Source organism: Phocoena phocoena, chromosome 8, assembly GCF_963924675.1.
Source record: "Phocoena phocoena chromosome 8, mPhoPho1.1, whole genome shotgun sequence".
Lineage (NCBI taxonomy): Eukaryota > Metazoa > Chordata > Mammalia > Artiodactyla > Phocoenidae > Phocoena > Phocoena phocoena.
In genome coordinates this window covers 110066530-110134411 of record NC_089226.1, presented here as the reverse complement: position 1 = coordinate 110134411, position 67882 = coordinate 110066530, and the positions used below count along the sequence as shown (strand labels likewise).

The 67882-nt window shown below is 53.7% G+C and overlaps 5 protein-coding genes across 8 annotated transcripts; 3 read left to right on the top strand and 2 right to left on the bottom strand.

Moving 5' to 3' along the window:
• The first annotated feature begins 22698 nt into the window (after positions 1-22698).
• Positions 22699-25407, top strand: CIMAP1A (ciliary microtubule associated protein 1A). Of its 2 annotated transcripts, XM_065882806.1 has the most exons (6): positions 22699-22807; positions 22978-23178; positions 23659-23760; positions 23904-24025; positions 24855-24995; positions 25318-25407. In XM_065882806.1, exons 1-6 carry the CDS (start codon positions 22699-22701, stop codon positions 25405-25407), a joined length of 765 nt encoding a protein of 254 aa, XP_065738878.1. The 2 variants fall into 2 exon arrangements, with proteins under 2 accessions (XP_065738878.1, XP_065738879.1); XM_065882807.1 differs by lacking the exon at positions 24855-24995.
• A 3690-nt stretch (positions 25408-29097) lies between these two features.
• On the bottom strand, positions 29098-31014 carry BET1L (Bet1 golgi vesicular membrane trafficking protein like). The gene is made up of 4 exons (XM_065882949.1): positions 30996-31014; positions 29690-29781; positions 29392-29448; positions 29098-29265 (listed from the first exon to the last, which is right to left on the bottom strand). Exons 1-4 carry the CDS (start codon positions 31012-31014, stop codon positions 29098-29100), a joined length of 336 nt encoding a protein of 111 aa, XP_065739021.1.
• Positions 31015-32760: 1746 nt separating this feature from the next.
• On the top strand, positions 32761-38188 carry RIC8A (RIC8 guanine nucleotide exchange factor A). 3 transcript variants are annotated; one of them, XM_065882157.1, is made up of 10 exons: positions 32761-32935; positions 33228-33275; positions 33362-33952; positions 34443-34534; positions 34995-35145; positions 36003-36098; positions 36184-36328; positions 36404-36548; positions 36968-37087; positions 37488-38188. In XM_065882157.1, exons 1-10 carry the CDS (start codon positions 32852-32854, stop codon positions 37606-37608), a joined length of 1593 nt encoding a protein of 530 aa, XP_065738229.1. In that variant the 5' UTR covers positions 32761-32851; the 3' UTR covers positions 37609-38188. The 3 variants fall into 3 exon arrangements, with proteins under 3 accessions (XP_065738229.1, XP_065738228.1, XP_065738227.1); XM_065882156.1 differs by having other exon boundaries at positions 32852-32934; positions 33215-33275; positions 37488-37608; XM_065882155.1 differs by having other exon boundaries at positions 32852-32935; positions 36166-36328; positions 37488-37608.
• Positions 38189-39216: 1028 nt separating this feature from the next.
• SIRT3 (sirtuin 3) lies at positions 39217-55614 on the bottom strand. Its single transcript, XM_065881518.1, has 7 exons — positions 55484-55614; positions 50718-50903; positions 50402-50634; positions 48582-48682; positions 42678-42839; positions 41294-41503; positions 39217-39722 (listed from the first exon to the last, which is right to left on the bottom strand). Exons 1-7 carry the CDS (start codon positions 55564-55566, stop codon positions 39693-39695), a joined length of 1005 nt encoding a protein of 334 aa, XP_065737590.1. The 5' UTR covers positions 55567-55614; the 3' UTR covers positions 39217-39692.
• A 718-nt stretch (positions 55615-56332) lies between these two features.
• PSMD13 (proteasome 26S subunit, non-ATPase 13) lies at positions 56333-66858 on the top strand. The gene is made up of 13 exons (XM_065881752.1): positions 56333-56513; positions 58177-58255; positions 60127-60161; positions 60245-60300; positions 60532-60575; positions 60761-60847; positions 61806-61977; positions 62956-63035; positions 63116-63241; positions 64782-64844; positions 65421-65501; positions 65686-65802; positions 66366-66858. Exons 1-13 carry the CDS (start codon positions 56419-56421, stop codon positions 66459-66461), a joined length of 1131 nt encoding a protein of 376 aa, XP_065737824.1. The 5' UTR covers positions 56333-56418; the 3' UTR covers positions 66462-66858.
• Positions 66859-67882: the final 1024 nt, after the last annotated feature.

Here is a 67882-nt window from a genome sequence, read left to right as displayed (position 1 = left end):
CCTGAGGAGAGGCACGAGATAGAAGATTTTCGGCATAACACGACTGCATTCATGTTACACGTGCCTGAAGTCCAATCACACGAGATGCTTTTGTCCTGTATGTACATCGGCACCTTCAGTCTGAACTGCAGATCTTGGGCTTCACCAGCTCCACTGAGAGCATTAGCTTCACCTGCTGTGGACCGTCTCCTATAGGATTTCCAGAACCACAAAGCATCGAAGCTTCACAGACCCCAGAGTCTGTGCGCTACCGTCCAGGTGACCCTCACAGCAGGGCCGCGCAGCTGCCCATCAGAACCCATTTCCCTTTTTCCTGTTCACAGTTACCCTGCACCCCCCAGCCTTCCCACCCCTTCCACCTGGGGCATAGTGTCTCGTGTTACAAAGGGAAACTGGTGGAGGTGTTGAGGGCCTTGGCCAGGCTGCATCCTAGGATGGAGGGCATGACGCCCACCTGGTCACCACACCCTGATGCTTGGAGACCTCACCTGGAAGCAGGGAGGAGAAGCAAGGGGGACAGAGCCTGGGACCTGACACCCACCTGCCCTGGACTCTCATAAGAAGGGGACAGAGACATCTTGAGCTCCAGCCCAGTTTTGGGAGACACTTTGTTCCAGCAACAAACTTTGCCTTAAAAGCCAAGGTGCTTTACAAAGCCCTCCCCAGCTGTCACAGAAAGTCAGCCTTCATCTCATCACACTTTTCTCAAACCCCAGCTCACGCTGAGACCACCTCTCAGGTGATGGTCCTTCAGAGAAGCCCCTTTAAAAGATCCCTGGAGGGCTTCCCTGGTGGCGCAGTGGTTGAGGGTCCGCCTGCCGATGTGGCGGACACAGGTTCATGCCCCGGTCCGGGAAGATCCCACATGCCGCGGAGCGGCTGGGCCCTTGGGCCATGGCCGCTGAGCCTGCGCATCCGGAGCCTGTGCTCCACAGCGGGAGAGGCCACAGCGGTGAGAGGCCCGCGTGCTGCAAAACAAAACAAAACAAAACAAAACAAAACAAAAACAAAAACAAAAGATCCCTGGAGTTCAGCTCTCCCAGCCCTGGCTTCAGTTTAAGGGAGAAGTTTCCTTGACAAACCTTCTCAGTTTCCTTGACAACCAAGCTTCACAATCTCCCAAACTCTTCTCCTTCAAACATTCCTATTCTAGGCTGGATGAGCCTAAAGAGACAGTGCTGTCATCACGTGCCAGAAACTGATTCCAAGCCCGTAGCTACTGGTTACAGGATGCTATTGATGATGAAATCCCAGGAGAGCCAGCTTTGCAATATGACCATTTCTGGACTCGGCACTGGGTCCCTTTCCACGGACAGAGTGGACTGGCTGTTTCCACGTGCCCCGTGGTAGAAGAGCTCACCTAATGCAGCCAGGACTTCATCCTTTCCAGGTGATTCCAGGGTCCTCACTCTGCCCAGACCCCACCCACATGGCTGCTGTCTGTGCCAGTCTATACGGGACCTTGGTAATCTCCTAAAATGAGGTTTATTTTATACACAGGCAATGGGTTGAATGCTGGCCCCAAAAGATGTGCTCCCCCAGAACACGTGAACAGGACCATATCTGGGAAAAGGGTCTTTCTATATGTAGTTAAGGATCTCGAGGTGAGGTCATCTTGGGTTAGGATGGCCCTCAATCCAATTGAGAGAGTCCTTATGAGAGACAAAAGAGAAACACAGACACAGAGGAGAAGCCACGTGAAGACAGAGGCAGAAACGGGAGGGATGCAGCCACAAGCCTGGGAATGCCTGGAGACCCCAGAAGCTGGAAAAGGCAGGAAGAACCCTATCCTGGAGCCTTTGGAGGGACTTCAGCCCTGCAACACCTTGATCTCAGAGGCCTGGTCTCCAGGACTGGGGGAGGATGAATTCCTGTTGTGGTCATTTTTTGCAGAAGCCACAGAACGGTCACACAGACCCTACTCTGTAGGATCCTAGAAGTGCAGGTCTCATTAAAGGCCCACAGAGGCTGGGTTACAGAACCCTTAGAGTCAGCATTGAGCCCCAGAAATTCTAAAGCAGTGGCTGGACACCAGAATGTTGAGGGATCGGTCGGAAGCCAATCCCTAAGGGTGCCAGCTGCACACGGCCTCCCCAGGTTTTTACACCTGTACCTGTTGGGGATAAGTATTTCCATCCTGATTCAGGAATTCTGATGTCACCCTTCACATTGCTAATTAAGAACCCACTAGTTGGGGCTTCCCTGGTGGCGCAGTGGTTGAGAGTCCGCCTGCCGATGCAGAGGACACAGGTTCGTGCCCCGGTCCAGGAGGATCCCACATGCCGCGGAGCGGCTGGGCCTGTGAGCCATGGCCGATGAGCCTGCGCTCCGGAGCCTGTGCTCCGCAACGGGAGAGGCCACAATAGTGAGAGGCCCACGTACCGCAAAAAAAAGAAAAAAAAAAACCCCACTAGTTACACAGATGAAAACTCTATCAGGACACTTACTCCAGTGGTAAACAATTCTGAAGTTGGTCAGAGGTGGGGAATCGTCTCCCATGCAGCCAGCAGCACCCCCGCAAGGAATGTCCTCATCGCAAAGCTGGGGAACCCTGCCGAGGAGTCTCTGAGTAAACGTGAGCTGAGCCCCAGGCCAGCTGCTGATGAACTGTTCCCACCCTTCCCAGGTAAAACACCTGAATGTGTGCAAGGACTTGAAAGCCTAGAGGAAAGGGCTTGGAGCCACCCCAGCCACGGCACGCAGGCCGAGTTTGTGCCTGCAGGTCAGCCAGGATGGTCCTGGCCCCGGGCGCTCTTCTGGAAGCTTTCCATTTCCCTGTCTGAGATACCCCTCCTGTCCAGGCCCCCACTGCTTTTTTCCTTCCTCACCTCTGCCCGAGGAGAAATTCCAGCGGCAGGTATGGGTGACACATCCTCTTCTTTAGCAGGTGGCAGCCCGGCAACTCCTGCAGAAAGTCCAGCAGAGCCCCACTCACACCGAGCCACCCACAGAGCCGTGGGCCCTACTCCCTCCCACCAGCCCAGCCCCGAGACTGCTGATAGGGCAGAGAATATGGCATCAGGCACAGCTGCAGGGGCTCTTGCTGCCTACAGGGGTGTTTATATAGACGTCAACCCAGGCACACCTGGGGAGCGCTGGCCGCCGAGTCAGGCTGCCCAGGTCAGCCAATCCTTGCCCCTCAGGGGCTCATAGCTGCAGAAAATGGGCCTTGCTGCACCGGCCAGGTCCCAGGAACAGGTGTAGGGCTCCTGAGAGTCAGGATAGACAAGGGGTTGCAGCCCTGGCTTGTTTTCTAATCATTCTAACTGGCCCATGAGTGGGAGACAACTTCAAGACCCTCTCCTAATGAAAGGAACCAAGGAGTCAGGGAGAGGAGGGGTGGTGGGTGGAGACAGAGGCCTGGTGCCCCAGCTGCAGTGGAAGCCTCTGGAAGACCAGGCGGAAGGAGGCCACACAGAGTGAAGCCCAGGGTCACAGACATGTCCCGGAGCTGCTGTTTGTTAGTTCAGGTCCTGCTCTGAGGTGCTCTGTGTCAGCTCTGAGCAACAGGTGAGCTGGGGGTGCTCTGCAATGAGGGCTACGTGCACGGTTCCTGTGTGTCCAGCCTTGCTGGGTGCCTGCCCAGGTGAGCTCCATACCTGGGGAGGGGCCTGACCACAAGAGCCCCGTGGGCTGCTGGGTACCTGCACAGGTGAGCTCCATATCCTGGGAGGGGCCTGACCACGAGAGCCCCATGGGCTGCTGGGTGCCGGCCCAGGTGAGCTCCGTACCCTGGGAGGGGCCTGGCCACGAGAGCCCCGTGTGCTGGAGTGGTGGGGGGGGAGGCGTGTGTATGAGCGTCCTCTCTCTGCAGCCGGCACAGTGTTGCTTAGCAACTTCCCTGTGGGCGGTGCTGGGATGAGATGAGAACCGGGAGATGCCACAGGCCCCCTGACCCCCGTACATCCAGAGTGATGAGGTGAGTAGGCGGGCGCTGGCCACTGGGCTGCGTGAGGGTGGCCCCATGGGTACCTCTTGCATCGTCCACCTGACACCACGGAAGGCCTCCCCAGGACAGAGCAGACAGCCTGCCTGGGGCAGGTGGGAGCTCCTGGTGACCCTGCAGGGGACATGAGAGGGACGGACCAGGCAGGAGGAGGTGGGAGCCCAGGCAGAGCCATGGGGCTCGGGGCCGAGGGGGCCTTTCTGGGTCTGAGCTGGGAGTGGACGTGCAGGTGGTGCGTATGATCCAGGAAAGCTGCCCTGGTGACGTGAGGCTGATCCTGCTTCAGTGACAAGCTTCCGGGTGATCCCAGGACGGGATAGTGAGACGGATCGTGTTAGAAGAAGGTAAGTGAGTCCCCCCAGGAGGAGGCTCTGCGAGCTGGCCCGGGGAGGGGGTGAAGGGAACAGGCGTGGAAGCTGCGGGGAGTGGGCAGTCCCCCTGGGTGGGCGGCGGGTGCAGACCCCACTCCGTTGTCCCACAGCTGTGCTTCTGGCTGGATTACTTGGCTTCTCGGAGCCTCAGCTTCCCAGTGGGGTGATGGTAGTGTGGACTGACTAGTAATTTGCTCAGAACAGGGTAGCAAGGGGTCTAGTGGGAATTCCACAGAACACCGTCACTATGGGAATCGCAGGCCCTTTTGCCCGCAGGTCTGTCTTCAGGATCGGGAGAGCAAAGCCGAGCAGACTTGCAGCAGAGCCTGGGGACGGGCTCCGTTTGGTGGGTCCCCCTGTTTTCTGAGTCTTGGAAGGAGCAGCTCCAGTGGGCAGTGGCGGCTTCATCCCACACCTGGGAGCATCCAGACCTCAAGGCCCAGCAGCCCCCGAGCCCTGTGTCTGGGTCCCCGGGAGGCAGGCGGGACAGGCCGGCATCCTCCTCGGCCCCCTTCCTGCTCAGAACATTCGGGTCCAGGCCGTCATTAGGGAGAAGCAGGGATGGGGGTGTCCCATGTGGGAACAGGACATGGAGCGGCTTGTGCACGTGGACGTCCACACCGGGAATGTGGGTCGGAGGGACGCAGGCACCGGGAGAGGCAGGCGGTGGGCCTGAGGAAGCAGGGCGGGGCCAGGGGTCCTGGGAGGGGGTGCGAGCTTCGCCTGTGCCGGGCCTCACACTCCACGAGGCTTCCCTCCCCTGTTCACTGGGCAGGAGGGGCTGAGCAGCGTTGGTGGAGGGACCCCTCGCATCCTCAGGCCCTGGCAGCATCAGCCCTCTGGGTTCTGAGTCGGGGAGCCTGAGGGGCACAGGCCCAGCTGTGCCCGCAGGGAGGCCTGGAGGGGTCGGGCGGGAAGCACGGGTGTGGTCTCGCCTGTGCGGAAGCTCCCGAGCCAGTGTCCAGTGGGAGCCCTCACCTCGCACGTGGGTTTCAAGTCCACGGCTCAGATCACCTTCTGGCTGCTTGGTTTGTTTTCTGGACACAAAGTCCTAATATCTCCTATGTCCCCTGCCCGTGAAAAGGCACGTCTCACCTGGCACCAGGTGCTGCCTCTGGTGCCCCCTGACTGGACGCCCAGCAGCCAGTGTCACCGCGTCACGACTGTCAGGAGTGTCAGGCGTGGGGGGACAAGAGCACACGGTCCAGGCCCACGAGGGGCCGTGCCATCCACGGAGCCGGTGCTGTGGCTGTAGGTGTTCCCTCCCCACCCCGCGGGCAGAGACCACCGTCCCCTTACAGACTGTTACCAAGTGAAGTCACGTGGACCCTGCTCGGGCCCCAGCCTGCGAGGCGCTCTGCCCCAGCGGGGAAGGTTTCCTTTTCCCACGTGGGTTCCAGTAGGCAAATAACAGAACCAAAGCCGAGACCAACACAGCACGGGCTCTACTCAGTGGCCAAAGAACGGAGAAGCGGGAACTGAGTTCACAGATCACCTTCTCGCCCTCCTGAAGAGAGTGGTTTGATTTTAAAGAGTAAAGGCAAAGGGAGGAGGAGGGAGGCTAGTGGTGGGATGAAGAGGCCTTCCGGGGAAGGGGCGGGGCTTCTTCCAAGGGGCTGGGGTACCACCTCCTTTTACCCGTTTCTGGTCCTTCATGTCCAGCCATGGCCGCCGGTGGGTGTGTCACTTAATATGATGATGTAGTAAATTCAACATGTGATGAGACTCGGGGTCGGTTGGAGGTCACACTCGTTGCCATCCTGGTCCCAGCTGGTTCCATCTGTTTGTTTGTTTGCAGCGTCCTTTCTTACCTCTGGACCCCTTCACTTAAATACTTAGGGGAACTCCTGCTGAAGGTGGGGGTGCAGGACAGCCCTGTGAAAGGTGGGTGCACGGGGCTTGAGCAGAGCCTGGAGCAGCTCTGACAACAACAGGAGGCTGAGACGGGCGGGCAGTCTGACGCCCGCACTGGGGCCTGTGGTCGGCATGCGGAGGGGGTCAGCCGGGGGCACGTGTCAGGGAAGGTTCTCGGTGTTTACACAGAAGACGTGAACTTGGGCCCAGATGCACAGCTGCCTGCAGACGCTGCTACAGAAACCCTTGATTCTTTCCTGAGAAAACTGGTGGGCGGTCATTCAGGCAACAGGGCAAACAGCTTGCTCTGGAGGCTCTTGTGGGGAAGTGGGGACTTAGCAACAAGGGCTCAGCCTGCATAACCCCAGAAGCCCTCCCAGGACAGCCCCAGGACCGCTTCTGGAATGGCAAGCAGAAGTGGGTCTTCCACCTACTAGACGTGGAGGAGAGGGCTGGGGTCTGCAGGGCCGCCCTCACCTTCAGGTATTGGCTGGGAGGCTCACAGGACCCAGCACATGCTTGTGACTTGTGTCCTCACAGCTGAGATGGGTCACAGCACGCAGTAGGGATGCCCGGGAGGGAGGGGCCCTGCTCCAGTCACCTCATGACCCTTCATGCCCCCTCCTTCCCTCGAGGGTCTCTAGGGTGTCTCTTCCCCCAGCGACGAATGGCAGAACCATGACAGTTACCAGCCCCGTCCCCCCAGGGAAGCTCATTAGAGACTTGGCACCTGGCTGGGGACTGGTCACGTGGTGTTGTCTGCCCTCACCCTCCAAAATGCCAGAGCCCAGAAGGGCAGCCGGGGTTCAGCATGAACCACATGGTTTGTGCAATCAGCACAGGCGCAGGGAGCTGCCCCTAACGGGAGGCGGGAGGGTTTAGATCAGGCCAGGGAGCTGCTCACCAGCTGCATTAGCTTCCCGGGGCAGCTGTGACAAACGACCACAAACGGAGGCTCAGAGCAACAGAAACCTGTCCTCTCTCAGTCCCGGAGACCAGACGTCTGAGGTCAAGGTGTCCCAGGCCCGCGCTCCCTCCGGAGGCTCCAGGAGAGGGTCCTTCCCGCCTCTTCCAGCTTCTGGGGGCTCCAGGCGTCCCTGGGCTTGTGGCCTCATCCCTCCCGTCTCTGCCTCCGTCTTCACATGGTGTCTCCTGTGTGTCTGTGTCTCTCTGCTTGTCTCTTAGAAGGACACTGTCACTGATTTAGGGCCACCCTGATCCAGGATGACCTCATCTTCAGATCCGTAACTAATTATACCTGCAAAGACCCTACTTCCAAATAAGGTTCCATTCTCAGATTCTGGGGGACATGACGTGGACATAACTTCTGGGGGCCCCCCATTCAACCCACTATAGCACCCAGTTCCCAGATGCCAGCCGACCTTCCTCAGGACAGCATCCGGCTGGTGATGTTCTGTGTTTCCTCACGGAGTTGTCTCTTGTTTCTTGTGGTAACAGTGAGGTTGGGTGGGGGGTGCTTCTGGCTGACCTCCCGGTCATCCAGGGACCACGCTGACGTGTCCTTCCCAGGAGGGTGCGAGCACGGCCAGGGCTCCCTGGGAATACTCCACACAGACCGCTCGGTGGTCAGACACCTGCATGGGCTGGACCGGTCCCCAGCACCTTCTACCACATCCACAGCCTGGTGGACTCTGTGCGGGCCTATGACCAGAAGGTGTGGGCCGGCAGGATCGGTGGGAGCCCTCCTGCCTGCCACGTGGCCTCCAGCCCACCACAGGCCCTCCAGTCCTGCCATGGACATCCCCATCGCATTAACCCCCAAGAGACCTTCTGGGAGGGGTGAGAACTTGGCCATGAAGAAGACAGGGCAGGCCCTAACTGCAGCAGATGGAGGCAAGTACTGGGGGTGCTTGGCTATTTGTCCCCCAAAGACCCAGGATGTGGGCTCTGACTTGATGGGTCCACCTCCACCTGGGCTCACCTGGGGGGTCGCTGCAGGATGAGCGTGTCCTTGGGTGATTTTCCAACTCTCCCCACATCAGCCTCACTCCCTGGGCCCCCCTGGTCCCATTAATAGTCTTTAAATAGTGTCTCTCACCCATCAGGCCTGTGTGGGAGATTTTAATATTGTGTGGGAGTCCAGCGACCAGCGCCCATGTGTCCTGTGTGTCTTGGGAGGGGAGGGAGCCTCGCTCTCACATTCCTGCTCCAGTGCACCTGGGTTCGGGGGCAGCAGACCCAGGCTTTGTTCTGGCAGAAGCTCCCTTTCTGTGAACAGGTCTTCCCCCACTCCCTTTATCCTCACTGGAGGCTCAGGAGGCTACAGCATCAGGGCACCTCCAGCACCAGGACCCCACCCTAGGGAATCTCTCAAGAGCAGGGACCAGGCCTGCAGGTGGAGGGGAGGAGGGAGCCGGCCGCTTCAGGATCCCCGGGGCTAGGAAGCCTCCTACGCAGGAGGGCCTTGGACTCAGCTTAACTACCACCCAGTGTCTCCTACCCCTCCCCTGGTAGGGGGGCCCTTCAGATTCCAGGGCCCCAAGATCCTCCCCACCGACTTCTGACCCCAACTGCAAAGTCGGGGACCCAGAGACCCCCTCCCTAGCTTCTTTTTTCTTGGAGGCTCCCAGAATTCCCTGAAGCTGTTATACTCAGGGTTTATTATGGTGAAGGATGCAAGTTGAAATCAGCGAGGACAGGGGGATGAGCAGGGTCCAGCCTCCTCGGCTGTGACAGCCCAGGGAAGCCCACCTGAGTCCTGAAGTGCAGGGTTTATTGGGGTCTGTCACGTCAATGTGGGGACCGCCATGTGCCTGACCTTGGCCTCCAGCCCCCGGGGGGGAATCGGGAAGCCCCACCGTGTATCACGCCGTCAGCACAGACCAGCCTGGAGCGAGGCCCACAGAGCACGGACACTCCCGTCAGACTCAAGGTGACCTCTGGAGCCAGGAGCAGAGGCCCGGCCTCTCTGTGGGCAGGTGAACCCACACCGCATGGGCCCTGGTGCAGTGCCCGTTCCGCGTGGTCAGCTGGGTGCACGCGGGTCAGCCAGTGTCTGCGTGTCTCAGCCTGTAACCACAGACCACACTGTCCTGCTCTGCTCACAAGAGCGAGGCCAATGGAGGGACAACAGGGGTGGGAACAATGCCAGGTCATGGTCAGGCTGGGTGAGAAAGGGTCCAAGGAGCGAGAACCCGGCTGCCCTTTCCTGGTGAGCCGAGAGCTGACGTCCACCCTGTGGGCAGCCCCTCTCCCCACGTCCCGAGGTAAGGCTGCCTTTCCTGCACCCTGGGGCAGTGTCATGCCTGTGTATAGAGCAGGACGCACAGCAGTGCACGCAGCAGGCCTGATGCCTGCCCTTGCCATGTACTTGGGGGCTTGGTGACGGTGGAACACCCTGACAGGACATGGGCCGGCCCCGGGGAGGATGGAGGGGTGAAGCATTTGGGAGCCTCTGGAGGGGATCCTCACCTGTCTGCACAGGTGGACTGAGGACACAGACCAAGGGTGGGCAGGCGGGGAGCCCAGGAAGGGTCCTGGGTCATCCCTGAGGCTGGAGGAGGGGTGTGGAGCCGGGGGTGACGGCGGGGGCCCAAGGGGCTGATCGCCGGACAGTGTGGAGAGGGACCATCCGAGGCAGCGGGGAAGGTGAAGACTGTGCCGGATGGAAGGACAGAGAGACCAGCAGGCGGCGCTGTAGGGCGGGATCAGGGCTGCTCCCTGCAGGGCGGCGCCTAGCCCCGCGCCGCTGGAAGCCACCTGGTGTCCAGGCCAGACCCCCGCCAGGAAGAGAAAGGAAACCCTGTCTACACTGCTGAAAACACCAGTGCGGGACGTTTGCCCTCCTCTTCACCTGGCAGGGAAACAGGCAAATTGAAGTGGAGGTGGGCAATGTGGGTGCTTGGAGCCTGGAGAGGAGGGTTCCTGAGGGGGTGAGGCCACAGGGTGCAGGAGAGGGACAGGGGGTGGGCAGGGGGACGGGCAGTGAGTGTCCGGCACTGGAGCACGTGCATCCTCGCTTGGGCCGGCCCCCCTCCCCCAAAGGCTGGGTCTATTAACACAGCGACCCTGGAAGGGGGTTTTCTGTGTGGCTGGTTCACTGAAGCTGGGTGTTTGTGGGCACATGGGACAGTCTGAAGCCCCTGTGAAGACATTGTTCTCTCCGGGGAAATGAGGTGGACACTCAGTCCCCGGTCTGTGGATGGTCTAGTCCTCTGGGTGTCTTGTCTTTTCTTGGGGGTCACTGGAGCTTTATCCTCACTCCACGGGGTACAGGAGGAGAGGGATGCATACACCCCGGGCTCACTGTGCCTGGGCTCCTGGGGAGGACCTCTCTGGCCCACATGTTGACAGGCCTCAGTCACCCCTGCTCGACACCCCCCCTCCAGAGACTCGGTAAGAGGACCTGCCCTGTGAAACAGGGCGCCTGGGTCGGGGGGCTTGTGGGTCCCTTCTCAGATGGCCACACTCAGGTCTCGGGGTGGGGTGGGATGGCCTGTGGCCACTCGCCGAGGTCACCACGCCACTGCGGCTCCTTTCTGCGGCCTGAGGTGCCCCGTGGATGGCTGGGTGAGGGGGGAAGGTCGCCATGACAGGGGTGTATGGATCAGGAGTCCTGGGCCCTGGGTCCCTCCCCGAGGAGGAGTGGGGGTCATGCCCAGAGAGGGGGGGCGGCCAGTGATGGTCCTGGGTGTCAGCAAGCACAGCGCCACACCCCGCAGGCCGGGTGTGGGATTCCTGCGGCCCCCGCACAAAACACCAGACAGGGGGTGGGGTTGGGACAGGGGACACTTCCTCTCAGGCCTGGAGCCTGAGGTCAAGGTGCTGGGGGCCCACTCCTCCACGGGTTCTGGGGTCAGTCAGTCCCAGGCCACTCCCAGCCCCGTCTCCATCTCTGCCGTCACATCGCCTTCTCCTCTGTGTGTCTGGGTCCAAATTCCCCCCATGAGGACCCCCCGCACACAGGTCAACCTGGGCAGCTCTGTGGTGGCCCATCTGCACACAAAGTCCCAATCTGAGGTCCCAGGGAGTCCATCTTCCCGGGGGAAGATGTGAGCGGCAGGGGGGCCTCCAAGGCCGGAATCCAGGAGCCTCACGGAGGAAGAGGTGTCCTGACTCAGGGAGGACAGACGGACAGGCAGAGGCGGGAGGGAGGCCAAGTGGGCGGTCACCCCTGTCCTCTGGGGGATGAGGAGTCTCTAGAGGGCCAGGCTGGAGCTGGCGTGCAGGACGCAGAGGTCAGAGGCAGGCGGCCTGGTCTGGGATGTGTGGGGTCACATAGGGCAACCATAACCCAGTCCCAGCCTTAATGCTAACCCTTCAAACCACCAACACCAAGCCAAATCTAATCAAGTCACACAAATACATCATAAAAAGAAAAGTACAGCAGTATACCTCATAAATATGAACGCAAGAATCCTCCACAAAATTAGAGCAACACGAAACCAACAGAACATTAAATGGATGATGCCATAAGCAAGTATCTCTACACCAGAAATGTCAGGGTGTTCAACATATTAAAACTAAGCAATGGGGCTTCCCTGGTGGCGCAGTGGTTGGGAGTCCACCTGCCGATGCAGGGGACATGGGTTCGTGCCCCGGTCCGGGAGGATCCCACATGCCACAGAGCGGCTGGGCCCGTGAGCCATGGCCGCTGAGCCTGCGCGTCCGGAGCCTGTGCTCCGCAACGGGAGAGGCCACAACAGTGAGAGGCCTGCATACCGCAAACAAAAAAAAAACCTAAGCAATGTATTGAACAACTATAAAGATGTGAAGTAAAAACACATGATCGTATCAATTACTGCAGAAAAAGCTATAATCAAAATCCAGTGCTATTTCATGATACAAACACTCAAGAAAGTAGGAATAAAAGGAATTTTGTTCAATATGAAAAAGAGTAGCATACAAAGCCACAGCAAACACCATGCTCAATGTTAAAAACTGAAAGATTTACTCCTGAAATCAGGAACACCACCAGGAAGCTGGCCACCACCGCTGATAATAGTGTACTGGAAGTTCTACCCAGAGTTTTGAGGGAAGAAACAAAAGGCATCCATATGTGAATGGAAAAATTAAAACTGTGTCTATTCACAGAGCATAGGTCACATCATCTTATATATAAAACTACCTATAATCAGCAAAGAAATTATTTGCGCTAATCAACTAATTAAGCAAAGTTACAGAACAAAATATCAATTCATGAAAATCTGTCTTACATGTATACGCTAGCAAAAAATAATCTGAAAAAGAATTTATGAAAACAATTCCATTTTTAATGTCAACATCAATATTTAGGAGTATATTTAATCAAGGTACAAGACTTGTTTTATGTATGTAAATTTGTACGTTTGAAATTACTGGAAAGTAAATTACTTTTCAAAATATCATGTATGTCAATAGCACGCCAGAAAAGCAAAGAATACATCAAGCTTCCATATAGAAGCCAAGCTTTACCCAGATCCAGTTCACCCAAAGTCCGCGTGTCATTTAAAGGCACTGGGGGAAGGTTATATTAGGAGCCACTGTCCTCCGTGTTGTGGACGACCTGGATAGGTAGAAACCGTGGGATTTTGGAATTCCAATTTTCCACTTCATTCCACAAAAAAACTATTAGAACTAATAAATGAATTCAGTAAAGTTGCAAAATCAATACACAGAAATCAGTTGCATTTCTAAACACTAATAATGAACCATCAGAAAGAGAAAGAAGGCAACCCTATTTACAACTGCATCAAAAAGAACAAAATACCTGGGAATAAAGTTAACCAAGGATGTGAAAGACCTGCACACTGAAAAGTTTAAGACATTGATGGAGAAATTGAAAAACACACCAATAAATGGAAAGACATCCTGCTCTCAGGGAACGGAACAATTAATATTGTTAAAATACCCATTCTACCCAAAGCAATGGACACAGTGAATGCAATCCCTCCCAAAATTCCATGGTATTTTCCCCAAAAATAGAGCAAATCCTCCTAATATCTGTGTGGAACCACAAAGGACCCCAAATAGCCAAAGCAACCCTGAGAAAAGAGAACAGGCTGGAGGCATCTCCCTCCCTGACTTCACACTACATCACGAAGCTACAGTCACCAAAACAGCGCGGAACTGGCTCAAAACAGGCGCAGGGACCAGAGGAACAGGACGGAGAGCCCAGAAATAAACCCACAGGTATGTGGTCAGTTAACTCACAAGAAAGGAGCCAAGAACAGACGCCAGGGAAAGGACAGTCCCCTCAATAAACGGTGCTGGGAAAACCGGACGCCACACGCCAAAGAACAACTCTGCGCTCTGTCTACACCACACACACAAACTGGCCAAAACCCACAATTTTCCACATCAGCTCCTCCCCTCCTGGGTCCTCTGCAGATGGAGCCCCTCCGCGGTCAGCCACGCACAGGAACCTTCTCCCCACCTTCCCTCACCTCTTCTCCTGCTGCACTGCTTCCTGGCAGGTCCTGAGGAGACCCGGCTCCTGTCAGTGTCGATGCGACCCCGCACTATCCCAGAGCTGAAGCCCTGGACAGCCCTGATGAGACCCAGATCCCATCAGCCGTGTACAAACTCAACTCTGAGTGTGGAACACGGGTCAGCAACGAGGGCTACACGCCCCCCACGAGCCATCAGGGAAGTGCAGACCACGCACGCTCACAGTTCAGCGAGACCCCACTCCCAGTGGGCAGATGGGCTACACACACTAGCCTTTGGAAATTCAAACTGAAATGCAGTCAAATATCCTGCCGTTGAAAGGGTGGAGTTACAATTTACAGCCACTGTTCTCCAGATCCCAAGGAGTACTGAGACCATGCAGGGTTGCAATGAAATGCTATTTTCTTTTATTCATGGGAGCATAGCTGAGGATTTCCCAGTTTTGCAAAATATACCTTAGGGGACTACAAGACAGAACAGAGCTCTGATCACCCATACTTAATTATTCACTGTCAGTTTGTGAAATATCAAGCAAACAGCAAACCAATGCAGAACAGTCTCTCACGGTCGCAGTCCCCTAGGCCCAGAAAAGGAGATTCCCAATCAACGGCCCATAGGTCAGAGACGAAACCAAAGGACCCAGCTTGAATCCAAAGGGAAGAAACCCAACCAATGCCCTATCAGAGATGGGGCCAAATGACCAAGCCTTAGTCCCAACCAATGCTCTGCAGTAAGCCAAGCCAAAGCAATAGGGAAGAATACCCTGGTGTCATCACATGTGAGCTCCATTACCAGAGATGTCTCAACCACCCAATGCAAGTACTGATACACACATACATACAAACAACAAATACAATCACACAGACAAGAGATCAGATGAGGCGTAGTCCAAAAATTCCATTCCCACTCCCAGATGGAGGCCTCCAGACAGATTGGCCCAGCTCCTAAAAGACAAACGGGCCCAGAATGGTTCACAACAAGCCCAGGGTGGCTCACTGCTCGCAATGGAATGAACCCAGATGGAACGGGTAGAATTCCCAGGCTGTGCAGGGTGGAGTGAATCAGCCCCACATGACACGGAGTGCGGACTGGAGAGCTCAGGACATTCCTCATCTCCAGACAGCCTTGGGCTGGGATGGTCAGTGTCTGTCAGGGAGAGTCCCTTCGAGTTCCCTGGAGCAAAATGAGCTCTGGCAGCTGCTGGGGACTCAGGGAAGGGGATGCCCCGGCTGGGGTCCACCCACCATGGATACAGACTCCTGGCTGGCTCGACAGAATTGTTGTCAAACCCAAGTTCATGAGCCCAACACACAGTGAGGACAAACAAACTGAAACGTCAGAGTTCGGAGCAGAGAAAGGTTAATTGCGAAAGCCAAGCAAGAGAACAGGTGGCTCGTGCTCAAAACACTGGAACTCCCTGATGGTTTGGGGGGAAGAGTTTTTAAAGGCAAAATTTGGGGTGAGGGCTGCAGTGTGTGATTTTCTTCTGATTGGCTGGTGGTGAGGTAACAGGGTGGTGCTCCAGGATTCTTGTGCTCAGCCAGAATTTACCATCCTCCGCTGGTTGGAGGCCTTAGTTCCTGCAGAAGAACTCAGAGACATATTGTTATGTACATCTCTCGAGGAGGAACCAGGACCCTGCCTTATGCTGCTCTATTATTAGCTGACTGCTCCTCCTTTATTTCTGTATTCCCTCCCCTCCCTAATTAGTAACTGTTTGAATCTGTCCTTTGGAACTCTGGGAATGTCCAGGAGGCTGAAGCCTTTTTCCTACAAACAAGAAACAGGGGACACGGAAAGGCTTTTGTAGCCAGGAGGGCCCTCCTGCTTGGTGGATACAGTTATTGATAAAGATATATGTAATTTGAATACAATGATGATGATGTAAAAAAAAGACTTTTTTTTTAGCTTTATTACGAACAAAAACGTTAGCTCTAAACCATATAAGGTCTAGACCATTTTCCGATATGATAGTTACCCAGGGGAGGAGTCCTGCTGAGAAAATTTGACTACCGAATGAACTCTCAGTGTTTCTATAAGAAAAGCAGCCGTGTTCAGTCCTGCCTCATTAACAAGGTGAATCAGACAGTCTGACATACTGACTTGTCTGATATCTTCAGTATTTAATAACCTTAGTATTTCTGTCCCAGAACGGAATGTCACATATTTTCATGAGGGCACCTAAGGTCATAGAGCACAAATAAATGTTCAAGAACTAGAAGAACAGAGCCTTTGCAGGTTGCGGTGATGAGTTCCATAATTTAACAAATGTGATCTTGGTATTTGCACGTCTCTGAAAATTAGAACCAAACACGTTATGAATTGATAGAACCTGGTGGGTTTGTTTTTTTTTTAAGAACATTTTGACTGTAATTTTCCATCAGAACAAGATCCATGACTAGAACGTTAATGAAGGCAGAATCTATTTGTCCCTCCCCGTTAGCCAAATGCAACCTGAAGACAGAAGGCTGGGAGCCTCCTGGGGCTCAGGGTGAGATAAAGCCGAGGGGAGCGTGGTCTGAGGACCACGGCGAAGCCTGCAGCACTAGTGCTAGGGGGTGGCTTCTGTTGTGCTGTGTTCTGCTTCCAGATGGGTGACGTTACAGCAGGAGTAGATGCTGGTGATGTTACCGAGTCCAAGCTCGTTCTGCTCGCCGCACAAGCCAGTAAATCGGAGACGAGGCAAGGAGGCAAGGAGCGCGACATCATTTGGAAAGCCGGCAGACGGAGAAGATGGCGGACTCGGTGCCCCCGACCATCTTATGAAGGATCTGGGTGCCGCTTTCTTTTATAGGATCAGAGAGGGAGAGGCGGTGAGGAAGTTAAGTCAAAAGGACTATCAGTCTTGCGAAACGGGTGAGGGGATGTGTTACTTTCTTCTTTCTTGCGGCCATTCACAGGTAGGCAGGGTCAGATTGTCTCCCTGCGAGCTGAACAGAGGCACTTTAACATTCAGGCAGAGGGTTCCCTGGGGCAGGCCATTATGTATGATTATAGTAACAAAAGCAACGAAAAGCAAAAGTTAACGTCAAAGAAACAGATCCAACATGGAGTCAGAATTGGCTCTTCCCTGTTACACTGAGAATGATGCAGTAGAGATAAAAACATGACACTGCAGAAAGAGATGACAAAGCCTTCATGTGGGGAGAAGTAATAGAGGAGGGTTGCCATTGGTATGCGTGAAGACAGGTCCTCTCTTGCAACAGGAAGAAACACAAACCTGGAAACGAAGGCAGGTTGATAGATTTGGTGATAAGACTATGTGTAGTTTTTTTCTGACCTATTCAGTTTCTGAGGCCCAGAGGGTAAGACAGGAGGGGCAGTGTGACAATAGCCATCTCAAAGTATGGGAGGACACCCATCCTGGGAATCTAGAAGTCGTGGGCAGCACTAAGGCCCCACCCAAGGCGAGGTCTTGACAGGAGGTCAGCACACCCTGCTGAGTGGGCGAGTGGAGAGGAAGAGGTGGAGTTATCCAGTGGGGGGGGGGGGGGGGGGAGGGGGGGACAGGAAGGGGGTTGGACCGTGAGCGAGGGAATGTTCTTAACCTTGGTGCGGTAGACCCAGGCCAGGTGGACTGGATGTGTGTAGGCCTGTGATGGCTGGCCAGAGCGGTTCCTGAGTAACTGCTACGCACCAGAGGCAGCGAGCTGAGGGAAAGGACGTGGCCAGAGGCAGGGGCACCTGAAAAAGAAATTGAGCAGGGAGTGCAGTTATTGGTATTGCAAAGACCAGGGGATAACCTTGACAGTGACTGACTGAAGCAGGTGGAGGGCAACACCACAGGAGGGGAGGAGGCCAGGTGAACGAAGGTCAAGGTGTGGGATGGGCTAGGTATGCGCATAGCAAAGTCACCAAGAACGGTACCTGGAGGAGTGAGCAGAGCAAGACAGAACTGAGAGGCTCAAATCCTCAGCAACCGCGACAGATTGTTGGGGATTCCGTAACTGACGGCGCCTGTGAAGGGCTGCGGGAGCAACGTTCAATAGCATGTGATTCCGGGGGCCTGGCGTTTGGGGAAAAAGAAAAACCGCAATCCAAACGTAGTAAAGGGGGGCACCCAGCCCACCTCCAGTCGGGGCAGCTGTTTTGTTGCGGGAGGGGGCGGCAGATCACTCTCAGAGACTGAGACCGTCTTTGCCAGTAGTTTATTCAACACAGGTTCACGGCGGGAGTTACAATAACTGCTCAAGCCAGTAGCATACAGGATAATGTCTCTTTACAATAAGCCGATAAAGAAATAACATAATCCAAACAAGCGACAGGTAAATTACACTGTTGTCCCACACAACAGTGACGGGAAGGTGACAGGAATAAAGTCCACATCTAGTCGAGGTGTACCTCTTCTGTGAGATTCTAGAGAGAGTCGGCTTAACCAGCCAGGAGCCGGCATCCAGTGCCCTGTTGCTAGGGAGTGACCCTGACACAGCTCACTTCATTCTTAAATCAAAACAACTTTTCTTCCCAAAAAAACTGATTTTGGTCTTGGTCATAAAACTACTGGTGGATTAAAACAACTTCACTCAAGTCATAAAAAAGTGCATTTGAAATCATATCAAACCAACACACAGCACTCCGGAGACTGGGAGAAAAGTGCAGAGGAAGGGGAATAAATGCTGGGCGGACGGTCTCCACTGGGGCCGGAGGGATTCAGAAGGGCAGATATCCAGGCCCTGCCCCCGGAACCCTGCTTCCATGGGTCTGGACTATGTCACAGCCCAGGGACAGCGCCTTTAAACATCTCTCCAGGTGGCCCAGCAAGCAGCCAGAGGACCACTAAGTTAAAGAAGATGATGTGGGTCCATCAAAGCATAATCAGAGCAAGGCCTGTCCCACTGACCAGAACCCCCTGGGCCTTTGGGGACGGGGAGGGGCTCAAATTTGCCGAAAGCAGTCTCACTCATGAAGCCACATTATTTTGTTACAGATGACCTCATTACACGTTATTTCTCCTATATTCTTGGAATTGTGAGCAGAAGTAGGTTATATCACCCATGGATTTCATTTCATGTTAGCAAAGGGGACTACAGACTATTTGTTATAAACAGACACTCAAGTGGATGAGAAGCTCTGAGTGCTCAGAGGATACAGGTCAAGGGTCTGTGGTCTGTGACACACTCAGGGACAGCTAGGGGCAAGTGAGGGGCAGGGTGACAAGCAGAGGCAGGGTAACCAATCTGGACAAGGTTGGTCTGGAGGTGTCAGTACTGAATGAGGAGCCCGCGGGGGCCAGGTAGGGCCTGAAACCCTGGATCCTCACAGGGACCCTGTGGAGAGTGGGCCTGTCCTGCAGGATGCCATTGGCCACCAGGTGGCAGCATGGGACAGGAGAAGAGGGCCCACGGCATAAGGGCCAGACTGCAGCACTGCTCTAGGGGCCGTCTAGTTATGGGCCCAGGTGTTGCAGCCCCCTTTCTCCATCATAGCACTGGACTGTCTCCCCCAGATCCTAGACTTCCCCAGGCCGGATGACCACAGAAGGAAGCTGAGTCAGACTGCAGCCCCTCCTCACTTCCGGCAAGTGACTGTAATCCCACCAGGTCCCAGAGATGGCCCAGCTCCTCACCCCTCAGTCACTCTCAGGCCCACCCTCCATCCCCTGGAGGCTGCTGCCCACTTCGGGCCTCCCGTGGCCCTGGGCCCATCTCCTACCGCCCAGATCTGCAGACCCCAGGAAGTCCCCCACCCCTGCCCCAGTGGAGACCTCCAGGCTGTCTCAGGGATCAGAGCCCAGCGCTGGCCCACAAAGCATGCTGAGTGGAGGGGGGATTCCTACCCCAAAAGAAAGGCCTGGGCCTAGCCCAAGAGCCTGCCACTCTCAGCCACAAGCCAAGCGAGGCTAGAGGCTCTCAGCATCCCCAGCCACACCACCCTTCCTTGCTGACCAGGCTCCCGTCGCCCCCTTACCTCTGTCCACTCACCCCAAACGTTTGCCAAGCACCCCTCACACAGCACCCCAGGCCCCTTGCTGCTCGGCAACCACTGCTGGGCAGGGGGAGAGGACACACCCTCGGCTGCCCCACCACTGCTCGCACTGGCTGGGTCTGATGGGCAGGTCGGACCCGCCCCCAGGACAGGTGCCTGTGAGGCGTAAAGCAGGCCCAGGCAGTCCTGAGGAGCCTGCACGTCCGCCACGAAGGGGGGTGGCGCCCTCCTGCTAGTGGCGCTCTCCTTGCTCGGCACCCGTGCTGAGTCTGTGCGCTGACAGGTGCTTCCAGCACATTCGGGGGGCTGGTGTCGGGGAAAATGGGCGGGAACGTGGGAAGCTAGAAATCCAGGCACTGGGCCCCGCAGTGATTGGTGCCCACCTTCCCAGGCACCCCAACCCACCTCCATCACAGAACACAGATGTGGACAATGACCCTGTTGCCCTTGGCGACCCCAGTCCCCAGGCAACCCTACCCCAACCCCAGCCCAGCTCAACCTCTCTCCCAGCCCCTATGTCACCACCAAGCCCAATGTCACCAACCCAGCCCAGCCCAGGCTGACCCTGACCCTGATCCAAGCTCCAGGTCAGCCAACCTCACACGGAGGGGAAATTCCCACTGAGTCAGAGGCTTGGCTTTCCTTCCTCAGTGACGCTAGGGAACCCAGAGCGGAAAGAGGCCGCTGAGGTTAGGGTGACGGGAGGGGTCTGCGGGCAGGTGGAGCTGAGGGATGTTTTGGAGGAAGATCTGGGGCAGGTGAGGGGGACATTGATGGGGAAGGTCTGGAGACCGCTGAGGTTAGAGGTGGGAGGTCTGGGTGTGGAGCTGGAAGGAGTGCTGACCTGGCCTCATCTCATCCCAACACAGGACTGGCCACGGGGAAGGACAACAACGAGTTTTTCATCGACTTCCTGCAAACGCTGCTGGTGGGATCTGCAGAGGAGCTCTGTGAGGGGCCCCTGGGCAAGTACGACGTCAGTACAGATGCCAAGGCAGCGGTAACCAAGCTCAAGTCCTGCACACATGGCCTGCAGCCCATGCACAAGGCGGAGCTGGTCAAGCTGCTGGTACCGTGGCCAGGGAGGCACCCCACGCCCTAAAGGCCTGCAGCCCTAGCAGGACCCACAGTCCTACTCCTCAGGCCCTCCACCAAATGCCATAGCACCTCGTCACCCACCCAGTGCAGCAACCCCGTACCCCAGCACCCCACAGACACCCTGACCTGCCTCAGCCAGCAGGGGTGGACATCCCAGACCTCATTGCCTGCAGAGCAGCCCTCAGCCTCCCCTACATGCACATACATGCATACGCACACGCTCACACCTGACACACACACAAATGCAAACACACATGTGCACACCCCGCTTCCCCAGCTGCTGGAAGGGGGCCTGCTGCCATGTCCAGAGCCCACCATCCCCCCAGAGGCTGGCCCGGGCCTGTTTGCCTGATGGAGCCGTGGCTCTCTAGTTACTCATCACCGGGCACGGGAACCCCAGGCCTCTTGGCCCACACGTGTCTGCCTTCCGGGTGCAAGTGCTGGGCAGTCAGGACGATGCCTAGTGGACCCCAGATGTGGCTCCAAGCAGCCGTAGGGCCAGCCGCACAGGCAACCATGACGACGACACCCCTTCCACTTCCCCGTGCATCAATTTATCCTCAAGCCATCCAATCGACAAAGCCTCCTGCAGCTCAGCCTCCGGCTCCTGTCTCTCCCCACCCTCAGGCACACAACTACAGGCTCACACATAGGATCATGTGAGCGGAGCACACACGTATAAGTAACCCCACACAGAGGGCAGACCCACCAACAGAAATCCAGGCAGACGCCCTTGTAGGCAGGTAGGCAAAGCAAGACAGACAGATAGGCGAGACATGTAGATGCAGGGAGGCATCAGGACACAAGAAGGCCTGCGGAGGCAGAGGTTGGGGGCAGGGGCTCAGAGCGGGGAAGGGCAAAGAGCCCCAGAGAGAGGAAGTGGCCAGGGCTGGGGGAAGAGGCTGGGTGCTGGCGCTCTGCATCTGAAGGTTATCATTTTGAGACAATAAATGTGCACAATATACACATGACACGGGTCCAGGGGATTGAGAAGTCACCCAAGGAAAGAGACGGAGCCCCAGCCGGAGCCCCAAGAAGGACATGCTAACGAGGACACTCAGGGTCCGACGGGCGGGCACAGCCAGCATGATGCAGGAGGGAGAGCAGGGTCAGGGAAAGGGCCCTCGGCAGAGCAGCAGCTTCCGATGCCAACTCCTGCCCCCACCCCAAACCAGGGCAGCCCTACTGCACCCTGGATCCCAGCATCCCCAACAGCCAGAGCCTTCTTGTGCCTCAGTTTCCCCAGCTCAGTCCTTCCCCGGGGGCAGGACTGAGGAGGTTCAGCTCTGCCCCTGAGGACCTTACTCCTCGGCCACTCGGACTCTGGATCCCATGGCCTCACTGTCCTAGTCCAGGACCTAGTTGTCCCCTTCCTGCCCTCTGCGCCTCTGGCCTGCACCCTGCAACAGGGAGCAAAGACCCGGTCCCGAGCCAGGCATGGGCGGGGGGGCGGGTTCCACGGGCTGAGGTCATTGTCTCCATCACACGGACAGTGATCTAGAACCCACCACCCCACAGAGCCACATTCTAGAGCTCAGGGGCCGGGCCCCTTCCCCAATTCTCGAAGCCCCCAGGGGGAGAGGAGAGAGAGGGAGAGGCCTTCCTCGCCATGCTCCTTTTCTGGGACTCCCTGGCACCGAGGCCGGTGCGACGGGACTGCCTCTGAGAAGGCTCGGTCCATAGGTTGCTCTGAGCATTGCTCCTGGACTAAGGAGGTGAGGGCCCCTCCAGAGCAGACCCCTGCTCAGCCCACGGCACAGTCTCATCCCAGAAGTTCCCCACGTTTGCCCACTGCTCCTTGCCCAGTCACGTCCAGGGTCCTCTGAGCGGGAAGCACCTGCGCAGACCCCCTCAGAGCCACTGTGGGGTGGCCCGTGAGCGCTGAAAGAGACATGGGCTTATCCACGAGGCTCCGAGGCTCCTCCCCTTGCGGGGGGACGGGTTGGTGCGGCAGAATCTCCCACTGCTCTGAAGTCTGGGCCTCAACTCGAGACCCCACTGAGGAGGCTGTGGCCTGCAGTTCTGCCCCTCAGTGGGGGCAGAGGCAGTGATGGGGGTGGAGTGCCCAGGCCTCCTAGCACCTTGTCACCCTTCCATCCGTGGACAGAGCCAGGCATGGCGGAGGAGGTATGGGTGGGCACCTGGAGGCCCCATCGCCCCCGGGGACCCATCATGGCCCTCTACAGCAGCCCCGGACCCAAGTACCTGATTCCACCCACCACAGGTAAGCGCTTGGGAGCCTGGGAGGGGGCAGGAGCCAGGTCTGCGGGGAGCCCAGGGATGGCCAGGGCTCATCCCTGACTCCCAGCCCATCAACCCCTCTGGGGTCAATGTGGGGTCTGGGGGAGAAGGGCAGGGTCTGGCTCCAAGCTGCTCAGAGCCCCTGCCCCACAGGCTTTGTGAAGCACACGCCCGACAAGCGGCGTGCACCGGCCTACAGCTTCCACGGGGCCCCCACGCTCCTGGCAGAGAACTGCTCCCCGGGGCCCCGCTACAGCGTGAACCCCAAGATACTGAGGACTGGCAAGGACATCGGCCCCGCCTACTCCATCCTGGGGCGCTACTGCACTAAGACCACGCTGACCCCCGGCCCTGGTGACGGACTCTGGCCCAGCCCCAGCCCCGCTCCGCCCAACCCTGCTGGTGGCCACTGCAGGCCTGGCAGGGCCAGGGTGTGAGGGGTACAGCCATCCTCACCCTCCTGACCCACCTTTCTCCTCATGAAAGGATATCATCAGGCCTGGAGGTGGAGCTGTGACCCCACTGCAGCCTCTGAGACCCTAGTGCCCTACTCTGACCTGGGCCTTCCTTGGCCAAAGTCACCGCACCAGGCCCAAGTCAGACTCGCCCTCCTTCTCAAAGCAGCCCCTGCCTCCCCCCAGCCCCTGCAGCCAGCATTTCCATCGTGGACACCCATGCACAATCCCGGTCGCCACTCACTGGGGCCCAGAGGCCCCAGGCCTGCGACGTCGCAGGTCTTCCTAGAACCGCCCGAGCAGGCCCGGGCACCTGTTTGCATCTGCTGGATGGTCCTCCCCGTCCCAGCACCCACACCATTCCTCCCCCCACCCGCAGGCCACTACTTTCCAGAGAAATCTACCAAGCATGTGTTCGACTCGGCGCCCAGCCACTCCATTTCTGCCCGAACCAAGACCTTCCGAGTGGACAGCACCCCAGGTCCGCCACAGCCCCGATGGCCCGTGGCTGACCGGGTCGAGGATCCCGGGCAGGGCGGGTGAGGGGGGCTGGCCTGATGGGGGTGGAGGCTCTGGGCACAGGATTCCGTCCAGCCTGAGACTCGGCACTTGCACCCCCGACAGGCCCCGCTGCCTACATGCTGCCCGTGGTGATGGGGCCCCACACTGTCGGCAAGGCCTCCCAGCCCGCCTTCTCCATCAAGGGCCGCAGCAAGCTGGGCAGCTTCAGCGACGACCTGTACAAGGCAAGGGTCACCCGGCTCGGGCAGAGCACTGCTTACCCCCTAGAGAGACGGCCCATCGGGCCCCTTCCCCCAGAACCTAGGACCCACCAGCCTGACCCCCATCCTCCCGAAGCCTCTCAGCTCCTTCATCCTCTTGGAGCCTGCCACACGTCTGTCCCCACCCCCACTGGTTTACATCCCAGAGGTGAGGAGGGGCAGACAGTGGAGGAGGAGGAAGAGGCCGAGGCTCAGCATGGAGACCGATGGTGCTGAGAAGAGACGAACACCTCAACACCCAGTGTGTGGGTGCTGCCTGAGTGGGGTGCTGCCTGAGGGGCGAGGAGCAGTGTGAGGCACGGTGGCATGCAGGAAGCAGCTGACAAGAGGAGAAAAAAAAGCTGGGACATATTTGGGGGAGGAGGGTTCTGGCTGCAGAAACAGCCAGTGCAAAGGCCCTGAGGTGCCTGTGTACCCGGGAGCTTGGGGAGCCTGGGGAGACTGGCAAGGTGGCCTCACAGCACCGCTGACCTCACCAGCCCAAGGCCCTTGAGTCCGCAACTAGGAAGAGTCCTCTCTCACACACACTCATGGAAGGGACAAGTCTGGGGCTGGCACAGACTGGGGTGTCATTGCCACGGCAAGGCTGAAGGGAAGGTGACATCCCACACAGAGAAGGGCCCCGCAGCACTGGGGTACTGTCACATGGTGTGGCCATCGTTTGGAGACAGAAGAGTCCCCTGACACACACAGTGACTTGGGGCCTGAAACCCAGTGTCTGATGCCAGCCCCTGCCCTCTGGGGTCGCACGCCCTGGCAGGCCGAGCCTGTGTGAGCCTCTTTCACCTCCCAGACCCCAGGTCCCGCAGCCTACCGCCAGACCGATGTCCAGGTGACCAAGTTCAAGGCTCCACAGTACACCATGGCTGCCCGAGTGGAGCCCCCGGGGGACAAGACCCTCAAGCCAGGACCAGGAGCCCACAGCCCTGAGAAGGTCTGGCAAGAGCACGGCCCGGAGGGGTGGGGTGGGGACGGGCCTGTAAGCCTGCAAGGGTCACGGGGGCCAGGCACCATCAGAACACTGTGCGTTCCAGCACCAGCCTTCCCCAGTCAGCAGGCTCTGTGTCCCCAGTGTCCCCAAACACTGGTGACGGTGAGCGCTGCCGAGTGTCACCACACACCAGGCTCTGAGAGGGGCTTCCTGCTGGTCACCTTGGCCGGGGGGTTAGCGGGTACAGCAGCCCCGGCCCCAGTGAGGGCAGAGCCTGCGGGGCGGGGGCGGGGGTGCCGGCCCCTCACAGCCTCTCCTCTCCCAGGTGACAGTGACCAAGCCCTGCGCCCCGATCGTCACCTTTGGCATCAAGCATTCTGACTACATGACACCCCTGGTCGTGGACGTGGAATAGCCCTGGCCCCACCCCACCCGTCACGCTAAGCCTCTGCACATCATGTCCCCCCAACAACAGACTCCCTGAGCTGAGGGCTTTGGGCGGCTCCTCTACCAGCTGGGCTGCAGCCGGCCTGGCCCTGCAGGGCAGAGCACGCTTGCTCGGACAGTTGTGACCAGCTCTTTTTTCTATGCTTTCCCATTTGCTAAATGTGTTTCCTGCTGTGCCCAGATACACAATAAATCACGGATTCCGTTAGCGATGGTTTGCCTTGAGGGAGGATTAACGTTTTCCAGAAAGGGGCCCCCACAGGCGATCATGCCAGCCCATGTCAGGTCCCACCCTAGCTTCCAGGGCCTGGGCTCTGAGCAGAGAGGAGGGCTCAGGAGCATCAGACGCTGCTATGCCTGCCCTTCTGATTCTGCCTTGAGCGCTGCCCTCCGCGCCTTGCTGTATCCTCCAAAGACGGTCACACCTGCATTCGTCCCTTCCCATGTGGTCCTCTCCCTGTGTGACTGCCTCTCCCCTGCTGAGATGGCGTCTGTGTCCCTCCCCTGGAATCTAGAGCCTGTGACCGTCCTGAATAAAGTGATGCTATGTGACTTCTGAAGCCAGGCCATGCAACATACAAAGAAAACAGCTTCTGCCTGGCCGTCCCTCTTCTCTTTGCTCACCGTCACACCAGCCACCATGTTGTAAGGAAGCTCAACACATGGCAACACAGTGAACCCAGCTGGGCCCCCAGCTCACACCAGCAATGACCTATGGACGTGTGTGAGCCTTCAGCAAGTAGCAGTGCCAGTCTCTTGTCTCCAAACGGAGACCTTAACATCGCAGAGACAACTGTCTCCACTCTGTCTCAAACTCCAGCAGTAACCGTGAGACATAAACTATTACTGCAACTTTAAGTGACTACATTTGAAGGTGATCTGTTAAACATCAAAGATAATACGGGAAGCATAAGATCTTTGCAGGGAAGGGGGTGTCTGAGCTGTGATGAAGAGGGGCATTTCCAGAGGATGCCCTGGAGTCCAAGGCCAGCCTTGAGGAATGAAGTCTAACCTTCACCCTAGCCCTGGGCAGGCAGCCCTGTCACCCCCGTGGGACCGCGGGCTGCAGCTGCACTAGGCATAGCACAGCTGCTGACCCTCCCTCAGCTGTGACAGCGTCAGGCTACTTGTCCGAAACACCTCACCTGCATCCCTTTAACCCTGAAGAGGTAATGCTATCATCTTCCCCACCTGAGTCACGGAAACTCGCGCAAAGGAAGGTCCAGCGGCAGGAAGCGGTGAGCTCACGTCCGCCCGCCTGAGGGGATGAGTGAGGAGGGGAGAAGGGACCCAGAGAAGGAAAGCAGCAGAGTCCAGACCATTGGTGCCTACGGCCAGTTTACGGAGCAGAGTCAGTGCCAGACAAAGCTATCTGAAGCCCCCAAGGAAATGAAAACACCAAAGGCTATGGGTTTACTTCATCACGAAGCTCTTTATTCCAAATTTTTATTGCTAAATGTGTTGTCCATGAATTATGGGATAGAACCTGGCAGTTCATCCTCACCTGGCACAGAGGGAGGCTCCAAGTCCTTCTGTTTTATGGTCTCCGGGATCAACCTCGGCAAACCCCACTTACCCACAGGATTAGGTGCTCAGTGTACAGGGCTGAGCAGGGAAGGCCCCACAGGAAACCCTGCCGACACAGCGGCAGCAGGGGTGCCATGCTTCCTTCAGGAATTCACCTAACACGATGAGAGTAGGAAGCAAGAAAGTAAACCAGAAAGAAACTAGAGCCCAGACCCCCAAATAGCTGGAAGGGCTGCAAAGAGCCGTGGAGGTGGAGAAGTGGGGAGGCACAGACGGAGACCTGAGGAGAGAACACAGCAGCCGGGGTGCCACCCTGAAGGCAAACTCTAAATTCCTGGCTGCCTTGGCAAGACAAGGGGGCACACCACATAAAAGCATCTGCGGGGGGAAGGCTGCCACGGCTGAGCCACGTTCTCAGGAAGCAAGGTTAGCAGGCCCAGACAAGGTGGGGGCCGCGGACCTCAGGTCTGGGCGCATCTGCAGGGCCTGCGGCAACCAGAGGGAGACACTGCACAGGCAGCAGCTGTTGAGCCTGGTGACCGGAGGACAAAGGCCCGCGACAAGGTTCAGTGTGAGACGAGAAGCAGGCGAAGCCAAAGCCGCAGCGCACAGGGTGCTGGGGGTCAAGGCAGGGCCAGAGACCTGCGAAGGAACGTCCAGGAGGACAGGGAAACAGCCAAGCCCCAGAGACACGGAGACAAGCAAGGCAGTCTCACCGGGGGAGACACAAGCACACACTGGACGAGACGGCGCACTCAGGTCGCAGGTACAGTGGAAGGGAGGGCACCAAGGCAAGCGTGCGAGGTGAAGCCAGCCTGCTGGGCGGAGGACAAGGGCAGGCGCAGCAGCGGCACCAGAGGCGCGGTGCCCGGGGCCAGAGACCAGCAACGTGGGGCAGCAGATGCGGCTGGCGCGCGTGACCGCGCGTGGCACGAGCGTGCGGGGAGGCGGACGGTGAGCCAGTAGCCCTCAGGGAGTAAGGGGGGCTGACTAGGAAACCAGAAGGTCGAACAAGGGTAGGGAAGGACACAGCCGGTGACTCGTTTCTTACAAGTGTTTCTTGTGAAGACAAGGATACTGAGGTCTCAGTGGGGTAAGAAGCCACTGGTCTGGCTCGGCCTGTGGTTCAGTTCGAGGTTCGAGTGAGCAGGGGAGTGACCGAGTGGGCGCTGAGGGCCCAGAGAGAGGTGGGCAAACACCACAGTGGAAGGGCCAGGCTTGGTGGGAACTGCTCGCTGACCCTCAGAAACTGACCTACAGGTCCTATGAAGAGCCCTTACTTGGAAGCCTCCATCTATACCCACGAAAGTCCCTCCTCACACCCTGCCTGACTCTGAAATGCCAGATGGACTTGTTTCCAGAGATCTGGTCTCCTGGAAGTAGATCTCTGGTGCTCTGGGTAGATCTTGAATCGTGAGAAAGTATCACTTTCTGCACCTGGATACATGGCCGGGAGATCACCAGAATGTGAGCCCCATGCTTTCAGCGAAGGCTGCAGTTCCCAACTCCATCCACAACCCCTGCCCTTCCCTGAGGGTCGGGCTTCAGTTGTGGGACTGGAAGGCAGGAAGAGGCCTCTCGGCAGGACCCTTGACTTCCACTGGTCCACGGATGCCCAGCGGCTCTGGGCAGGAGCAACTGCCATCTCTGGGTTGAGAACACTCGGCTGAAGGTGACAGCGATGATCTGAGGTTCACCGCCACACCCCCTTCCCACGTCAGCTCCAAGCATCTCAAATACCAGACGTGGCCTTATCCAGACAAGAACAGCGTAGAAGAGCCTTGAGATGTTCAGAAACTCGAGGGCCAGGGGAAGAGCTGCTGTTCACAGGTGACCGTGTCCAGGATTCCCAGCTGCTCTGCTTGGACCTTACTCTGCTGGGGCTTCTAGCACCCAAGGTGGCAGAGGAAGTGGGCCTTGGCTACCCCATGAAGATGGGCCCCTTGCACACATGGGACCAGCTAACACAAGCTCACTGGGTCAGAGGCTCCCAGCCACACAGGAACAAGATTCCTAAGCCACAATCGTCGTTTCAAAGGAGTATTTTGTCGTTAAGTTCTCTGGCCCAGGACGCCAGGCAGAGGCAGACCATGCTTGCCCGAGGCACCCGCAGAAGCCAGCTCCCACTGGCTCACGTCCTTGGCCTCGACAGGAGGTAGGAGAGGATGAAGAAGACCACGATCAGGCCCACGGCCATACCACACAGAAGCTTCCGGTTGTCTCGCCCAGACCGTGCCATTGTGGAAAAGCGCTTCACGCTCCCTGTGAGGAGGCCCGTCACACTCGTGAAATCTGTGTCCTGAGGAAGGAATCCCATCATCGTCACACAGGGGCAGCGACCCCACAACACACACACACGTGGGGGCTGCACAGCAGGCGGTGGGGAGCAGAGGTGACCGTGACACTCGCAAAACACGGGCCTTACCATGCCGCCCAGGCTCTGGTTCTGGTCTTCCACGTCCCTATCAATGTCCAGGGCCAGCTGGTCAGAACACAGAAGAGGCAGGGTCAGGCCAGGACAAACACAGCGGACAGCACCTGACCCCCAGCAAGACCAGCAGAGGTCAGGAGATCCAAATGCCACCTGGGCCGCACACAAGTGAGTGTGCCACAGATGGGACAAGGATGATGGAACTACCTGAAACCCTTCCAGGTCTTCACCCTCCCTCCGATACCCCCTCCAGGATGCTAGGTGGAGGCAAAAGGAGAGGACTACCACTGACCGATTTGAGCCTGGTGACCTTGGAGGCCAGGCTGTCAGCCATCCGCTTGTTCTCCCGGTCTAGAATCTCCTCCACAGCGCCGGAGCTCTGAGCTGCAAGCAAAGACAGAGGTTGAGGGCATGCATCCACCCACGAGCATCCCCTGGACGCCTGCACCTCAGCCCTTTGTGGCCTCAGGGCTCTCACTCCAATCCCATCTGGCCCAGTCGGGTGTCCGGAGGTACTGGGCCCTCCTGAGTCTACTGAATAGGTCCCGCCCTAACCCAGGATCCAACACGTGGACTCCACACACAAGACAGGCTGTATAAACAAGTGTGCGTGAGCACATGTTCTGTGTACTCATCCAGGCTGGGATGCGTAGGCACCTCCAAAGGGCTCAGTCCAACCAGCACTTCCTGACATTCTGTGACAGAACCTGTACCATCCCTCCATGGATATCACCAGCGACGTACACAGAACCTGTTCCCAGAGAAAACCAGTGAACTCTGGTAAAGCCTTAGGAAAGCCTTAGTAACAAAGGTTGAGACTGATCCCAAGAGCAGGGCCTAGGTCTGCTCACTTCTGCACCCCACACAGGGCCTTGTATGACACCCAGAGCATGGTGTTTGCTGAGACCTGGCCCACGACAGGGGCTGGGCTTGGTGATTTAAAATTACCATCCTATCGGGTGGATGACAACTGCCTCCCCCAAAGTTCAGACTGCATATTTGCCTTGGCCCAGATACATCAATGAGACTTATCTAATAGGAGCACAGCCCTAAGAACCACGAATGTGTACAGACCCCAAAATTAGAGGCGTTAGCGTCCTACCAACCCCTTGTATCCATTAATTCCTTAAAGGTCACAACAGCCCAGCGAAACAAGCATCAGCATTCCACTTGGCAAATGAGAAGAGGGGCTCCCGGGGGGCAAGTGGGGCACCCTGAGCCCGAGTCCGTACGCGGCCTCCTTGGGCCCTCTCATCACGCGCAGCCCCCACTCCGAGGGGGCTAGCCTCCGGGACCCGTCGACCAGGCGGCCCGGCCGAGGTCCCGGACAGAACCATCTCGCAGGGGTGGGGACTGCGGGCCTCCGGACCCCGCAGCTTCACGGAGCAGCTGGGTAGGAGCGCCCACAGGGCCCCAGGGACTCCTCCACCGCGCTGCTGCCTGCAGCCCGGCCTCCCTGCCCCGTCGCCGCCCGCCCCCAGGGTCTCCCGGACGAGGCCACTCAGCGGGACGGGGGGCAGGCAAAGGCGGCTCCTGCGGGCAGCGGCGTCGGTTCCAGCGGGCCCCGCCGCCATCCGCCTCGGCTCTCCCGCACTCACCCCGAGCCCAGTCCGCCATCCCGTACAGCTCCGACCCGGGGATCCGTCTCCGGCTCGGCTACAACCTCCTCTGACGTGGCACACTCGCGGGAAGTGGCTTCCGGTCCCGCCCCTTCCGCCTCAGGCCCTCCGACTTCCGGCCGAGGTCCAGGCCGCGGGGGTGCGGCAGTGGGAAAGGAAGGATCTGACGTTTCTTCCACAGCTTGGCTTGGGGATGGGGCGAGCCCTTTGCTTTTGGGACCCCTGGGTGGTTAGTGTCAATTAGGGTGCCGACAAACACTCCCGCAACCATTCCCGCCTAAGGCAGCTTCAGGTCCTAACTGTGAAGAGCTCACGGGCCCTTTCCCAGGCGAGAGAGGCTCCTCGCCGCGACCCCGCCCGGGTCCTGAGGCCCGACCCGGCCCGCCCGGCTGCGGTGCGGCTAAGAAGCGGACTCGGTGCGAAGGCCGGCTCCAGTTACTGCCGACGGAACGAAGTGGAGATCAGTGCCTAGAAAGTGCCTGGAACCAGCGAGCAGTGCAGAAGTCGCAGGGGTGAAGCACTCCGAAAAAAACAAGAAACCAAGAAGAGGAGTGGGAGCGTAAGGGGAGTGGGGACGGTAGGAGCCAGTGCTTCTTGACTTTGCACCTGGGCACTGACAAGGGGCCTGACACAAAGTAGATACTCAACAAAGCCTTCTTGCCCAGTGGATGGACTATAAGTTACCACCCAACGTAATGGAGCATTTGCTGTGTGTCATTTAGTCCGCCTGACAATCCACTGAAATGGGAACTTTTATCATCTCTGCTTTTCAAGTTGTAAACTGAGTCCAGGCCAGACCAACAGGTGTGCCTGCTTAAACAGCAAGGAAGTCACCGCACATGACCAGGCTTTGCCTTCATCCTGACCTCCCCTCCCCACTCTCCCCTTTCTCTCAGCCACAACAATGACGTTTCTATCTCCCACCACGGCCATTCCCACCTTTGCACTGGCCACTCCTTCTACCTTCCATGACCTTCTTTCAGATCCTTTCCTGGTTCACTTCTTACCAACCGGTCTCAGCAAAAATGGCACTTCTTCAGGTCTCCCTGCAGTCCATCAAGCCCCTTTTCTATTCGATCACAACACTATGCCTAAAGTCGTCTCGTTTGCCCGTTTTTCTTGGTCTTCACCTCTGGCACATAAGCTGCACGAAGGCAAGGACCTTTGGGTCCTGTTCACCCGCATCCCGGCTCCTCGCATGCAGTAGGCACTCAAACGCCTGGTTAGAAACCAAGTGGTCCCGGGGTTGCAAAATCCTTTCCACCTCGGCTTTCTCCTGGACATCTCATTCGTTCTGTGCATCAAGAGGAGTGTTGGTGTTCGTGTGATGGAAGGGTGGGGGGCTGAGGTCCTCTCCTACAGGGAATTCCGGCCCAAGAAGCGAGGCTCGCCGCTCGGTTCAGGGGCGATTCGGGCCCAGAGGTCGGACGATCACCGAGTCGGATCTTGAAGCCCAAGTTCACTTGGCGGCAAAGCCTTTGGGTCCTAGAGGGGGGGCTGTTCCAGGGCTCGCCACTTTAAGGCGCGCGCAGCCCAGACTACGCCGCGCACACCCTGTCCCGGCCTTCTCCGCGCGCCCCCCAGGCCCCGCCCCGCGGCGCCGCGCACGCCTCGTCCCGGCCTCCCCCGCGCGCCTCCCAGGCCCCGCCCCTCGGCGTCGCGCACGCCTCATCCCGGTCTCCCCCGCGCGCCTCCCAGGCCCCGCCCCGCGGTGCCGCGCAAGCCTGGTCGTGGCCACCCCAGTGCGCCAAGCCTGGGCGGGGCGGGCAGACGGAGGCCGGGAACCGTGAAGCGAGGTGCTTCCCGCTTTCCCGGCGCCGGGTCCCGGGCCCGCCATGGAGCCCCGGGCGGTTGCGGATGCCGTGGAGACGGGGGAGGAGGACGTAGTTATGGAGGCTCTTCGCGCATACAACCGGGAGGTGAGCGGGAGTTGTGGACGCGGGACGTTTAGGGAGGAGGTGGGGCCGGGTGGGGTCCGCACGCGTGGCCGGCGGCGGGGGCGTGAGTGGTGAGCGTGGCGAGGGGCTGAGGGTGGAAGGGAGCGCGGCAGGGAGGAGCGCCACGTCTCTGAGGAGTTGCTGTGGGGGCTGGTGTGTGGGGCTGGGGCGCCATCTGTTCCGAGCGGTGCCTGCGGCCTCAGGTCCCTATCCACGGAGCCCGGGTTCTGCCGCGGTGGGCCTGCGCCTTCTGAGCCTCTGGGTCTCTTTGCAGAACTGCCAGAGTTTCACGTTTGATGCTGCCCAACAGGAGGACAGGAAGGTGGGTGCTCAACGAAGGGTAGAGGGGCAGGGACGGGTGGCCCAGGTAGGGGAGCCTGGTGGAACCGCTCTTCTCCCTGCCCACAGAGACTGGCGGAGCTGCTGGTCTCGGTCCTGGAGCAGGGCCTGCCACCTTCCCGCCGCATCATCTGGCTGCAGAGCATCCGCATCTTGTCTAGGGACCGCAGCTGCCTGGACTCATTCACCAGCCGCCGGAGCCTGCAGGCACTTGCCTGCTATGCTGGCATCTCCGCCTCCCAGGGCTCGGTCCCCGAACCCCTGGACATGGATGTTGTGCTTGAGTCCCTTAAGTGCCTGTGCAACCTCGTGTTAAGCAGCCCCGTGGCACAGGTGCTGGCGGCAGAGGCGGGTCTAGTGGTGAGGCTCGCAGAGCGAGTGGGGCTGTACCGCCAGAGCAGCTTCCCGCACGACGTCCAGTTCTTTGACTTGCGCCTCCTCTTCTTGCTAACGGCACTTCGCGCCGATGTGCGCCAGCAGCTGTTTCAGGAGCTGCAGGGAGTGCACCTGCTGACCAAAGCGCTGGAGCTGACGCTGGGAATGACCCCTGGAGAGAGGCCCCCTGAGCTCCTGCCTCCCCAGGAGACTGAGCGAGCCATGGAGATCCTCAAAGTGCTCTTCAACATCACCTTCGACTCCATCAAGAGAGAAGTGGACGAGGTGAGGGCTGATCTTAGCCTGTGGGTGGGGTATAACAACTTGGACGTTTCTTGGACGTGCTGCTTTGCCAGGTACCTTCAGATTTCTCCACGTCAGGCCAGGAGGAACTCTGAGCCCGTCAAGAGAAGGCAGGGAGATGCCCATCCGGGACAGGGCCCTCAAGGAAGTTTTCTCAGGGCGGTGGAGAGCATAACTGGCTCTTGCAGCTCGGCAGGAGGGCTGTTTGGTGGGGGGAGGCTGTGAGAGACTCATCACCACGCCTCTGTGAGCACGGGCCTAAAGTGCAGAGCAGGTCCAAAGGGATCCGTCAACGTTCTTAGTCAGGAGGGTGCTCTTCAGGTCGCGTGGGAGAGGACAGCATCCAGGTGTACAATAGAGGTGTGTAATTAGCGCGCGTGGGCTTGCAGTGGGCCAGACGGTAGAATCTCAGCTGGCAGCGATGGGGGCGAGTGGGGCTCTCTCTCACAAGAATATTTTTCTCTTTGGTCAGGAAGACACTGCCCTTTACCGGCACCTGGGGATCCTTCTGCGGCACTGTGTGATGGTTGCTGCTGCTGGAGACCGCACAGAGGAGTTCCACGGGTGAGGGTGGTGCCTGTCGTGGGGGGGCGTTGTGCTCGCAGGTCTCCCTAGGTCTAGAGTCTTCTTTCACTTGGGTGAGACGGACGTCAGTGTATTTCCGGGGAGCTCCAGCATTTACAGTACACAGCTAGGACAAGAGCTGTGAGTCCGGGGACAGGAACGTGCCAGTGGACTTTGGGTAGTGTCACGGACAGTATGGTATCTGTAAGGCAGCGCGCTTATTCACGTCCATTGTTGCTGACCTACGCACAGGCAGGTTCTGATTTTTGACTGCGTTGCTTCGACCCAGATGTGCAGTAGGTCAGCCGTTCGCAGGGAGTGTTCCCCTCAGCTCTGGTACCTCGTGCTGTTGCTCAGGCCCCCAACGCTGGTTCATATCATGGCCCCAGCAGGTGGTGGCAAGCGTTGTACCTGGGCTCGGGGATTGGATTTACCAAATGCCCCTTTCATCTGTCCCCAGCCACACAGTGAACCTCCTGGGGAACTTGCCCCTCAAATGTCTGGACGTTCTTCTCACCCTGGAACCCCACGAAGGCTCTTTGGAGTTCCTGGGAGTGAACATGGATGTGATTCGTGTTCTCCTCAGCTTCCTGGAGAAGCGTCTGCACCAGGTGGGCAGGGGGAGCTGCTGTGGCTCTGGTCCAGGCTTTCCCGAGCAGCTGTGGTCGCTGCGTTTTTGTAGTCCACGCTGGGAGGTGGAGATCAGCCCCCCAGCGTGATTCAGGTGACGCTCCAGCTCCTCCACGGTCCGGCCACGCAGGAGGCTGGATCCTCCTCCCTGAGAAGTATACGGAAACAAGTTTTCAGAGTCTAGCAAAGGACTCATTTTCTTAGATCTCCTTGTGGGTCTTTGAGTGGCCCTGAGAAGCCCGCCCACCCGTAGTCCCTGCTTGTGACCCTAAACTCCAAGTGTCACTGAGCACAAGCAGCCCTTGGTGACGAGCATCGGCTGTGCCTTGGCGTCCCTAAGGGGACCCGCAGGGCCTTCAAGCCAGAGGCTCCCTGATTCCTGTGGCTGCACCCCAGGGCATTGGCCAGCCAGTGCTCTAACCAGCCACGCTGGCGTTCGCAGACGTATCACGCAAGCCAAAGAGATTCTGTAGGGCCCCGGGGAATCCATGTTGCCTGCGTGCCCTGGGAGCTGGTTTGTGTTCTGGCGGTGTGCTAACAGCTTGGGACACTCTGTTTTCCCCACCATTCTGGTGTAGAGGGAGGGAAGTGAGACTCAAAGCAGTTGAGTGATTTGCCTCAAGTTGCAGGGCATGCGAATGGCCCTGAGTTAGGGTCCACGCCTGTCCTTTTCGAAGCTCACACAGACACCCACTGCCCTCTCTGAGCCCCTCAGCTGGGGCCCCTGTGGCGGGGCCTCGTCCCGAACACCTCCTGCCCGGACCATCTGGTGTATGTGCCTAGCTCCCCTGGCCTCGAGTCAGATGGGCGCAGTCCAGTGACAGAGGCTCCTCTGCAGACGCACAGGCTGAAGGAGAGTGTGGCTCCCGTGCTGAGCGTGCTGACGGAGTGTGCCCGCATGCACCGCCCCGCCAGGAAGTTCCTGAAGGCCCAGGTACGGGGCAGAGGGGCTGCGGTCAGGCCCTGGTCAGAGATCCTGGTCGTTCCAGGCCTGGGCTCAGGGACAACTACATCCCCAGGTGCTGCCCCCGCTGCGGGACGTGAGGACCCGGCCCGAGGTGGGGGAGCTGTTGCGGAACAAGCTGGTTCGCCTCATGACGCACCTGGACACGGACGTGAAGAGGGTGGCAGCCGAGTTCCTGTTTGTCCTGTGCTCTGAGAGCGGTGAGTCGGGGGGCCGGCCCCTCGCCTGCCCCTCCCCAGCCACGTTTGCACACTGACCTCTGCCCTGCCCTTCAGTGCCCCGATTCATCAAGTACACAGGCTACGGGAATGCTGCCGGCCTCCTGGCTGCTAGGGGCCTCATGGCAGGGGGCCGGCCTGAGGGCCAGTACTCGGAGGACGAGGACACGGACACAGACGAGTACAAGGAAGCCAAGGCCAGGTGTGTGCCCCCCACATCCTCGGGCTGCCCTCACTCGGCCCCCATTCCTATTCCCACACCCATTTGGGCCCGTAGGGTGGGCAGGACAGGGTGACCAGCAGGTAAAACCTTACAGAATCAGGCTGCTGTTCCCAAGTGACACGTATCCTGACATCAGGGTGTTTTGTTGAGAACACCGGCTGAAGGGGGCCGAGCAGTGCCGGGGACCAGGTGGTCCCGACAGCAGGAGCTGGTTACCTGCTGCTCCAGGAGGGAGGGCTCTTCTGCAGTCGCCTCGCCTTCCCCGCACCCAGGAAAATGAGTTTCTTGCCATTGCGAGCCCAAGCAGGAAGATAAGGAACTCCACGCACCCCACACAGCCTTCTTTTGTCCTGCAAAGTCACTGATGCGTTCCCCATGCTCCCTCTCTTGTGAAACAGCATAAACCCAGTGACTGGAAGGGTGGAGGAAAAGCCTCCCAACCCCACGGAGGGCATGACAGAGGAGCAGAAAGAGCATGAGGCCATGAAGCTGGTGAACATGTTTGACAAGCTCTCCAGGTACGTGCCCTGGCAGGAGGGGCCCAGCGCTGGGACAAAGGAGAAGGACCCACGTCCTGTCTTGCGAGCCGCAGGATGTGGGATCACAGTGGGGCTTAGGTTCTGGCAGGGCTGCGTTTCTAATGTTTGAAATCACCTGTCTCGGAGGAAATTCTCTAGCCAGGGGTTAGGGCTGAGATCAGTATTAGGTCTGTCTTTACAGTTGATGAAAACTGAGGCCCAGAGAAATTAAGACACTGCCTAAGGTCTCAGAGCTTAGGTAGCAGTTAGGATTTAGGCCTAACTGAAACAGTTCCCACCCAGGCTTCCCCAGTAAACAGGAGCAGCTTGGTGGAACAGAAGGTCACAGCCAGGGGTGAGCAGGACCCCTGCCCATCCCTACCACGCCTTTTCCCCACAGGCACAGAGTCATCCAGCCCATGGGGATGAGTCCCCGGGGTCAGCTCACATCCCTGCAGGATGCCATGTGCGAGACCATGGAGGGACAGCTCTCCTCGGACCCTGACTCGGACCCTGACTGAGAACAGCTGCTCTTCTACTGCCCTTCAGAACTGGTGCTGCTTCCAGAGGAGTCCTGGGGGCCAGGAGCTGGGGAAGCCACATCCCTCCCTCCAACTCGGAGACCCTTTTCTCTTTACTCCCACACTTCTATTCGTGATTTGCCTTTGGTCCATTTTCTTCTCTTTAGGGCTGCGAGGGTCTTGTCCTACGAACTCTGGGAACTCAGTCTTGCTTTCCGCAAGTGAAGTGGTTTCTTTTATGTGTGCCTGAGGGCAGGGCTTAACTGAAGGCAGAAATGTACATGGGTTTGGGGAGCGGGGGGCTGAGTGTGGGCTGAGACACAGCACATCCACAGCTGGCATGCAGGCCCAGAGCTGGTGTTGGGCAAGCACCACATTTCACAGGGGAAAGAACCTGCTGGAACTTTATATGCTAATGCCAGAAACACACAAGGTATGATCTGCTGTTTTTGTCCCCACTGAGTGCACGGCTGGTAGCCTTTTGCATTCTCGGTCCTGGCTCAGTGCCCATGTTCTCTGGTTGTGACAGTTGGGTCTCGATCCTTCCCACTGGTTTCAACCATAAATACATGAAGGAAAATGTCTCTCCTGAAACCATAAGTCTAGATTTCTGTCATGTACCACAGAGCTTCACAGAAACATTATTCTGGAATAAAGAGTTCCAGGCAGGGATGTTTGTGTGTGAATATACGTGCAAGATACCAAGTAAAGGCACGTTAAGCAGGAATAGAATCATGTTTTTCTTACAATTCAGCACTTTCCCCAGGTGCGTATGCGTGTCTTGTTCTTTTTTTTTTTTTTTTTTGCGGTACGCAGGCCCCTCACTGTTGCGGCCTCTCCCGTTGCGGAGCACAGGCTCCGGACGCACAGGCTCAGCGGCCATGGCTCACGGGCCCAGCCTCTCCGCGGCATGTGGGACCTTCCCGGACCGGGGCACGAACCCGTGTCCCCTGCATCGGCAGGTGAACTCTCAACCACTTTGCCACCAGGGAAGCCCGCGTGTCTTGTTCTTGAAGAGTGAGGCCACCAGGTCTCCTGAGGAGTCTGTCGGTGAGATCTGCTCCAGCCCAGGGGCCCAGTGGGGAAGACAAGATGCCAGGAAGGAGAGAGCACTGGGGGCAGGGTTGGGGCAACCCCAGAAGAGGCCTGTACAGAAGCAGGGAGACCACAGTATGTTCTGCCCAAACAGCAGTGTGGCCTGAGCACAGGTCAGGGAGCCAGGCGAGGTTTCCAAATGAGTACTGCCTTCTGTCTTAGAGGTTAATTCTAGCAGCATTACTGGAAGAAGGCCTGATGGAGGAGAGTAGAGACAGGGAGACAGGAAGCTGCTGGAATGGTCTGGAACAGATGAGTTTCTGGAGGTTGATGTGAAAGGCATCGGGGTCGAGTGAACAGGATGGGATGACCTTCATGAGGGGTGCTGGGTGCTCTGAAGGTACCATGGACTTGAGCTGGAAGAGGGCACTATGCCCATCTCCGAGATGAATCAGGGACAAATGTTCTCAGTCCTCAGGTTGTTTCAGTACAGGAGAGACACCCACACACCCCCAAGCTCCCCTTTCCACGTTCATCTTCCCTTTTAGGAGACAAAAATGAAGGGATGCCCAGTTTCTCTATTACAGTTTACTTCATGCCAGAAATGAAGGACAATCTCTAAAAATAAACCTACTAAAGAGGCCACAGCGCTAGAAAACCCTAGTGCATTACCTGGGACCCAGGCCCACACTTGGGGTGTGACTGGGGCCACTCGACCCAAGTGGACAGATGCTAAACCTGCCCTTCAGATGGAGTCCAGTCTGGGGTTCCAGGTTGTCTGAGTCCAAGAGGTTGACCATCAGAAGAACGCTTGTGGCATTAAGAGCTTCAGCAAAAAGTCGGGCCAGGCAGCTCCTGCACATCTGTGGCTGGGGTGGCCCCGAGTGCACAGACTCATGACCTGGGAAGACACTCCAGGAGCAGCCTCAGGTCGCATGTTCTGGTTCAGCCAAAATTTGTAAGCGTGCCCGAGCTGTTCTTCAGGCAGAGGGCTCGTCAGAAGTGGGCAGTGACTCCCGTGTAGCCATTTCTGGCGTGAGGAGCAGCCCTCACTCTCCTAATTTGTCCCAACCATCAAGCTGGAGCACAAAGGAGAGAGGAAACTGGTTATCTGAAAACATACCTGGGCACATCTCAGGGCCTGGAATTGAATTATTTCCTAAAACGGAAGCTTTTCTGTCTGCAAATGCTGCTGTTCAACCAAGTTAAGACGATGCCAGCAGGGCTGGGCAAAACTGGGTGGCTAAGTGGAGGGCTTCGCTTAAGTAACCAGTCAAGATGTACTCAAGTACGTTCACTGTTTGGAAAAGTAATCCATCTTAGACTTCAGCTCATCCCTTAGTGTTTATTCTTGGACAGCAACTCTTTTAAAATAAGTAAACCCCTAAAATCGTAACTTTACACAAATTTCTGTGGAACTAGAAAACAGCACAGGTCAAATCCTATAGGACTATAATTCTAAACGTCTATAGAGGCTACTTGACTTTGTCTTGCTGTTATATGGAAGTAGGAAGTCAGCCACCCAAGGCTCCTGTGTAAGCTGCCAGGCGGATCTGACCAAGATCTCTACTCCCCTGTGAGCAAGGCATCTGCTACGGTTCCTCTCGAGGTGTAAAGTGTAAGCATCCGTATTAGCCGGACTCTGCTTCCATTAAGCGACCCAGCAATGTGACTTTAACATTTGACGGTCTTTATTTCCTCCATATAATGAGATGAGAAATGGCACTGTCCTACATCTTATCCCTAAGAGCCAAACTCTGGATTGAAAGGCAATGATGTCTAATATCATGAAAACAATATAACTGCAAAGTCTTATATCTTTAAAAAGCCTCATATTCTTCTTGCTTTGGTTCAAATTGGTAAGAAATCAGGCTGTAGCCAGAGGCTGGGGGCTTTTGCCAGTGGAGGTGAGAGGAAAGGGCTGACTCATGGCCCTGAGTCCTGAAGCAGCCACAGCCAAAGGGTGAGAGGTTTCCCAAGATAGCAAGAACATAACTTACAGCATTCTAGTGAAGTCCACTTTCAGCAGTGTTATACCTGGCTGTAATCATAAATAATCCTCTTTGAGACAACTGGACTTAAAATGCTTAATGCTGCCCCCTGTAGAAAATAACCCCTCACGTCAAGGCTACACATGCTAACTGATTCTCATGGGAAACTGCATCTTCTGTAACTTCACTTGTTTATGGGACGTTTGACATCTAGAGAGATCAAGGCGCTCTCACTTTCTACGCTCAGCAGATGACACGTCAACTCCTCTCACTCTGATTATCTCCTAGAAGCATCATCCCACACAGGTTCAGGGAACTTCAGAATCAATCTTATCCCGGCATGCTCCTTTAGCTTGGGGTACAAAGACAGCTGAAGTGTGACGACTGCAGAACGACAGCCCTGTCTGCCTGGACCCTCATCTCCACTCTGCCACTCAGCAGGAACGAAGCATCAGTTTCTTCATCTCTAAACAGAGGTATTAAGAATCACAGCACCCGATTCATAAGCACATAGATGGCGCCAAACAGTGCCTGGTACAGGGTTAACAGCAACATTACCTATTACTGTTACTGTTTTAGCCAAAGAGGGCGCCATTCCAGGTTGACCAGACCCCAGAGTAGAAGAGATGGCCCCTCCCGTGACTCTCAGCAGTCCCTACCTTTCCAGTTTCCCGCTGGATGAGGTCCCGCATCTCCTCCGTCCAGCCCAGAAGCTCCACCAGCCTTTTCACACCGTGAACCACGTCCCCCAGCTGGACCACATCCCTGCCCCGAGGATGCCTAGCCAAGGACCCCACCAAGTCCCGGTTGATGAGCAATCGGGGCACCGAGCTCCTCACGGCCTCAGACAAGCTGGCGAAAGGTTCCACCTGAAAAATTGCCCAAATGTGAGGAGCACACTGCCCGCCCTCCCAAGCCCTCGGGACCTTTCTGCCACAGCCCCTGCAGCCTCGGAGGGACAGCACAGACTGACAGTGAGACCTTGGATATGGAGAAAACCCAGCATCCGTTTCATTTCTTCAGTAGCACTCCCACCGCTGGGTCTCGATGCCCTTGTTCCCCGACCCCAGCCTCCCTCTCATCCACGCCCCCTTTCTCTTCCGACATCTCCTGGGTCCTGTGGGTCTCCCTGCTAAAGTTCATGCATACCACCTTACCTGCCCTCCTCATCCACACTCACCAGTGACATGGCAGCTCATATATCTGGTCTCACTCCCTGAGAGCAAGGGCCCGGCCCCTCACAGAGGGGCCACCACTGAGGGGTTCCTGACACACACACTGCAACAGGGCCTGGCACACAGCAGGCAGATTCACTGAAGAAACACACAGCTCTGGGCCTCTGACTGGCTGGGGCCCCAGGCACAGGTCTTTCTGGCCCCTCTGCCCCTTGGTGCCTGCATCCAATCAGGCCCATTTCAGGGTCTCATCACGTCCTTTAGAAGTCTCCTGAGCTTCAAATCCGGATGCATCTCCCAGGCACCTCAAACACACGTGTGCAGGACACTCAGCATCCCTGATCCAGATTCCCCCTCCCCAGAAAAGGCCCTGACCCCCACGAAGAGACAGACACCTCTCTCTTCGGTCCTCAAAGTGACGCCAGGCTCCGAGTCCAGCCGTTCCCTCTCTGCCGTCTCTCATAGCCCCGCAGTCTGACTGTGCCCAGCCTCCCGGACATCTGCTCACTTCAGTCCCTGTCCCCAAGTCTCTCTGATCCCGAGGATGACCAGCTACATCCCTGGTTTAACTGCCTCTACACAAGGTCGGTCTCTGTGATACGACCTGGGAGACCTGCTCCCGCCTCACGTCTCCCACACCCCTTCCCCTTGCGCACTGTGCCCACCTGCACTCTGGATACCTCCAACGCTGAGCGTCCTCCCTGCTCCTCATTCTAGGCCTGGAACACCTCTGCCTCCTCGCATGTTGAATCCACTCGTCTTCCAGAGGTGTGGCCCCAGAGCATCTGTCCCACCATCCCACCTCCTCTGCCTCGCTCCGCCAGCCTCCTCCCCACATGTCTGTGCACCGCAAGGCCTGCTGACAAACCTCCAGAGAGGTCCCAAGGATGAGCAGCAGGTCTGCCATGGGGAAGTCAGCCAGATGCAGCAGGAACCTGTGGGGCAGCATCTCCCCAAAGAATACGATGTCGGGCTTCACAACGCCAGTGCAGACCGGGCAGCGTGGGACCGTGTCCACCATCACGTCGGCCTGGGGTGACACAGAGAGAAAGGGGGCCCAAGGAAGCTGTCACAACACACTTTAAACGGAAAAGGCAAAAACAGCTTCTTATTCAGAAACCGTCAAACGTTCCACAGCTGAGACAGCAGCACAGTGAAGCCCCCTGTATATAATGGACCCAGCTTCAGCAATTACTGACACTCTGCCAGTTTCATATAGCACCCCAGAATTGGGGGAGCTTGCAGTATTTGAAAGCAGATCCTGGACACCATACGACATCCAGCGCATTGAACGCTACGCTCTGCACCTGGGGTGCTTATCAGAGGTACGCGGGTGCTGAGGAAACACAGCTGACCTTGGAACGATACAGGGGTCAGGGACACCAACCCTCCGCACAAATGAAAATCTATGCAGAACTTAGAGTTAGTTAACCCTCTGTACAGATGGTTCCTCTGTATCTGTGGTTCAACCAACCATGGATCAAGTAGTCCTGGAGTACACATTTATTGAAAAGAATCCACATATGAGTGGACCCACACAGTTCAAACCCGTGTTCAAAGGTCAACTGTACTGATTATATAGTCCTCAGAAGTACTCTGTAGGCATTTGGCCAACAACAGGCATTACTCAATTTGTCCCTGATTTTAGCTGAAGTGATCCTGACATCATCACCTCAGCCCTGAAGACGCTCAGGTTGGCTTCAACTCACTGACTGGAGTTATGAGTCACAACATTTTCCACAGACTTCTCCTTGCAGGCCAAGGTGAAGCAGATGTAAGCTATTATTATATCCTGCTACACCTGGATTCATGCTTGGGCTAGACATTAGAGGAGGAAACTAAGGAAAAAGACACCCGGCTTCTAAGATAAACCTTTACAGCTAATGGGATTTGTTTTTGCAGGCGGAACCCAGTAAGGAGCAGCAGAAACAACAGACAAAAGAGATGGGCTGGTCAACGACTTCAGATATTCGCAGATACAGATTAGAAACTATATTATGGGTAAATTTTTAAAAAGACAGGCTTGAAATATCTATTGGAGATAGAAAGCTATACAAAATAATGTTGTGGATTTAAAAAAGAACCAGATAGAACTTCCAGTAATAAAAAGTAGAGTATCGAAAATTAAAGCTCAGTGGAAGGGCTTTATCCTCTATGACAGAATAGAATATCGATAAACTGGAAAGTAGATCAGGAGAAGAACTCAGAATGCAGCACAAAGAGGAGCAGGATGGGTGTAGAAAAGAGCCGCCAAGGGCTGCGGACAGTGTGAACCAGTCTCAGAGGTGTTTCACCCAAGGTCCACACAGAGAGGACAGGACATGGTGGGGCAGTCACTGTCTGAAGGGATCATGACTGAAGATTTTTCAGCAAAAATGAAAGATATCAAACCTCAGATTCAGAAAGCTCTACAATTTTTAAGCATAATAAACAAAAGGAAATCCATACGGAGACAAACCATAGTAAAGTGCAAAACTCCAAAGAGAAAAGTTTTTTAAAATATGCAGAGAATAGATAGCAACAGACTGATTCTAAAGTTGATATGGAAAGCAAAAGACTCAGAATAGCCAAACAATCTGGAAGAAGATGATCGATGAAAGAAAAATATGGTAAGTCAGGCTTCATTAAAATTAAAGACTTCTCCTCTGTGAAAGACAATGTCAAGAGGATGAAACGACAAGTCACAGACGGGGAGAAAATATGCAAAAGACACATCTGATAAAGAACAATAAGAAAATGGGCAACCCAGTTAAAAACTGAGCCCAAGACCTCACCAAAGAAGATATACAGATGGTAAGTGAGCACATGAAACAAGTTCAACATCATATGTCACTAGGAAATTGCAAATTAAACAATGATATTCCACTACACACCTATTAAGAACAGCCAGAATCAGAACACTGACAACACCAAGTGCCTATGAGGATGTGGAGCAACAGGAACTTACATTCACTGCTGCTGGGAATGCAAAATGGGGCAGCCCCTTGGGAAGACACAAACTAAACACAGTCTTACCAGAGCATTCAGCAATCACGCTCCTTGGTGTTTACCCAGAGGAACTTACGTCCACATAAAAACCTACACATGGATGTTTATAGCAACTTTATTCATAATTGCCAAAGCAATCAAGATGTCCTTTAGTAGGTGAATGGATAAACAAACTGTGTTACATCCAGCAAATGGAATATTAGCCTAAAAAAAAAAAAAAGTGCTTATCAGGCCATGAAAAGACATGGAGGAACCTTAAGTACATAATGCTAAGTGAAAGAAGCCAGTGAGAAAAGGCTGCATATTGTATGATTCCAACTCTATGACATTCTGGAAAGGGCAAAACTATGGAGACAACAAAAAGATCCGTGATTGCCAACCTAAATGTCCATCAACAGAGGAATGGATAAAGAAGATGTAGTACATATACACAATGGAATATTACTCAGCCATAAAAAGTAACAAAATAATGCCATTTGCAGCAACATGGATGGACCTAGAGATTACCATACTAAGTGAAGGAAGTCAGACAGAGAAAGACATATATATGATATCACTCATACGTGGAATCTAATTTTTTTTAAATGATACAAATGAACTTATTTACAAAACAGAAACAGACTCACAGATTTCAAAAACAAACTTATGGTTACCAAAGGGGAAACGTGGTAGGGAGGGATAAAATAGGAGCCTGGGATTAACATACACACACTACTATATACCAACAAGGACCTACTGTATAGCACAGGGAACTCTACTCAATATTCTGTAATAACCTAATGGAAAAGAATCTGAAAAAGAATGAGTATATGTATATGTATAACTGAATCACTTTGCTGTACATCTGAAACTAACACAACACTGTAAATCAACTACACTCCAATAGAATTTTTTTTTAAATCAGTGGTTGCTAGGGGTTGGGGGCAGGAAGGGAATAGGGTTGACTGATTAGTGGATACAGGGTTTTCCTTTGGGGTGATGAAAATATTTCGGAATTAGATAGAGGTGGCGGTCGCACAACACAGTGAATGTACTAAATACCAATAACTGTACACTTTAAAATGGTTAATTTTATGTTATGTGAATTTCACCTCAATAAAAAATAAAAGACAGGATCCTGTGCCACGCTGATATTTCAGAATTTCATCTTTATTTAAGATTTTCCACTCTATCTTACTCTACTTTAAAAAACCCATTCTAGGGGCTTCCCTGGTGGCGCAGTGGTTAGGAGTCCGCCTGCCAGTGCAGGGGACACGGGTTCAAGCCCTGGTCCGGGAAGATCCCACATGCCATGGAGCGGCTACGCCCGTGCGCCACAACTACTGAGCCTGTGCTCTGGAGCCCGCGAGCCACAACTGCTGAGCCCGCCTGCCACAACTACTGAAGCTCACGTGCCTAGAGCCCGTCACAATGAGAAGCCCACACACCGCAGCGAGGAGTGGCCCCCGCTCGCCGCAACTAGAGAAGGACCGCGTGCAGCAACAAAGACCCAACGCAGCCAAAAATAAATTTAAAAATAAATAAGTTTATAAAAAAAAAAAAACCCATTCTAGGGACTTCCCCAGTGGTCCAGTGGTTAAGAATCCACCTTCCGCAAGGACATACAACGGAGAAAAGACAGTCTCTTCAATAAGTGGTGCTGGGAAAACTGGACAGCTACATGTAAAAGAATGAAATTAGAACACTCCCTAACACCATACACAAAAATAAACTCAAGGGGCTTCCATGGTGGCGCAGTGGTTGAGAATCTGCCTGCCAATGCAGGGGACACGGGTTCGAGCCCTGGTCTGGGAGGATCCCATATGCCACGGAGCAACTAGGCCCGTGAGCCACAACTACTGAGACTGCATGTCTGGAGCCTGTGCTCCGCAACAAGAGAGGCCGCTGTAGTGAGAGGCCCGCGCACCGTGATGAAGAGTGGCCCCCGCTTGCCACAACTAGAGAAAGTCTTCGCACAGAAACGAAGACCCAACACAGCAAAAATAAATAATTAATAAACTCCTACCCCCAACATCTAAAAAAAAAAAAAAACTATTAAAAAAACAACAACTGTATATAAATAAATAAATAAATAAATAAATAAATAAACTCAAAATGGATTAAAGACCTAAATGTAAGACCAGACACTATAATACTCTTAGAGGAAAACATAGGAAGAACACTCTTTGACATAAATCACAGCAAGATCTTTTTTGACCCACCTCCTAGAGTAATGGAAACAAAAACAAAAATAAACAAATGGGACCTAATGAAACTTAAAAGCTTTTGCACAGCAAAGGAAACCATAAACAAGATGAAAAGACAACCCTCAGAATTGAAGAGAATATTTGCAAACGAATCAACAGACAAAGGATTAATCTCCAAAATATACAAAGAGCTCATGCAACTCAATATCAAAAAAACAAACAACCCAATCCAAAAATGGGCGGAAGACCTAACCTAAATATACATTTCTCCAAAGAAGACATACAGATGGCCAAGAGGCACGTGAAAAGATGCTCAACATCACTAATTATGAGAGAAATGCAAATCAAAACTACAAGGAGGTATCACCTCACACTAGTCAGAATGGCCATCATCAAAAAATCTACAAACAGGGCTTCCCTGGTGGCGCAGTGGTTGAGAGTCCGCCTGCCGATGCAGGGGACACGGGTTCGTGGCCCGGTCCGGGAAGATCCCACATGCCGTGGAGCGGCTGGGCCCGTGAGCCACGGCCGCTGAACCTGCGCGTCCGGAGCCTGTGCTCCGCAACGGGAGAGGCCACAACAGTGAGAGGCCCGCGTACCACAAAAAAAAAAAAAAAAAACCACAAAAAAAACCCATTCTAGGATAAAGAAGATGTGGTGTATATAGATATATACAATGGAATATTACTCAGGCATTTAAAAGACTGAAATAATGCCATTTGCAGCCACATGGATGAACCTAGAGATTATCATACTAAGCAAAGTCAGAAAGAGAAAGACAAATATCACAGGATGTCACTTTTACGTGGAATCTAAAACACCACACAAATGAACATATCTACGCAACAGAAACAGACTCACAGAGAAAGAGGACAGACTTGTGGTTGCCAAGGGGTAGGGAGGTGTGGGAGGGATGGATTGGGAGTGTGGGATTAGCAAACGCAAAGTATTATATATAGGATGGATAAACTACAAGGGCCTACAGTACAGCACAGGGAACTATATTGATGAAGGAAAGTCGTAACTGTGGGGAGCAGCCAGAAGTGTGCGTGTGTTTGTATACACATATCTTCCCTTTTTCAAGGCCTGGAACATTATACACCAAACTGTTAAAAGTGGGCTACAGAAACTGGATGAAGGCAGATTCATTTCTCCCTATATATTTCTCTATTGCCTTATTTTTTTTTTAATCTGAAAAGATCCTATGGCCCAATAAGTTTATATTTACAGGTACTGGGAGTTGGGACTGGCACATTTTTAAAAATTGAAGTACAGATGGTTTACAATATTGTGTTAGTTTCAGGTGTACAGCAAAGGGGTTCGGTTATACATGTATATATATATGTATGTATACATATTCTTTTTTCATTCTTTTCCCTTATAGGTTATTAAAGCTATTGAATGTATAGTTCCCTATGCTATACCGTAAATCCTTGCTGTTTGTATTGCCTTAATTTTTTACAAGTACATATTAAAAACATTTTCCTAGTATTACTGTTCTGTTGTCCTTCCGACATAATGCTTATGCAACACCGCTTCTCCAGCTTACTCCCAGTGAGAAAGGCAGAAGGGAGAGAACTGTCGGTGTGACAACTCACCCAAAAGTCCTCCCCTGGGAAGGGTCTTCGGCAGACGGTGCAGGTGGCAGAGGCAAAGGATCCATGAGCTTCAACGAGCTTTGAGGCAGGGATGCCAGACGCTGAAATTCAAACCAAAGCTAAGTGCTGCTGCCCCCAGCTTGGGCGGAAGCCCCTTAGTGTAACCTCTGGGCTGAGCAGGCCCTTCAGGAGTCACCGCCCTTGGTGGAAGCCCGACGGCCCCGCCTCTGTCACCTACAAACGACACCCCGCTGATCAGAATAACCTCAGGGGTGAGGCTCCAACATGGAGCCGAATCACAGTTAAAACAAAGCCTGTGAAAACACAGTAGAAAAAACATTTAAGTCCAGATAAAAGTACACCCAATACTAAGAAAAACATTTTCTATGCTACAGACACCTAGTAAAAGTGAGAAAATATTATAAATACATTTCCAAAAACCTGTAGAAAAACAGACAAAAGGTAACTTATCATGAAGTTTTTGTTATCACCATGAGCTCTGGAAGACTGTAGGTACAGAGACTTGGTCCTAGCTGCAGTGGTTTCCCACTGTCCTCACTGTACACACGCCGAAGCTCACAGCCACACACTCCCGCCTTCCCACAAGGCCTGCCCTGCTGCAACTCCAGGAGAGAGACTGTCCCCATGGGGTATTCACTGCTGCCTATGTGGTTCCAAGCTGTAGAGCCCTTCTAGCAAAGAAACATTTTCCTGGAGTCGAGATAACTCCATTTTTCAAATCACAACACACCCACAGCCTGGCTGAGCTGCCGCTGGCTTGCTGACAGTTGCCTGTCAGCACCTGTCAGCGTCACTGCACGTAAGAAGAGGCCCCGCCAACTGCTTCTCTAGGGTGCACGGCCAGGGGTCCGTATGACAGTATGACCCATGAATCACTGGTTGTGGCCGCCACCTAGACAGTCAGGAAATCACCACACACTGAGTTTGATGAACTTAAGGAATTATGAGTGATTTTTCTGTGTGACAATGATATCATGGTTGTGTTTTAAAAGTCTTTATCTTCTAAAGATATCCATTGCTAGATTTATGTATTAAATTTATGATGAGAGGGATCTGCTTCAAAACAGCTGGGGGTGAGAGAGAGGTGGGGGTAGGACACAGATTAAACAGGACGAGCCATGATGAGGTGATGAGGACATGAGGATTCATTACATTCTTCTCTTCATTTTTGTGTGCTCGGAAAATCCCATAATGAAAACTTTAAAAAAGAAATCATCAGGGGACTTCACTTGTGGTCCAGTGGTTAAGAATCCGCCTTCCAATGCAGAGGACATGGGTTTGATCCCTGGTCGGGGACCGAATATCCCACATGCCACGGGGCAACTAAGCCCACGTGCCAAGACTAGAGAGCCTGTGTACTGCAACTACTGAGGCCACGTGCTCTGGAGCCCGTGCGCCACAACTAGAGAGAAGCCCACACACCGCAACAAAGATCCTGTGTGCCGCAACTAAGACCTGATGCAGCCAAATAAATAAATAATATTTTAAAATATATACATATAAAAAGAAAAGAAAAGAAATCAACGGATCAGAAGCTCCCAATGTCAACTTTAGTTCTATCCCAAACTCACAGCCCGGAAATGGGTCCACCAATGAGGTCCCAACAGTGATACTTAAACACACAGAGGACATTTTGGCGGGCGGGGGGGGGGGGGGGGGGGGGGGGACAAAGGCAAAACTTTTTGGCTCAAAATCAGTCACAAGGATGGGGAATAAGCACTGGGCCTCAGCCCTACCCAGAAACAGGCACCTAAGCCTTCCCTGCAGGAGTGAGATGTGAGACAGGACGGAGGTCTCACCTCTCTCAAGCCCATCGATGTTCTGTGTGTAGAGCCGCAGAAGCAGCCCCTTGTCATGGAGCAGTCGCAGGAAGTAGTGAGTGGCATTAGGCCTATAGTTCCCAGGGTACAGCTCCTTGGCAAAAGTGAAAAACGGCGTGGGATCGCGAAAGAAAAATGAGAGCTCAAAAATGGCCTCGGGGTAGGGGATCTTGTACTGCTGGAGGTTGCTGTAGTATCCGGTCCCTGGAGATCTGCAGAGAGAAGCAAGAGGCTCTGAGCCCTTCAGGAGAGAGCCCCAGGCAGCCAGGGAGGAGCACGGGGACCGCACAGGCACCTGAAGTCTGGGACGCCGCTGGGTGTGCTGATGCCGGCCCCCACCATGGCCACCACCCTCTGGCAGGCTCTGGTTTTAATCAGCTCAGCAATGTCCTGCAGGAGAAACTTCTGACCGTGGCCTCCACTTCCAGAGACACTTGAGGCACCGGCAGAAAAAGATATGGGCCTTCCTCCACCTGCAATACTGACAGGAAAAGGAGAGCAGTCACGTAACCGATGATAATCCAGTTCATGCTAGCAAGAATGAGCCATGTCTCCCCTCCCCAACCCCACCACTGAGAATGACCACACACTTCCCTCCTGCCCCCCAAACGACCACCTTTCTCACCATGGATAAAATACAAGCTCAGAAATCAAGACATATTTCCGGTTAATGGCAACTGTGCAAATAAGGAAAGTATCATTTCACAGTTCCTGTTATCAAAGGCTAGTGCTGAAGGCTCAAGCCGGAGCCAAGGGCATCCCTTTGTGGGGTCTCTGGGGATACTCTCTGCAGAGCCATACACCCTAACATACATACCTGGGACGTGACAAATACTCAGTGACATTGAAAGAAAGTTAAACATCTCAGACTTTACACCAAATATTACCAGGATGATAAGTGGGTTCAAGAGACCATTCCAAAAACAAACATTCATATCCTAACAGTGAGCGATTCAAACCGCTGCAGAGACTTCAACGTCCGCAACTACTCAGGAGGCTGCTCATGTTGCATGGCAGCCAAACAAGTCGCGGAACCCAGGCAAGGCAGTGGGCAGACTGGACCTCGGGGTCTCCCCGCAAAACTCCAGAGACCAGGAGCTGAGACGCTCTCAACAAGTTTAACTGTCAGGGGTATGAGGTGCTCTTCCACACACAAAAAGAGCAAGACACACAATAAACAAGTCACAGGCTTCGGAGAGGCATCGGGACTCGATAAGTGACTCCAAACCCAGGAAAGCACCAGGAAGGAGACGAGGGCAACACAGACAGCACAGAGCCTGGAGCGACACCTGAAAAACGTCCCACTGAAGCAAGTCTGCAGCCACTGGGGGCGCGCAGGCTAGAGACGAGTGCGGGCCTGAAGGCCTTCTGGGTTTACTGATCCGCTCTCGGGGCCCTCATCTGGCAGCTGCCTGAGCTGCAGAACTTCATCACCGCCTGGCATCACTGGCAGCTCGCCCAGAGTTCAAGACAGCCAGCCCCACCACACAGGGCACCTTCCTCACACCCCAAGGGCTGGCAGCTACCACACCCATCCTCCAGGAGAAGGGCCTGGTGACCCGCCTCCAGGACATCGCCCTCCACCCTGACAGGAAAAGAGATCAAACCAACTGAAACGACAGCCCTCCCCAAATGATCGATAAATCTAAAGTGAATACAGACATAAAAACAGGAAACAGAGTATTTATTTTACTCATTTGTGATACAAGCAAGAAATACACACCCTAAAAGCACATCTTTAGATACAAGTCAGGACAACCCAGAGCTTATCTTCCAGGAGTGCGACCCTAACTCACTCCCTTGTTTGCTCTGTCTTTGGTTTTTCTCTTGTTCCTGAAAAATCTGCACAGACCCACCTGCTTACACACGGCTGGTGAGGTCTGCCCAGACGCCCTCTGTCCGCCAGAGCACCCTAACATCTTAGCACGACACACCGCGCCCCAGTGATGGCTTCAACCCCGCTACTCCCTCTCACAGACCCCTCCTTTCCTGGTTCTTGTATACACCCTACACCCAGCTCCTTTGCCTGAAAAGACTTTTTTCCACCTCAGCATGTCCAAAGTCTCCCAGAGTCAAGGCCACCTCCTTCGTGAAGCCACTGCTGAACCCAGTGAGAAGTCACTTCGCCTCCTCTGAGAGGTGACGGTACTGGCTCCCCCTCCCCCCTTAGGGTGCCCATCACCCCTTCCCTTCCTGCACTCTCACACCCCACTCTGGGCAAATGACAGTGCGGCTCAGGGGCTTGCTGGCCACTCAGTCCATCTGTGATGCCTCTCCTGACACACAAAGCATCATCCTGGTTTTCCAAAGAACAGACCTCAGAAAGGCGTGTAATGAGAAAGAGGAACGTGGCAAGGGAAGGCAGGGCCGAGGGCACCAAAAGGAGAGGCAGAGCCCTAGCTCACTGCCTGTCTCACCAAGCCGCTCAAGCAGCCTGAGCCTCGGCTGCCGAAGCTAAAAGCAAGGGAGCCAGAGACGATTCCTACAGTCTTTTGAAAAAATCCACAGCTGTAAAGCTCCCAGCAGAAAGTACAGGAAATAGATGCAGCAGGGATAACGACGCTTCCCCACTCCTCCCCAGGCTCTCGCAGAGAGGCCCCTAGACTCTGAAGAAAGTTCTGCTGCATCAAAGACTTGCATAAAATCACCTGTCAAGGCAGCTCTTCTGAGTGCAAAAGTCAACGAAATCTCCTAAGAGGGTTTTCCAATGAAAACCAGTCAGATGGTTAGGAAGGAAAGAGAAGGTTCTGGTTCCAACCACAGCTATTAAATGCCCCCCTGCACACAGCATCAACAACATCTATTCACCTAAGGTCCGCACCCAAACATTTACTGAGCTCCTCCTAAATGCAAAGTATTATGAGAAATGCAAAAGGAGTGAGAGGGAAGTTGTGATACTGTGATTTATAATAAATATATATTTTGGTCTCTGTCCCTGAACCCTCTGAATTTCCTAAGAGCAACGGGAGCGTCTTTCGTTACAATATTTGGTCTTTTGGCCTCAGTTCCTAAAATCACTTCAGAGCCGTGAAGGTGAAATGCGTGTCTTGTTATTCATAACAAGCCTCTTACAACTACACTGAGTTTATGTTAATGAGGTGACTATTGGAAATCCCCTAAGGATGGGGATATAGTTGCCAGGGGGACCGACCACAATTAGAGGGTTGGAGCCTCCATGGAAACCCAAAAGGAGGGGGGTTCACAGAGCTGCCAGGTTGGTGAACCAGAAAGCTTCCACGTGTCAGGCCCTAAACTCCGCAGGGACAGAAGCTCCTGTATTGGGAACCCTTCCAAACCTCGCCTTATATACATCTCTCTCCATCTGGCTGTTCATTCATATCCTTTAATATCCCTTATAATAAACCCGCGATCTAGTAAGTAAACTGGTTTCCTGAATTCTGTGAGCCGCTCTAGCAAGTGAATCCAACCAGAGGAGGGGGTCGTGGGAACCTCCGATTTGCAGTCAGTTCATCAGAAGCACAGGAGAACCTGGACTGGCAGCTGAAGTGGTGTCAGTCTTGTGGGACTGAGCCCTTAACCTGTGGAAGCTGGTGCTATCTCCAGGCTGACAGAGTCAGAATTCAGTTAAATTTGACACCCGGTCGGTGTCTGTGGAAAAGTGGAGAGTTGCTTGCTGGTGTTGAAAAAATACCCATGTTGTAGAAGTCATTACCATTGTTGAGTGCCTACTTGCGTGCAAGGTATTACTCAGGGTACTTGATGTGTAGTTCTCATCTACATAAGTAAAACGTCTGTCGCTGAAAAACACCCGGCAGAATTTTACCGAATGTCTAGAACATACTGAATGACTTAAAGTATATGCTACATGGAATGAGAGTTACTGGGAGTAGGGGTGCTCTGAGGGGCAAGCATGGGTGCTGCCTGGGAAAGGGCAACAAAGGGCAATTTCTTAAAAGAGCCCTAAAAAGGCACAACTTCCAACTTGCAGACAGCCTGTGCAAACGGACTGCTCCTCGCAGGCACCCTCCAGCCTTCTGCTTGCTGGTGGGGGCAGCGGGGTGGGGAGAGCGGGAGCAGGGTTTACTGAATGATGGCGGTCTCCTGATCGGCACCTGGTGGCCCGGGGCACTATTTTAGCCATGCCCCACCCACACAACTGCCTGCAGATTCTGAAACTGGAATAAGCTCCATGGAGGCAACAGTTTGTCTGACCCCTGCTCCATCCTAGCATCTAGAACAGTCTGGTAGATAATGAGTCCAATTAAAAGTTTCTTGGATGAAAGAAAGACTTCTCCTTGGTATTTCTTTATGAAACTCTTCGATATTTTTGGTAGTTGTGTAAGAAGGCATTAAATGAACGTACCATTATTTACGTAAACACTTGACCATTAGTGGGCATTTAAGTTAGTTTCCTAACTACTCTGATTAGCAACTATGGGCCTTAAGATTTTTCCACTTGTAGGTTCAGTTCCTAGACAAGAACTCAAAATGTGCAATTATTGTGTATGAACCTGTGAAGGGGTATGAACATACGCTGGTGGGAGTATTAACTGCACCACCTTTATGTGGGGGCAATAAAATGTAGACGCGTAAGTTCCACTACCAGAAACTTATCCAAAAAGTGAGGTACAAACAAGGTTATTCAACACAGCATTATCTGTAATAACTAAAGATTAGAACCCATTTCAACAAGAGACTCGTTAAAGTATGAAACATCCATATAATGGAATTCTACAGATTAGTATAAAAGGCTCAGAAAACATTTATGTTTAGAATGGAAGTAACTCCAAGACATGTTAAGTAAAAAAGGACAGGTACAGAATAGATTCTAACTAAAATGGGGGCGGGATGTCAAGAATAAACAAGTAATGTTGCTTATACACGCCCAAAATACCCCGGGAAGAAACGAGAAACCAATGCCATGGGTGTCTCCGGAACACCCTTCAGGGCTGCGTGAGCAGGGACTTGCCATTTTCAGGTCCTCCGATCGTCCCGCCGACCACGCAGGGGGAAGCCTGACTCCCCCGCTCGCCTGAGCGGGTCAGTCTCCGCCCTGGGTCCCGCCCGCCACCCCCGCCGCCGCAGTCACCCGGAACAAACCGAGGCCGGCGGGTCCAAGGCCGCGCACCTCCCAGGCCCCAAAGCCTGAGGGCGGGAACAACTGAACAAACCCACAGCGCCATGTTCCTCCAGAGCCCGCAGCGTCAGGTGCCCAGGGGTCACGTGCGCGCTCCGCCCCCGAGCGCGCCCCACCCCCGAAAGTCCCTCCCCTGAAAGTCCTTATCACACCCTCGCGCTCTCTTTCCCCACCTCCAGCGCGCCCCGCCCCTCTCGGTGCACCCTCGCCCCGCCCCAGCGCGTCCTTACCACACCCTCGCGCTCTCTTTCCCCGTCCCCCAGCGCGCCCCGCCCCTCTCGGTGCACCCTCGCCCCGCTCCCGCAAGCCCTTACCACAGCCTCGCGCTCTCTTTCCCGGCCCCGGCAGCCCAGGTGGAGGTGGACGGAAGGTGGGGCCGGTTTCCTAGTCTGATGATCTCCCTCCTCTGGTACCCGAGACCAAACCAGGAACCTGCATTTCTCTACCCTCGCTCCCACCTTTTTTCAATTGAGATGGCGATGATAACTAACACTTTGGGAGTGCTTTCTATGGACAGGCATGATATTTATACTTAGTCCTCGCAAGCCACTACTAGGAAGGTAGTATTGTTATCATCCCACTTGAATCGGGAACACTGGGTCACAAAGGCCGAGGCCACACAGCCAGTCAATGGCTGGTTCGACCCAGGCGCCCGTACTCTTCAATGCCAGAGTAGCACGGCCAGCTGCCAGGGGATTCCGGAACAAACCTTGAGGAGAACTCTGCCCGAAGGAACTAGGCACGGTTACCATGACAACCAGGAGCGCCCCACGTCGCGTATGGCGTTCCCGGCCTGCCCCGCGCGACGCGGCGCCGGAAGTGAGTGAGCACTTCTGGCAGCCCTACCCCGCGGCCTGGCCATCCCCGCAGTACCGCTGTCCCGGCGTCTTCTCCCGTCATGAAGGACGTACCCGGCTTCTTACAGCAGAGCCAGAGCTCCGGGCCCGGCCAGGCCGCCGTGTGGCACCGTCTGGAGGAGCTCTACACTAAGAAGTGAGCGCCGAGCCAAGGGGACCCGGGCGTTCTGGGATGGGAGAGCGACACGGAGTGGGTACGGGGGAGGTCTGGGACCTTGATGGACTGAGGGCGCTCAGACCCGTGTGGAGAGAGTGGGCACAGGCTAGACCGAGGAGGTGCGCTGAGGAACGCGGAAGGCAGGGCCGACGAGGGAGAGGGGTGACATCCCACAAGGACCGAGCAGGAGAGCCATAGGCTGGGTTTTGGGATCTAGGGTTCACTGCCTTCCAGACGGAGGGGCTGTGACTGAGGCTTCGAAACTCCCCTTCCTTCTGGTCTTACGAAAACGGTTCAGGGCTATGATTTTACCTCTTGATTCCAGTCAAACAAGCAAAACACCCTTTCGGGGTCGGGCTGCCATACATTTTGTATGACAGATACCGGTGTCTTGTACTTAGCTTTGTCATAGTGGCACTGTAGCTACAGTTATCCTTCTCGGCAGTCTGGAGCAGATAAACCAGAGGCCAGTGCAGTTTATTTTTTTTTTCCCCTGTTGATTGTGCCTCAGGTTACACGGTGGGGTGCAACCACTTCTCCCCTCTCCCATGGCCCATACTTTTTATTGCATTTCATGTTGGTCTTTGTGCCCCTAGAGAGGTCTCAGTTTTGCTTAGAAACAGGGTGAATTTCAGAACAATTAAATTGTCAGTTGATGAGCAATAACCTCTTTTTAAATGAATCGAATGAGTTGCTGGCATTGGTTTAGTGATGTTCCATAGAAAAATACACCTCTTGTAATACCTCCCTGTTAACAACCCTAGCTTTTAGCATAGTGCCTTTCACATGGATATTCAGTATGTGTTGGTTTTTTTGTTTTTGTTTTTGTTTTTGTTTTTGTTTTGCGGTACGCGGGCCTCTCACTGTTGTGGCCCCTCCCGCTGCGGAGCACAGGCTCTGGACGCGCAGGCTCAGCGGCCATGGCTCACGGGCCCAGCCGCTCCGCGGCACGTGGGATCTTCCCGGACCGGGGCACGAACCCGTGTCCCCTGCATCGTCAGGCGGACTCCCAACCACTGCGCCACCAGGGAAGCCCTCAGTATGTGTTTTGATGATGTTCAGCAGCCTTCTGCTATTAGCAATTTTTCAGAGAAAATTCTTAGTTTTTGGCAAATAATTGCATGTGTAGCACTTTGTGTTTTTCAGAGCATTTTATTTGCACTCTTAGAAATTAGCCTTTGGTTTCAAGTGTGCTATGTCATTGTTCTAGAGGCTTTCTGTATTAGCTCATTCAGTCCTTCATCCTGTTTAAAGATGAGGAAGCTGAAGCTCAGTTTAAGCTCCTTCCCTGAGATACTCAGCTAATAGGTAGAAGAGCCAGGAGTTCAAATTAGGTATGTATGATTCCAGAGTTCTTGTTTCCAGTCAAGCCTCTCAATAACGCTTTGAGGTAGTCTGGAAAGGTGTTCTCCATTCATAGCTGAGGAAACTGAGTCTTAGAGAGGTTAAGTGATCTCAGGGTGACATAACCACTGAGTAGCAGAGCCAGGGAAAGAACTCAGCTTTAAAACACATCTGCTTTAGCATTCTTGTATTACACCGTAGAGACTGGTTAGTATTTGTTATTTGATAGGACCATCAAGGGTGAATATGTCTGTGACTGACGCTAGGTTATAGGTCTTAAGAGCCTTGTGTTTTTCAGGTTGTGGCATCAGCTGACACTTCAGGTGCTTGACTTTGTGCAGGACCCATGCTTTGCCCAAGGAGATGGTCTCATTAAGGTAAATGATTTGCCATGCTAGGTCAGAGTATATAACTGTGTTCAAGTACTTTTTAAAATAATAAGTGGGCTTTACGATAATAATATATATAACAATAAGCCTGTTCAGCCACCACTTCTTGTCAGATGCTGTTTGTTCTGAGCGCTTTACACATGTGCTCATTCACTTGTAACCGCATTGGGAGATAACTACTACTGCTGTCCAATTTCTGTCCTATTTTTTTTTTTTTATGTAGAGGCAGACACCAAGAGATTAAGTGACTTGCCATAGATCACAGCTAATAAGTGACAGAAGAGGATTCAAACACAGACATTCTGGCTTCTTCTAAAATCCCAACCTAAAATGCTGTCTCTTAGCATGCCCCTGTATCTTATTGTTTATAGATTTTTTTTTTTAATTATTTGGCTGTGCTGGGTTTTAGTTGGGGCATGAGGGATCTTCGTTGCCACGTGCGAGATCTAGTTGCAGCATGCAGGCTCTTAGTTGTGGCATTCGGGATCTAGTTCCCTGACCAGTGTTCAAACCCGGGCCCCCTGCACTGGGAACGCGGAGTCTCAGCCACTGGACCACCGGGGAAGGTGGACAACTGTTATAACTGCCGTCACTCCTCTTCCCTCTCCCCCACTGGCACTGCTTGTTTGCCCGAACACTTTGTCCTGGGCAGTGTGGAAGACGTGCTTCACTGGGGGACGGGAGGCTTGGAGGGGGAATGCCGCTTAGTATCATGCTGCCTCTGTAATAGAGCACTTCTAGAATTTTGTCAACAGAAAAATACACTCTCTGCCCCAGCCTTTCCCAGATCCCCTGACAAACCCACCCCCACCCCAGATTTGTTCACTGGTAGCCTACTCTTTGAAGTCTTTCCTGACATCTCTCCTTGTTGTCTTTCTCTTGGATTCTGGATGAATCAGAGGAACTGATTCATGCATTGGAACTGCAAGCTAGTTCATAATGGTAGTTTGAATTATTTGCCCTGAATACATTACTTTATATATGCTCACAGTGAAGCTTACCACTTTGTTATTCCACCGTCTGGGCTTCTAAGATTTTCTTGTGGTTTATATCTACCAGTTTGACATTTTACTACTCAAAGGAACTTGTAATCGTCTGTAAGTCTGGAGATTTTGCTGGGCATGCTGTCTTCTGGAGTATGTGGGAAAATGATAAATTAGAGCTGCCTTAATATTTGTTCCCTAGGGTTCTGTATCATTGTTATGGATAATTCATAATTGTTCGTCTCTCTTCTTTGGCTTCTTGTCTTTAAATCACTTTCTACTCATAGCAGAATATTTGCAACCTCTCTCATTGGCTGCTCCAGCTATGTGCTTTTTTCTTTGCTTTTTAACTCACAGTGTTGTCACTTATTTGTTTGCAAGTCTCTCTTCTCTACTAGGCCAGAAGCTCCTTAAAAGCTCAGCTTTTGTCTTATACATTCTCTGTCTGTAGTGCCTAGCAAAGGGTCTGAGTAAGTGCTCAAATGTTTGCTGAATGGCCAAGCTATTTGATAATGAGACGTAATTAGCCTGCCACCTTCTGACCTCTGTCAGGTTAGTGAACCTTTCAGACTGATAGTCTGTTTACTCAGCATACTTTGGAGGACGAATAGAGAAGTTGGTCTTCGGGAGATTCTCACAGGGCAGGGTTCTAATTCCCAAAGCCAGAAAAAAAAAAAAAAAAAAACCCATAGCTTTCTTCAGTAATTGATTGGTGATCATTTATGTGAATTTAATAAGCCCCAATATGGGTCTTCTGTCATTCAGCAAACATTTACGCAATGCCTGCTGCGTGGTGGGCATCACGGTAGTGTCTGAAGTTTTGCTTCTGCCGAGTGAAAGACGTCCTGTAATTACTCTCCATGTTTTGGTTCACAGCTTTATGACAACTTCATCAGTGAATTTGAACACAGGTAAAACTCTTTTGTCAGTTTTTGTTTTTGAAAATGGATGCATTGATATTTGTTGACACTCAAAGATGTGGTTTTTATTTCAGGGTGAATCCTTTGTCCCTGGTAGAAATCATTCTTCATGTAGTTAGACAGATGACTGGTGAGTCTCACTTTGTTTCATAAAGGAATAGATCCTAATGGTAATTTAAATGATCTTGAAGTATAGGTTATTTGAACTTTTGCATTTCAGTAGAAAATGTAAAATTCTAAGTTTTGTATTTTATGGTCTAAACCTAAAGATTATCCCACCTAAAAATGTCCTGGTTGGTCGAAACTAATCTGTAAAGATACTCTGTCGGTGGTTCTTCTGACTTTGTTCTCTCTTTTCTAGATCCTAATGTGGCTCTTACTTTTCTGGAAAAGACTCGTGAGAAGGTAAATGTGAAGTTTGAGCCAGATCTTTTAAAATACGTTTGACTCCTAGTTTGTGTCTGTGCTTACTGTTCACAACTCTAGAGACCAGTGTGTCTCTAGTCCTGCAGGTTAAATCAGTGTACAGATACCTTCCTTGTTAGTCTGCTGCCCACAGTTCTGAGGCTCCCTTGTTTCTGATTCTTTAGGTGAAAAGTAGCGATGAGGCAGTGATCCTGTGTAAAACCGCAATTGGAGCTCTAAAATTAAATATCGGGGACCTACAAGTTACAAAGGTGAGATTGCCGCAGTACAGATTTATCGTTGTTTAAAGTTGTAGTGGGCAAAAATCCTATTTTTCTTCTTTATTTATTTTTAAATAAGTTTAAATTACAAGAAAGTTGCAAAAATAGCAAAAGAACTCTCCTTTACCCTTACCTCAGACTCCCATTGTTGACATTTCACCACTTTGCCTTGTCGTTCTGTGTGTATGTGGTTTGTTTTTTTTTTCTTTTCAAAAACACTTAAGAATAAGTTGTTGATACGATGCCTGTTGCCCTTAAACAGAGTCCTCCCCTGTGTGACCACAGCCCGCCCATCCAGCAGGAGCCCACACAGCCTCCCGTGGTCCACAGCACGTGGGTTCTCGCCATTCACCATTGACCCAGCTCTTTCTGCTTCCTAGTTATCATTGTTGAAGATTCATGTCTGTGTTTATGCCTTTCTTACTTTCATTTTAGTGTAATTTGGGGGATAGGTGTGAATATGGATAGCAGACCAACTTCTGTGGTCAGTGCATCATATAGGCACTCCCGACGCTCCATACCTTCAACACTTGGTATCTTCAGGCTGCTCGGTTCTTACTGATCTGTTGAGATGAGATGGTATCTCACTGAAAGTTTGCTCTACATTTCTTGATTACTGATTACCACTCCGCTCATGTCTCCACTTCTGTAAATTGCCCGTTTTATCTTTTCTTTTGCCCATTTTTCTGTGTTGCTTATCTTCTCTTGATTCTTAAGAGTTTTTTACTTAGCCTTGCTCATATTCCCCTATGGGTTGCATGTGCCTTAAATATCTTTTCATGGTCTATAGCTTGTCTTTGTTCTTTTTTCTGTGTTTTGGATGAACTGAAGTTTTCCATTTTAACGTAGTCAAATTAGTCATTTGTGGCTTTTGCTTTCCATCTTGTCATATGTTACTTGAAAAATGTTTCAAGTTACAAAGAAAGGCAATTTCACTTCCTGTGTGTAGGAAACAATTGAAGATGTTGAAGAAATGCTCAATAACCTCCCTGGGGTGACATCCGTTCACAGTCGTTTCTACGACCTCTCCAGTAAATACTACCAAACAATCGGAAACCACGCATCCTACTACAAAGATGCGCTGCGGTTTCTGGGCTGTGTTGACATCAAGGATCTGCCAGGTAACGTGGCCAGAAAGTCCATGTCACGCTAGGAGCTCACTCACACGACATAGCAGCTGTGACATGCCTGAGGCAGCCAATCTCAGGAATTATTCAGATGTGTTCATTCCTTTTAGAAGAAAGTCCATATGGCGGGAAGAGTTGTTTAAGCTTCGTTTCTGCATTGTATTTGTCTTCAGCGTTTAATTCAGGTGAAAATGAGGCTCGCCTCGTAGCCCTTTTGCTGCCCCTCCTCCAGGTCTCTGTGTTCTCTGAGTCAGAGGCCTCTGTGAGAAGGACAGTGATGCGGGCGCCTTAACCCCTCGCAGGATGGAGGGCACGGTGAGATCCCTGAACCTGGGACTCTTGTCGTAAAAACTGAAATGCTGGACCCAGGAGAATAAATTATGGAATTTTCAAGGGTTTGAGGGTGGAAAGAACAGTGGCCAGTGACTTTTGGGAAAAGTGCAAAAGGAATATGTGTTTAGAAAAGAAATGTAGCCTATTTCAGCATGTTTTAGATGTTTTCCACGATATACTGTTGAAGTGAGGGACCAGCCACTCCTAGAATTGTTAGCACAGTTTCAATCGCTGCATCTCAAGAAAGATGTATTGGAAAAAGCAACTAATGCGTCAAGAGAATAAGGGAACAGAGTTCTAGTCAAAAGAAGCTAAATGTGGTGGCTTGAAGGTAAATAAGAAGTGGTGCTGCTTCCCACGCAGGCAAGGGGATGAGGGGCACACCCGCCAGGCAGCAGACAGGCTGAAAACGTATAGTTCGGTGAAGATAAGCAATGAGTGCCTTTCCCACAAAAGCCATTTATGTGGTTCCAGGTATGATCTAAGTCAATCCAATACTTTAAAAGAGATGGCTAATCGTAGGGCTTTGTAATATAACCATGACACAGAACAGTTTCTTTACATTTTATGAGACTTCTAAAGCCAAACGGGACTGACTCCCGTGCCTGGCGTGTGACTGGAGCTGTGTTGTTCCCGTAGTGTCTGAGCAGCAGGAGAGAGCTTTCACGCTGGGACTAGCGGGACTTCTCGGCGAGGGAGTCTTCAACTTTGGGGAGCTGGTAAGTGGGCCTGGGGTGCAGATTCCTTAACACAGGGGACACTGTGACTTCTTGTCAGCTGACCGTCTCCGTCCTCACAGCTCATGCACCCCGTGCTAGAGTCACTGAGGAACACTGACCGGCAGTGGCTGATTGACACCCTCTATGCCTTTAACAGCGGCAATGTAGAGCGATTCCAGACTCTGAAGACCGCCTGGGGCCAGCAGGTCAGTCACAGGCGGGGCTGGCGGAGTTCATCCGTGTGTCCGCTGTCTGTTGAGTGCCTTCCCTCTACACGCCACTGTGCTCTCATTGAGCAGGTGGTTCGGTCGCTGATTGGTTGCTGTGGTACCTCAGTTACTGTGGCAGTGCTCAGGGCCACAAGCAGAGAGAGCTTCCCCTGTGTTGGGTGCAGGGGGTGTGACTGAAAGCTCCCCCAAAGAAGGACTGCTCTGTGTGTGACCTTAGGAATGAGTAGGAATTAGCTAGTGACGAGTATGGGAGAGCATATGCTCAGCAGAGGGAGAGGAAGCTTTCCGCATGTTGGCAAAGTGAGATAGGGCGCGTGGGGCTAGAGCGTGTGAGTGACGAGAGAGTGGGGAGATCATGGGGTGGGGAGGGGACAGGAGCAGAGGTGCGGGGAGTGGGGGGAGAGGGGTCTGCATGGGGGAGGGGCCGGGGAGAGGGAAGGAGTCTGTGTTGAGTGGGAGTCAGTGAGGAGAGCACTTAACAAGGATTTGAAGTTTAACAGTAAGGTTATTCTTTTTAAATGAAATTATTAGAAGCAAATAATTACTAAAATGTTAATGGTGATAGGAATTATGGTTGTGTTATAGTCTTTGTACTTTTCTGGAACTTTCCATCTTCTCAAAGTTCAAGGTGAACTTGTAGGACTCACACATAAGGGCACAGAGTAGATAACAATGGGCTGTGAAGAAAGCAGATGCAGCCAGCCTAACGAGGCCTGTGTGTTGGCGTCTCAGGAAGGTGTGCCACTCAGAAAGAAAGACGGCTGGCACGGAGATGTCAGGAAGAGTGAGAACTTGAGAGGTGCTTGCCAGCAGTATCTGTCCAGGCAGCAAGAGCTCATTCAGGGGGAGGGGCCCTTTCTGAAGAGCTTGACTTGTCCACAGCTGTAGCAGAAGTGTCGCTGCCAGGGCTGCCCGTGTCGGGGTCTGAGCTACTAAACGTCTGAATCAAGGAAGCCGCTCTCCACGGTTTGGCTCTGTGCTCAGCAAATAGCCTTTAGACACAACTGCAAGGAGGTTGTACAGGTCGTGCAGAAGGTGCATTCTGGTTCTCATGACAGTGCCACTTTTCGTGACAAATTAGTAACTTGCTCTTTCAGTTCAGAACAAGTCTCCGGAGCTCCAGCGGTGTGTCCCTCAGAGGCCCCATTGACACCCAGCTGACTGAGCAGGCAGTGCACCCAGACCCGCTCAGGCGTTGGCTGGGCCCTCCCCGCCTTTCCTCGCGAGGAGCCCTTCTGCAGCACCTGCATACACCCTGTGGCCCTGCTCCCTGGTGTTGGTGACAGCAGCACAAATCCTACCTTGTAAACTCCTTGTCTTGGAAAATCCTTAGGCCTTCAACTAAGCACTCTTCTAATGATTTCCTGAGAAAAGTGAAGTTCAGATCCCTTGAAGCAAATAATGAGCCTCAGTGATCTAAAGTGTTTGGACCTGACCAGTTTCTTTTTGTTCAGTTGACGGCTGTAGAAAGAATTTCAAAGCCAGGTCAGGTAACTGGTACCGTTTCGCTTTGCAGCCTGATTTAGCAGCCAGCGAGGCCCAGCTTCTGAGGAAAATCCAGTTGCTGTGTCTCATGGAGGTAAGCGAGGCCCCGCCCACTTCCAGGCCCTCGGGCGCAGCCTGAGCTGGGCTGCTAGCTCTCCTGTCCCGCACCCTCTCCAGCACCTTTCCTCTTCCTCTGCCACCACTTGCTTTTTTAGTTTGTGTTTGGCTCTCAGCTTAGATGACGCCGCCTCCGAGAGGTATTCCCCAACCACCTGCGCTACGGGAGCTGCCACCTCATTGCACTTGCCGTTCTTTGCATGCTCATCCGGTTTCCCACAGTAGAATTTAAGCTTCTTGAGAAAAGGGACTTTGTGTTTCTAGTTCCCCACGGAATCCCCAGCTCCAGGTACAACCCTGGCACATGGCAGCCTCAGCCTCACGAATAGTGACTCTTGTAGAAAACTACCATAAAGCGTACTTCACCTTCTTATCTAGGATTTGAAAGCTTAGTGAGATAAGATATATGATTAATATTAAGAAAGTTTTAGTATGTGTGGTACTGATAAGATCTGTATTTTCAGAGCAAGTATTGACAGACATATCCCTTATCAATCAGTTCTCTGACAATCTTTTTTTGGAAAAATAGTTAATAAACAAAAATTTTTTTCAGATGACTTTCACACGACCTGCCAATCACAGACAACTCACTTTTGAAGAAATTGCCAAAAGTGCTAAAATCACCGTGAACGAGGTAAAAAGTTCTTAGACTCGGGTTGGTGCAGCAGCAAAGCTGCTCCTCGGGGGCGGTCAGGACTCCTGTGTGAGATCACAGAAAGAAACTGCTCCTCGTTCCCCTCGTGTTTCACAGCCGGCGGGGTCTGCGGGTACGTGCCTGTGGGCACCAGGGTGCCTTACACGACCCCCTCTCTGCACAGGTGGAGTTGCTGGTGATGAAGGCCCTCTCGGTGGGGCTGGTGAAAGGCAGTATTGACGAGGTGGATAAGAGGGTTCACATGACCTGGGTGCAGCCCCGCGTGTTGGATTTGCAACAGGTGATGTGCTTGAAATACATAGTTCAGCTTTGTGGGTGTTTTGGGTTGTATCTGTGCTGCCTTAGTTTCATTTGGATGGAAGCCACTTAGGAAGAAAGCATTATTAGACAGGAGATTTCGGAGAATGAATTACTGCTCTAGGGACTAAGGGCTTTTCAAAGAACCCAATTGAATGCAAGCTTGAGATTTGAGCCCTGCATTTAAAGCGTATCGTGAGAACAGTGATGGTTGTGCTGATGTCTTTTAATCTTTAATTTGGTGCTCCGATCAAATACTTTCCTGGTTCCGTGATTTGAGCTCATATCCATCTTATTTATATTTGCTGGAAATTTAATCCTGTGGATTTCCTCTATTCTTGCCTGTTTTATTTCACGCAAGTTTTTCCTCATGTCCTTCTGATAAGAATTGGCTGGGATAATCCCATCTCACACACCCTGCTTTCCCAGCTCTGATGTCCTTTTTATTAATGCTGCCTGAAAGGATTAGCTGGAAATTTAGGACGCCCCATCAGGTGCTGTGATTCCCAAGGGCCTTAACACACGTGTGTCCTGGTTTGCCCTCAGATCAAGGGGATGAAGGACCGCCTGGAGTTCTGGTGCACCGACGTGAAGAGCATGGAGATGCTGGTGGAACACCAGGCCCACGACATCCTCACCTAGTCTCCCCTGCCCTGACCTGTATGGAGAGGTGTTTCACGGCTGATAAAACTGGCAGCTGAGAAGACCTGCCTTTAATTGGGGGTGGGGGTGGGATTCAGTTTGGAGTAGGGACTGTTGTTCTTGCTGTGAAGACTGTCACAGAGCACTGTCTTCGATGGGGGTGCCCAGCCACAGGCAGACGCCTCCTTTGTGGCTGTCACCATAGCCTGCAGTGGGGAGGAGCCGCCAGGCTCAGTGATGAGGTAGCAGGAGTGTGGGCCCCCCGCCCCCGGAGTCACAAGGGGTAGCCCTAGTGTGCAGGGGGCCACTCCAGGGTTGGCCTCCATTACATCACCTGTGTGAACATGTTTTCCAGCGTGGTTTGAGAATGTTTCTATAACTAATGCCTTGCTCTGTCCTTTTCGTGGTTCTGTTTCCTTAGGCTTAGCGTCCAGGTCAAGCCTATGCCTAAAGTGATTAAAAAGCAGGAGATGGAACCTAGGGAGGGCTTGGTGGGGATTTGGCCTTGGTTTTCCTCACCCTCTGCTCTGAGGAAAGGGCGTCCCTGCCCACACAGGGCACAGGGCAGAGCCAGAGCAGAGGGCGGTGGGCAGAGCAGCCAAGGAAGCGAGTCCTGCCTTTATTGTTGCTCAGAGAGACGTGGTTTCTATTCCTTCTGACAGGTGTCTACCCCATTGCCACCTAGTTGGCAGCTTCTGTGGCCTGAGTGCCCGGGTGCTGACAGGAACCAGCCCGCAGACAGCCGGGTGCTGGGCGTCGGGGCGGGCGGTGCGGGGTGGAGATGCACATACACAAAGAATCACCAAGGAAACGTTAGGAGGAAGGATGGTTTAATCCGATCTTCCAGTCTGTGCCCGGGGCGGTGACCGTGAAGCCTTCATTCTATGGAGCCCTTCTTGTAGCTCTCCAGGTGGTACATGACCCAGCCCGCGGGGATCAGGAAGCTGAGGAACATCACAGAGAGCCCGATGGCCTGCTCCTGGGTTGAGAAAACGCATGAGTCCACTAGGCCCAGACTGACTGCCTCTGAACCTGGGGCCTAACCAGAGCAGGGTGGAGAGCTAGACAGGCTGCCCTGGACCCTCGGCCCAGCCGTGTTCATGCCGTCTGCCCCAGACAGACTACCGGGTGTCAGGTGGAGAGACCTGCGAGGTGTGAGCAGTGACCCCTGCGGTCATGAGGGAGGACAGCCTACTGGGCTCCAGTCTGTAGGCGGGGCCTCTCATCACAGCCCCACCCCCTGCCCAAGAGCCTGGCCTGTGCCTGTGCCTTGAACTCCTTCCCACCAGGCATTACGTGCACCCTCCCTTCCGGTCACCTGCGGACTGCGTGTCAGGCATGTGTTAAGTTGCTGAGTGGCGGTCCTGTTTGAAAGCCTGGGTGGGGATTCCCTGTGTGTGTGTGTGTCTGTGTGTGTGCGC

What these genes read in the sequence shown, in the direction of transcription:
- CIMAP1A (XM_065882806.1), top strand. Translation starts at nt 22,699, where the DNA reads ATGGCGGAGGAGGTATGGGTGGGCACCTGGAGGCCCCATCGCCCCCGG. An exon ending in CACGCTGACCCCCGGCCCTG is followed by an intron (nt 23,179 to 23,658) that starts GTGACGGACTCT and finishes CCCCACCCGCAG; the next exon opens with GCCACTACTTTCCAGAGAAA. An exon ending in CCGAGTGGACAGCACCCCAG is followed by an intron (nt 23,761 to 23,903) that starts GTCCGCCACAGC and finishes CACCCCCGACAG; the next exon opens with GCCCCGCTGCCTACATGCTG.
- BET1L (XM_065882949.1), bottom strand. An exon ending in AGGTCACCAGGCTCAAATCG is followed by an intron (nt 29,449 to 29,689) that starts GTCAGTGGTAGT and finishes TGTTCTGACCAG; the next exon opens with CTGGCCCTGGACATTGATAG. An exon ending in ACCAGAGCCTGGGCGGCATG is followed by an intron (nt 29,266 to 29,391) that starts GTAAGGCCCGTG and finishes TTCCTTCCTCAG; the next exon opens with GACACAGATTTCACGAGTGT.
- RIC8A (XM_065882155.1), top strand. Translation starts at nt 32,852, where the DNA reads ATGGAGCCCCGGGCGGTTGCGGATGCCGTGGAGACGGGGGAGGAGGAC. An exon ending in CCCAACAGGAGGACAGGAAG is followed by an intron (nt 33,276 to 33,361) that starts GTGGGTGCTCAA and finishes CCCTGCCCACAG; the next exon opens with AGACTGGCGGAGCTGCTGGT. An exon ending in GGAAGTTCCTGAAGGCCCAG is followed by an intron (nt 36,099 to 36,165) that starts GTACGGGGCAGA and finishes GCCTGGGCTCAG; the next exon opens with GGACAACTACATCCCCAGGT.
- SIRT3 (XM_065881518.1), bottom strand. Translation starts at nt 55,566, where the DNA reads ATGGCGCTGTGGGTTTGTTCAGTTGTTCCCGCCCTCAGGCTTTGGGGC. An exon ending in TCCCAGGGGAGGACTTTTGG is followed by an intron (nt 42,840 to 48,581) that starts GTGAGTTGTCAC and finishes GTGTCACCCCAG; the next exon opens with GCCGACGTGATGGTGGACAC. An exon ending in TCCAGCGGGAAACTGGAAAG is followed by an intron (nt 39,723 to 41,293) that starts GTAGGGACTGCT and finishes TTTGTGCTCCAG; the next exon opens with CTTGATGGTTGGGACAAATT.
- PSMD13 (XM_065881752.1), top strand. Translation starts at nt 56,419, where the DNA reads ATGAAGGACGTACCCGGCTTCTTACAGCAGAGCCAGAGCTCCGGGCCC. An exon ending in TGTAGTTAGACAGATGACTG is followed by an intron (nt 60,301 to 60,531) that starts GTGAGTCTCACT and finishes TCTCTTTTCTAG; the next exon opens with ATCCTAATGTGGCTCTTACT. An exon ending in CTAAAATCACCGTGAACGAG is followed by an intron (nt 65,502 to 65,685) that starts GTAAAAAGTTCT and finishes CTCTCTGCACAG; the next exon opens with GTGGAGTTGCTGGTGATGAA.